The 55882-nt window shown below is 33.6% G+C and overlaps 3 protein-coding genes and 1 long non-coding RNA gene across 11 annotated transcripts; 1 reads left to right on the top strand and 3 right to left on the bottom strand.

Annotated features, from left to right (window-relative positions):
- Positions 1–12410: 12410 nt before the first annotated feature.
- On the bottom strand, positions 12411–22809 carry LOC137820571 (plant intracellular Ras-group-related LRR protein 7). The gene is made up of 9 exons (XM_068624716.1): positions 22561–22809; positions 21835–21902; positions 21627–21675; positions 20593–20701; positions 20399–20484; positions 19747–19837; positions 18997–19082; positions 12892–12978; positions 12411–12790 (listed from the first exon to the last, which is right to left on the bottom strand). Exons 1-9 carry the CDS (start codon positions 22657–22659, stop codon positions 12680–12682), a joined length of 786 nt encoding a protein of 261 aa, XP_068480817.1. The 5' UTR covers positions 22660–22809; the 3' UTR covers positions 12411–12679.
- Positions 22810–23720: 911 nt separating this feature from the next.
- On the top strand, positions 23721–46166 carry LOC137820267 (pre-mRNA-splicing factor ATP-dependent RNA helicase DEAH1-like). 8 transcript variants are annotated; one of them, XR_011082595.1, is made up of 30 exons: positions 23721–23806; positions 23896–24050; positions 24691–24795; positions 24907–25034; positions 25158–25361; positions 25477–25551; positions 26016–26102; positions 27179–27212; positions 28964–29018; positions 30548–30607; positions 30763–30834; positions 31628–31691; positions 32016–32095; positions 32252–32319; positions 32412–32466; positions 32812–32869; positions 32945–33013; positions 34717–34785; positions 34950–35039; positions 35451–35537; positions 35742–35857; positions 35939–36005; positions 36978–38018; positions 40843–40892; positions 41067–41129; positions 41813–41936; positions 42016–42116; positions 44735–44797; positions 44885–44957; positions 45698–46166. XR_011082595.1 is itself a non-coding variant. In XM_068624244.1 (29 exons), the coding sequence occupies exons 3-29, from the start codon at positions 24696–24698 to the stop codon at positions 45748–45750; spliced, it is 3156 nt and encodes a 1051-aa protein (XP_068480345.1). In that variant the 5' UTR covers positions 23721–23806; positions 23896–24050; positions 24691–24695; the 3' UTR covers positions 45751–46166. The 8 variants fall into 8 exon arrangements, 6 of the variants coding, with proteins under 6 accessions (XP_068480345.1, XP_068480347.1, XP_068480350.1 ...); XM_068624244.1 differs by lacking the exon at positions 40843–40892; XR_011082596.1 differs by lacking the exon at positions 23721–23806 and having other exon boundaries at positions 23927–24050; positions 25158–25410.
- Positions 38300–38953, bottom strand: LOC137820268 (uncharacterized). The gene is made up of 2 exons (XR_011082597.1): positions 38837–38953; positions 38300–38450 (listed from the first exon to the last, which is right to left on the bottom strand). It is a non-coding gene; the product is annotated as an uncharacterized lncRNA (long non-coding RNA).
- A 1334-nt stretch (positions 46167–47500) lies between the features above and the next one.
- LOC137820397 (protein Asterix) lies at positions 47501–50799 on the bottom strand. Its single transcript, XM_068624469.1, has 3 exons — positions 50585–50799; positions 50385–50485; positions 47501–47768 (listed from the first exon to the last, which is right to left on the bottom strand). Exons 1-3 carry the CDS (start codon positions 50786–50788, stop codon positions 47705–47707), a joined length of 369 nt encoding a protein of 122 aa, XP_068480570.1. The 5' UTR covers positions 50789–50799; the 3' UTR covers positions 47501–47704.
- Positions 50800–55882: the final 5083 nt, after the last annotated feature.

Genomic DNA, 55882 nt, shown 5'->3' with positions numbered 1-55882 from the left:
GACTACCGTTTGGGGAAGGTGCCTCAATTAACAGATCACCCTTGTTTTGGGGTTTGAATTACCAGTTTTGGAAAGTTAGAATGAAAATATTTATGGAATCTCTTGACAAAGGAATTTGGGATGCAATTGAAAATAGTCCTTTTATCCCAAAGTTTGAAAAAGATGGTTCTGTCATTGAGAAGCCATGGTCTCAATGGACTGATGCAGAAAGCAAAAAGGCCAAATGAGATTGCATTGCAAAAAATATTATAACCTCTGCTTTAAATTCTGATGAGTTTTTCAGGGTCTCATAATGCAAATCATCAAAAGAAATGTGGGACACTTTGGAAGTCACTCATGAATGAACAAATGAGGTGAAAAGAGCTAGAAAGCATGCTCTCATCCAAGAGTATGAGATGTTTAGAATGTTTAAAGGAGAAACAATAGCTGAGGTGCAGAAAAGGTTTACACACATCATCAATCACCTTATGAGCCTAGACAAGACCTTTGACAAAGAAGAGGTGAACATCAAGATCTTGCAATGTCTTGATAGAGCATGGCAACCAAAGGTAACTACTATTTCTGAATCTAAAGATCTAACATCATTAAGTGTTGCCTCTTTGTTTGGAAAGCTTAGGGAACATGAGCTAGAGATGATTAGACTCAATGTTCAAGAAAGTGAAGATAAGCACACAAGGAGCAAAGGCTTGAAAGCATCCAAGCATAAGGGAAAGCAAGATTCAAGTGATGATAGTGATGAGGAAAATCTTAGTTTGCTGTCAAGAAAGTTCAGCAAATTCCTAAAGAGAAACTGCAACAAAGACAACAACAAGGATAGGTATGGAAACAAGAAACCCAATGAATTTAATTCAAATAACTATACTTGTTTTGGTTGTGGTGAGCAAGGTCACATAAAGGCAGATTGTCCTAACAAGAGCAAAGAGAAAAAGACAAGCTACAAGGAGAAGAAAGGCAAGACAAAAAGAGCCTACATAGCTTGGGATGAAAATGAGGTGTCATCATCAAGTTCTTCATGAAGTGAAGATGAAAAAGCAAACATATGTTTGGTAGCTGAAAATGATGATGATTCTTGCAGTTCAAGTGAGGAAAAATAAAGAGAAAAAGAAGAACTGAGCCATTTGATCAAGCTGTTGAAGAAAAAGGCAGTCATTGAAGCTGAATCAATGCTATCCAAAAGATCAAAAACAGTGAAAAGGAGTTTTCTTGATCAACAAGCAATTGGCTCATTGAAGAATCAACATAAGGATAAGACTTTCCTTTATTTGTTCTCAATCTCTGTTTCAAAGTTCTTTCTTGTGATTAATTTTCTTTTAATCAATGTCATATGATTTAAACTGCTTCTGCTCATGGTTAAAATTTCAAAAATCAAGTTTTTAACTGTTGCAGAAAAACAACCGATTGTTTATTCGAAACAACCGATTGTTTTGAGTCTGACAACACTATGAAGAAATTGATTTAATTGCTTTTTTGAATTTCTATCCGTTGCAGATCAATTTAAAAGAGAGAATCTTGGTCAAAAGATCTGTATTGAAAGCTGATCATGTTCAGAAAGAAGTTACAACAGTCATAAAGAAATATATTCCAAAATCTTGGAAATTCAAGAGCCTTAATGACTAGTCAAAGATCACTTGTGAAGACCATGTGATTTTCAGCTTTTTCTGACATTTTCTGTGCAAAACAGAGTCAAGTCCTCTCTCTCTGAAAATCAGGTACCCTTTAATGGAATTAAATTCAAATTGATTCTCTTACTGCTATAAAATCCAGTGCAGATTTCTTCCACAAGAACAACCAATTGCAACATCTCTTGCAATATCTCTTGCACCATCTTTGTGAAGTGTTCTCTCCTCTGTTTTCGTCTCTGCTGTCATGGAATCAGCCCCTCCCACCTCCAAGAGAGTCAAAACCAGGGCAGTAAGGTCTGGAGGAAGGCTAGAAGGCTGGTTTTCTGGAGACAATGATTTCATTGAGAAGTATAGATATGAGACAAGTATCAAGAAGATAAACAACCCCAAGGTTGTATGCTTTGATTGGCTGAAAAGTCAAAAGCTTGATAATGTGAGAAGACTGCTCAAGGATCAATCTCTCAGAAAGTTCCTAGAGATGAAGGGAAACATTTATCCAGATTTGGTGAGGGTATTCTACACAAACTTGAAGTTTGAGGGAAACAATCTAGTTTCTCATGTGAAAGGTGTGGAAATGGAGATAACTCATGAAGTTTGGGCTGCTGTTGCTGGACTTAAGTTTTCTGGTCTGAGAATCAACAAGGGAAATCTTGGTGTGGTGGAGGATTTTAATAAAATCCAGTTCTACAAAAGTTGCTTGAAAAATTAATATGTTCAAGTTAGTACATGCTCGGTTGGAGGTTTGAAGCTTGATGAGAGGTTGTTTGCTCTCATTGTAACTTGGATTCTAACTCCAAGGGGGAGTAATCACTCTGTGCTAACTGAAGAAGATCTAATTTATATCTTCTGAATCACCAAGAAAGTCAAGATCAATTGGATTCATATAATCAAAGAACACATGCAAAAAGCCATGAGGTTAGGTGATTATCCCCTATGCTGTTTTAATATCTAAGTTTCTACTCTATTTTGAAGTTAATCTTGAAGATGAAACTTCTGAGCTGATCAAGTCAACTCAAGAGTTGAACAATGGATCACTCAACAAGATGGGCTTTACAAAAGTAGGTGGAATATGGATAAGTAAGGATGGTGATCATGGTGCCTCATCTAGTGGTGCTGCTAATCTTGAACAAGATGAACCTGCTGATATGGATGTTCAACATGAAGATCCAACTGAAGATTTTCAAGATGCAGGACCTAGTGCTGTTGATGGACATCAAGGAGAAAGAATGCCAACCATGTCGTCTTTTGAAAGACTCATGATGAATAGGCTTGATAGCTTTGCTTAAAATCAATGGAGCCTCCATGATCTCTGTGTTAGTAATTTCCAAAGAATTGACACCAGGTTTGACAACATGGATGCAAGGTTTATGACTTTGGATGAAAAAATTGAAGCTGTCCAGAATCAAATCTTTGATCTTCAGTTTGCTGATGAAGAAGAATGAAGGAAAAACAACCGATTGGTCATCGAAACAATCGATTGTTTTTTGTTGTTCTTTTCTGGTTTTAAAATTTCTTTCCTTTTGCTGTTGCTGTTTTATTATGATGTAATCAAAACAATATCTTGTTTTATCTCTTATCTTTATCTATTTGTGAAGACAAATAGGGGGAGATATATGTTGTGTTTCGAGTTTGTTTTAAGTTTCTGTTTTAAAGTTGATAAAACTGTTTGGAATATGTAATATGTTTCTGATATTAGATATGTTTTAAGCTTTAAACTGTTTATCTGTATACTAACAGAATATCAGAAGTTCAATGTATTGCTCAAAGTTCTATTGCAGGAACTGCTTCAGATTTAATAAAGTACAACACAAGCATCAAGGATTTGTCTTCATCAAATAGGGGGAGATTGTTGAACCTTGTGATGTTCAATGTTTTGAAGAATCCAAATTCTTTCAAGGATGTTGAAGCCTTTGCTTTGCTTGATGTTGCTGTGCTGGTTTAAGCTTTGTTCTGGGGTAGTTTATATGTTGTAATCCACCCTTTGATTAAATCTCAAGTAATTAGCATCTCAATCTTTATGAAAGTAAAATGTTTTTCAAACTAAGTTGAAACAACCGATTGTTTTGTCGAAACAACCGATTGTTTATACTTAGGTGTTTTGAGAAAGATTGAAAACTGTTTTTGAATGGTTGAAACTATTAAGTACCAAAACAACCGATTGATTCGAGGAAACAATCGATTGTTTGTTTTGGGACCATAACAGAAAAACTGTTTTCTGTTTGACTGAGCTTTAAATGCTTTAACTGTATACGCTCCAGTCATTAAATGTTTTGACCAATCTTTTAATGCAATTTAAGAGTTTGTTAAGATTTGATAACAAACTATATCTTTGTATAAATTCAGAAAAACAGATTTGAGTATTAAGAGAAATCTTTTTGACAAAGTTTTTCTAAGAGTTTTTCAAAGAGCTGATATTGCTTAAGAGTTTTGTGATTGATCAAGGTGCTGGAATAGGATTCTACTTGTATTGATTTCAGATATTCATCTGTAACAAGTGTAATCTTTGTAATCTGTTGAACAATTCGTTTATGTGTTTGCTGAGATTGGTTGTGTGTTCTTGAGGTGTTCAAGATCAGCAATCTTAGTGTTGGCCAAGGAGAGTGTGTTTCTTGAGGTGTTCAAGGTCATTCTCTTGGTTGTTGTGTAAGTGATCAAGGTGTGGTTGCTTAGTGGATATCCTCAGGGTTTCTGAGAAGTCTGGATGTAGCTCTAGTTTGGAGTGAACCAGTATAAACAACTGTGTACAATCTCTCTATCTCTAACTCTTTAAATTCAGTTTGTTTGTTGTTTGCTGATATAAACAACCGATTGTTTCTACGAAACAACCAATTGTTTTTCTGGTACTACAACTTTTGCTTGCTGTTTTGGCTAACTGAATTGCTGAATCAATTGGTTTCTGAAATAAATTCATTCTAGTTTTGAAAAGTTTGCGAAAACCCTTTTAAACAATTCACCCCCCTCTAGTTTAAAGCTATCTTTTCTAACAATTAGATCTTTTACAAGCTGATTTCTCTAACCCTCACCTCTCTTTTACACACAATGGTTCACCCATTACCCTACATGGCACCACTCACCTTCTCTGTAATCAACCTCTTTTACCCATCTTTGCCACCTTCTACAAACTGATGTCATTGCTTCACTGCACCTTGTCACTGTTCAACCACTTTCATCACCCTCACTTCAACAAATTCCTCTAACCCTCCTGGTATTTCTATGTTATTAAAAACATACAATTCCGTCCCTTCCCCATGGATTATCCCCCATAGACCTCAACCATCATATTCCCCTCCTTCCCTAATCTTCCTCAGTTAACACTAAATCTTACCAATACCCACATGCTTATAAACACACCATGACTTTCCTCATTCAAGAAATGCTACAAGAAGGCATTATTCGTCCTAGCACTAGCCCCTTTTTCCTCTTTAGTTATCCTAATAAAAAAATATGGGACTTGGTGTTTTGTGTAGATTATCGAGGCCTAAATACTATTACAGTCAAAAATCGATTTCCTATTCCTACGATTAATGAATTATTGGAAGAACTCACTACAACCAAGATTTTCACCAAGCTAGAATTACACTCTGGCTACCATCAGATAAGGGTTCACCCTTCAGACTGTCACAAAACAACATTTAGAACGTACTATGGCCACTACAAATTTCTCGTTATGCCATTTTGTCTTGTTAATGCTCCTTCTACCTTTCAAGCAACCATGAATGAATTACTCAGGCCACACCTACGACATTTTGTCCTTGTTTTTTTTATGACATTCTCATTTACAACAACTCTATGTCAGAACATATTCAACACCTCACATAAAATCTTATGCCTATTACAAACTCACAATTTCTTTATCAAGGAATCTAAATGTGTTTGCAACCACCAAGGTCTCATACTTAGGCCATCTCTTTCAAGATGACATTGTTTCCCCAGACCCAGATAAAATTCAAGTTATTCTACTCTAGCACAACCCTACATCCCTTACCACCCTACATGCGTTTTTGGGTATCATGGGATTCTATCGAAAGTTCATTCGCGATTATCCCACTCTTGTATCTCCACTCACAGATTTACTAAAATCATCAAAGTTGACATGGAATACATATGAACAAAAGGCTTTCATTCGAATGAAAATGTCCTAACTACCACTCCGATGTTGAGTCTCCCAAATTTTTCCACTCCTTTCATTGTTGAAACTAATGCTTCCAACATAGCCATTAGTGTCATGCCATCCCAAGACGGACATCCCATCACGTTCTTCGACAAAAAAGCTTTGTCCCAAAATGCAAGCTAGTTCAATCTATGTCAGAGAAATGCTAGCTATAATAGAAGCAATGAAAAAATGACGTCATTACCTCATTGGTACTCACTTCAAAATTAGAATAGATCAACAAAGTCTCAAAAGGCCACTTACCAATGCATGTCACACGCCAGAACAATAAAAATGGGCCACCAAACTGCTAGGGTACAACTTTGACATCATCTACCGCCTAGGCCGCCACAATCAAGCTGTTTTTCTTATCACAGCCTCCACAATCCCATCTTCTAGCCATATCCTCCCCAGTCCCAGACATTGTCAAAGAATTACAGAAGTATTATAAGACAATCCAAGGAGAAAAATAAGTGCACAAATTAATTTCTTTACCTAAAACGTCTTACAACTTCCATTGAAAACTCTTGTACCATGGTCAAAGTCTATATGTTCCCTCCATTGACAGGTTGCGCTCTACCATAATCCATAAGTTACACGCCTCACCCACAACAGCCCACTCCGGTATTAAAGCCACCATGGCTCGACTTGCTGCCTCGTTCTTCTGACAAGGCATGTACCATGACACCAAAGCATACATCAAACAATGTCTTCCCTGCCAACACAACAAGCCCATAAATAAAAAACCTTTGGGATTACTCTAACCCATACCCCTTGATGAGCATATATTTATTCACACACAATAGCCTTAATCATAGATTATTGGACTATAATAATAAATAAATCCATTGTTTTAATTAATATTCTTATAATTGGGTTTATTTGGGCCTTAACTATTATTATTGTTAATTTTGTGTTTTTAGAGTAAATTATCTGGAAGAAGCATCTACCTTTGTGAATGGGCCAAATATGCAAAAGTCCAAGTTGCTTCTTGAACCAAAACAGAAAAAAATATTCTGAGGAGAAGAAAGAGAAAATAAAAGCTACAAGATTTCAGAAACAGAATTGGAAGCAAATCTTCTGCAAAATAAAAAGAATTATGGAAAGTGGAAACTGTTTACAAAATCTAAACTGCAATATTTTTCCAAGATCCTTGGAGCAGAAAAGCCTATAAAATGACACAAGCATGAAGGAGAAAAGAAAGAGCTTCATAGGGTTTTCTTAGTTTATTTTCTTCTTAGTAATTCTTTTGTTTTGCTTCCGCATGGAAGGCTAAACCTTTTTGGTTGATTCTTTTGTAATTCCCCATTGAGTTCTGAGGTTTTGTTCAATAAAAGTTTCGATTTTTAATTCTCTATAGCAGTTGTTTTTATTGTCTAATCTTCTGGAAAATTGGTTTTTGTGAGAGGTTGTACTTGAACGCATGATTGAGAGTCTTCCTTATCTTAAACTTTGGTTTCTTAGTTAGTTCGCATTGTTCTAATTAATTTATTGGGCGCATGATTCAAGGGAGAGGAGGTAAGCATTCCCATGGAGTATACGCATGGAACAAAGTGGGTATTGATTAAACTAGTAGACGCATGATTTACTGGTGAGTTTCAGTTGAATCAGATCGGCGCATGTTCAATCTGGTTTAGCTCTGTTGGAGGATTGAGAAAAGATTAATCTTTAGAGAACCTGTGAAGAATTCAATGGTGGAAGAACTAGGGATCAACCGCTTTTTATTTTCTATTTTAATCTCTTTTATATTTTCTGCACAACTATCTCAAACCCCCTTTTTATCTTTATTGTTATTGCTAACTTTTATTGCTTGCAGATAGATTTTAAACCCTGATCAACTGATCTTACTATTGGATTCGTTGGGAGACGACTTGGGGTCATCTGATCACAACTATATTATCATCTCTCTAGTGTTAGACAAGTTTACGCTAGAATCATATTAATTTGACAGCAAAACGACAGCTATCAAATTTGGCGCCGTTGCCGGGGAATCCAATTTGATTTTGGTTATCAGGTTTTTCTTTCTTATCTGCATAATTTTTTTTTCCAGCATATTTAACCTTTGTTTTCTTCCTTTTAGTTTTTATTTATTTATTATAGCAATAAAAAAAACGAAAAATAAAATAAAATAAAAATCTAATATTTAGGATATCTCTTACCTTTATTTTATTTTGATTTGTTTTTATTTTCTTTCTATATATCTTTTATCTTTTTTTTTTTGATTTGTTTTATTTTCTTTCTTTATATCTTTTATCTTTATTTTTTGTTTTGATTTGTTTTGATTTTATTCCTTTATATCTTTTATCTTTATCTTATTTTGCCTTTATTTTATATCTTTTATGTTTTTAGTTATTTCTTTTATTTTGTTTTGTCATCTTTATTTATTTCTATTTTTGTTTTTGTTTACTGCTTTTATTTTCTATATTTTATTTATTTCTTTATTTATTTTAACATAATTTTTTTTTCTCTAACTTTTTTTTTAGCATTAAGTGTAGCATTTGCATTAGTTTTTTTTTTTATAGGATCTTGCATTTAGGATAGACACTTCAGTTGCTACTCTTTGATTTTTTAATATTGAAAGCAATTCAGGGAAGACTCTGGCTAGGAAAGACTTGGTTTCTAAGTTTGTCCACTTGTAACTCACCTCTCTTTCCTGGAAGTTTACTTGGTTTGCTTTTCAATTTAAACAAAAAAAAAGAGTTTGCTCTAAGGCGTCTAATAGGTGTTGGTGTCCATAATATACATCCCCTGTTTTCAATTCTAAAATGGAACGGAAATTAGCTGAAGAAATTTACAATTATGATATTTATTACGAGCCATATTTGCAGCGACGTTCACAGTTTTATGAGCAGCCTCAACAACAATGTGAACCATATTTTCAACAACCTCAACATTTTAATCCATATTGTCAGCCGTGATATGAGCTACCTCAACAACAATCATATTATCAGCAATACTATTTTGATGAAAGTGAAACACCTTTTCAACCATTTTTTCAAACTGATAATATTACTCATAATCTTGATGAGCCATCTTTAGAGGAGCTGGTGAGACAATTAATGGTAAATACAATCAAATCTCAGCAAAGCATAGATGCTACTCTATCAAAATTAAAAGAGAAAGTTGGTCAATTGACTAAACCATTTGAAGATATTTCTAAGCAAAGTTTGAATTCACATCATGATCCTAATTTAGATATAGAAAATCTTTCCAACTTTGATACATGCTATACTTGTGATCCTGATATATATATGTGTTGAGATTAATTCTGCCATGGCTCGACTTGCTGCCTCGTTCTTCTGACAAGGCATGTACCATGACACCAAAGCATACATCAAACAATGTCTTCCCTGCCAACACAACAAGCCCATAAATAAAAAACATTTGGGATTACTCTAACCCATACCCCTACCAAATAAACTGACTCACTTACTTTCATCTTATGAACACACAATCATCTGGGTAGTCTGCGATAGGCTATCCATATCAGCCCACTTCATTGTTTTTCCTATGTCCTTCAACGCCACCCAACTAGTTAACTGTTTTTCTGTTGAGATTTGCAGGTTATATGGAGTTCCCAAGTCTATCATTTCTGGTCGTGATCTTGTTTTTTAAAGCCGTTTCTGGAAGAAGTGGATTTGCAGGTTACAAAGTTGAAGTTCAGTACCGCGTATCATCCTCAGACAGATGGACAAACAGAAGTTGTCAATTGAACTTTAGAACTTTACCTCAGATGTTTCACCAGTGAGAATCCACGAACGTAGTACCGATACTTGCATCTCATTGAGTTTTGGTACACTTCTTCATACATTTTGCCATTAAGACATCTTTGTTTTAAGCCTTATACGGACAACCACCACCCACAATACTAGACTACTTCCCAGGAACCACCACAAAACCAAATATGGACATGACACTACACACAAATGGTTCACCAGTTGAAAGCTATATTGACACGAACCTAAAAAAGAATGGCACGAATAACCAACCACTCACGACACCATCACACTTTCGAAGTAAATGTTTGGGTTCTTCTCCGTCGTCAAGCTTACCGCCAAGTTTCACTCACTTTCAAAACTCACCACAATCTCTCATGAAGCTTTTTCGACCCATACCCATTAAGCACTATATCGGCGAAGTGGCTATGAACTCCTCTTGTCATCATCCTCACGCATTTACCCAATTTTTCATATATCACTACTTAAACCCTATCACGACCCAACTCTAACCTGATTCTTCCACTACCAGCAAGAGTAAAAAATCCCACCCTCACCAACACCTGATCTCCCCACTTTCTTTCCAGATCAAGAAGTAAGCTCACCCCAACTACATCACACATCTCCTTAACTACAAACTCACTCAGCCCTGCAATTTTAGCATCTAAAGACACACGTCTTTCACCATAGCTCCAATTCCCACCTCCATTGGCACCAATGACAATTGACCTACGTGTTTCTACAAACTTAATTAAACATACCACTGTATACCACTTCGACCCACATGCTTTTACAAACTTAATTAATCATCAAACTATATCCCATTGCCCAAATGCTTTTCTCGTTCAGAAGTTTCTAAACCCAAATGCCAAGTTTCCCATCCACACAAATAGTGCACTTTTGCCCAATATGACTATACACAACACCCAATCCCTTGTCTTCAATCCAACTAACCATTGGACCCACCAAAATCCACACACGAAGCCCATTTAAGCACAATATTAAATTTCCACATCAGCCACTTACTTTGCCCTCTATCCAACCAATCAGTGAGCCCAACGACACACACCAAAGACCATAACTCAATGTCCAACCACACAAACTACAAACGACGCAATTTTCATTCATACCCAATCATCTATAACGAGATTAAGTTTCCCTTCCACAATCATAACAATACCAGCCTTCCCTATAAGCCCATCCACCAACCTTGAAGACAAGGTTCTTTCACAGGAAGAAGCAATTTATAGGCCCAAAGCATCAAAACCCATTCAAAATAAATAAAAAAAGCCTATAAAGTTCAAAGATTTCATCTAGAAAGGAATGAGTTGTCACAATTCTGTTATGTTTTCTGTTAGAAGTTACAACTGTTTCATAGTTATTAGTTGGCAAGGATATTATAAAATGTATCTGTTATTCAAAGGAGGCAAAGAATTAAAATTTTCATATCTTTAGTTAGCTCTTTTTTCCCGGTGGTTTTCCTTACCTGCATCTTTTACTATCCCCAATAACAACACGCAACATGGTTAAGAACCTAATAATTGAAGAATAAAAGAATTGAGAAGTTATTAGTGAAAAGAGGATTGATAAGAGGAATTAGAGAGAATTTGAGAATCAGAGGGAAAAAGAATTTATCAGAGGAAAGTTAGGTAATTTTTCATGCTGAATTCAGCTAATAATCTTTCCATTTATAGTTGTACTTCGTTTTCCGAGTGTTGCACCTAACCTCCACCATTTCACTTAAGCAAAAATTGAGTCTACATATCTAATTTTACATTGGAAATTGCTTCCTGCATCCCTCAATTTGAATCTAAATCTCCATAATTTTCAAAATGACTATTCTACCTTTCTTCAAAGTAACTTCAGGATTATCTTTTTGGAAACTTTTTGAAATACATTTTATGTATTTTGAAATTCATGAAATACATTTTAAAACACATTTTTCCATTACAAGATAAGATTTTCAAAACAAGATTTTAAGGACAAAATTTTAGAACGCATGAAATACATTTTGAAATAAACAAACCTTCTAAAAGGTATATATTACCTTCCACAATGAGTTTTCCAAAACAAACTTTATGAAACACATAAAATGTATTATGAAAAAAACTTCTAGAATAAGTTTTTTTCTTCTTCTTCTAACTACAGCAGTGTTGATGGAGGAGCGACGACAACGGTGATGGCAGCAGTGGGTGAAGTGCAACGAGGGACAAGAGGACAGGGCAATTTAGTTATTTCATCCAATTGTAGGACTGTAGGTTCAAAACTGGGGGTGCAGGAAGTAAAAGCTAAGCCTTTCTTCGTATCTTTATTTAGACAGCAGATGAATACAAAGGAAGAAGATTAAAAATACGACTTTCAGCTTTTTCTCTACTTTATTTCGCTTAAAAAAACGAAGGAAGCAAATTTTTGTGCATGTAACTTTTTGTTCCCTTTCACTTTTATCCAAGCAAACGAGAAAAAAAAAATCGTTTATTTGTCCCTTACGTAATGCAAAATTACAATATTTTTCCCAACAAAATTTGTTCAATGCCTATGTAGAAGAATCTTAAGATTCATACCCGGTCACCAAGGCATCGAAGCAACATCAGTAACATATTTTCCAAAGGCTCACTTGCAATTATTTTTCGTAGATCATTAACAGTAAGCCTTAGTAATTCAGAGGCATTATTAGATATAACAATTTTAATTCTTGACAAAACAAACACCATCTAAGCTTAATGATGTAGTCAATATCTCCAACACTATATCTCCAATTTTCGAAGTAATGCCATTACTTTTGTTCTTGAACCCATCATCTTTACAGGCAAACAAGGAACTAGAGTAGGATAACCACACAAAGCAATAAAATGGATTCTTCCCATTTTATGTAACATTTTCAACTGCACAATTATGCCTTCTTTAAAGGTCTGAACTTATAGCTGCAGAGAAACATATTTTATTATCGACAAAATGACTTCAAATCCCCGTATATGTAAACTTTCAATCCAGTGTTGGATAAGCCTGCATCTATAAGGCAACACTTTGTAGGCAAATTTGGATGGGGCAAAAAAATAATCATATATAATGACAGGAATCTCCACCCACTTGTTTCATATGTGAAAGAAAATCGATGAATTAAAAACCATGTATTCCACGCCACATCCAAAAAAAGTTCCCCATTGTAAATGGTCTCAACAAGCCTGACCACATCATAAATCAACACCCTCATCAAGACCTTTGGAACCGATCATCACATTTGAATCAATTTGTTTGTCAAACTTCTTTTTCCTCCTTGCTTCAAACTCTTGAAACCCTTCCATCTAGATCATTCATCAATCGTTCAATTGTATTGAATTGAAAATTGAACCTATAATTCTATCATTCAAATAGGAGAGGTAAAAAATACGTAACAAGATCATACCTGTTGCAATTGATCCATTGATATAGGATTACCATGCAGTGATATGTTCTGAAGAGCTTTGCAGTCTTTCAATAAATTCAGAGGTGTCTGTCCGAAATGAAACCAAAGTGTCATCAAGACATTTGAAATCTAAGGAAACTGGCTAAAATATAAATTTGTTAGGGTTGGAATTTCTAGAGCCAAACAAAAAATATTCAAATGCGACGGATTTATAAAGAAAAAAAGTGGAAAAGGTATCATTGTGTAAAAATAGTTTATTACCTACAAGATGGACAACTATGATGCCATAGTCCAAACCCATCAACGTGAATTCTAGTTAGTATGGAATATGTAATTCAAAGTCAAAACTACAAGTTAGCAGCTATCGCTAAAAATTATCTCTAGAACTTAACATGTACTGTTAAAAAAAAGCTACATTTCCAAATATCAATTTGGCAATTGTCCCTTGATCGCCTCTTACTAGTGCTCGTAATAATGAATAACTTCTCATGCATATTCGTGGGAATGAAACTGGATATTCCTGATATTCAAGCAACATAAGTTTTCACCCTTAATGCAAACTAATGCAAAAAGAAACAGGAACAAGCCTACCTCTCATCGATTTTACACATCCTTTCAACTACGTAAAATTATTATAGTACAACATATATATATATATATGTATGTATGTATATTAGTGGAGAAGTTAACATGGTGAATAAAAATAACTCCATGAAAAAGGTAAACCACTCATTCAGGTCACTTTTAAGTGTATGCTCTGAATGAAAATCTTGGACTCTTCAGAAGCAAAAATAATAACCAAACAATTCGCAACCAATCATTCAAGTCTGTAAAGTTTATAAAATGCTAAACACTTGACAAGACAACCTCCCACATAATAGTAATCATCTTCAACAGATGATCACTAAGCTCTTGATACCATGTTAGAGTTAAGGGGGAGAGAGAGAGAGAAAAGAGAAACAGAAAAGGATTCTGTATTGATGATTTCTGTTTAATGAAAAGCAAGGGTTCTCGTTTGTATAGACAAAGGAAAGAAACAAAGCTCTTAAAAAACAGCTGATAAAACACCTATAACAAAAACTATATCAAACTTAATACAACACTAACTGACACATACTTCAGAAGCAAAAATAATAACCAAACAATTTTCAATCAATCATTCAAGTCTGTAGAGTTTATAAAAGCTAAACACTTGACAAGACAACCTCCCACATAATAGTACCGATCATCTTCAACAGATGAAAGAAATGTTAATGTCAAGTATATGTTATTATTATTCATCAGTGTTGTAATACTCCTGTGAAAACACTCAGATACTCTCGACAAATCTCTGAATAGAAGAGCATACACTTGATGCGGTATAAAAAAAATTGACGTATCAAGTACGTTTTAAATATTACATGAGTTCTAAAGTTTAAGGAATCCTCTCAAAATCATGTCAAATCTACAACAAGAAGCAAATAAGATTAGGATGTTCAAATTTCATGTATTTTGATAGGCCAAGTTCAAAATCCGGCGATTATAATTCATGTTAGGCAAAGTTTAGGTAGTTCTTTTTGTGCTAATTTTAGATTACATAATTATAATTATAAATAGATTGTGTAAAACATTTGTAAAAGGAAAATAATGTGTTAAATTGTTATTTGAGGAGTTTTGAAGGAAGAACTCCATAGTAGGGAGAAATCTTACGTTTATTTGGGAACCCAATTTTGTTACTGATTGTACTCAAATTTGGCCTAAGCACTACATTATTCTATAATGTAGTCATAATTGAGTGTATATGATGTCAAATATATTAGCAACACAAATGCAGTTCCTAAATAAGCAGTGCATGAATAAAGATAAAAGAAAATAAAAAAAGAAGAGCAAGAACACAGTATTCCAAAAAAGATAACTTCGAGCATGACAAGAGAAGGTGCTCTTACTCAAAAACTGTAGGATATGTCCTTTATTTTTCTTTGTAAAAATAGGAACACATAGTAATTTTAGCATTAGTTGTATTTGGACCTATCAAGCTCAAAAGGAGCTAGGAGGTGCAGCCAAGGTAGTGCAAGGAAGCAAGGAGCAGAAGACAACCATTCAAGCCCAACCAAGGCCCATGCAAAGTTCGACCAAAGCACATAGGAGACAAGGCAAAGAAAGTGTGACCATGGCATGGTTTGCACCTTCCTTAATTCATGCCTAAAATCAAGGGATTAGAATTTATAAAATTTAAATTTCCCTCCTCTTTTATCATTGTATACTTCAGCGAAAACTAGCAAGGTTAGGATTACATTTATTTCATTGTAATTAGCATATGAATTTGAGGATGGTTTGTCTTATAAATAACCATGCCTAGCCTTTGTAAAGCAACTTTTGAGATATATGAAATACAGAGAATTTCAGTACCTTGAGTGTCTAAAAAGCATTCTTAGAGTCTTATTTTGATTCATACAAGTTAAGTGGTGATTCAATACTTGGATCTTGGAGAAGCATGGAATCTTCTTCTACAAGTGGTGCACCATTCTTCTTCCACTCCCAAGTCCTCTCATCCTTTTCTTATTTTCTTTCATTCAATTTGTTCCATTTTGCTAGTTCTTCTTATTCTTGCTTAGGTTTCCATCTGCTATTATTGTTCTTACTCTATATTCAACTTGTAATTTGAATTTAATCGTGAAACTATTTCAGGATAGCAACACAGGAGGATATTCAACTTTTGTTTCTATTATATGTTCATATATATATATATATATATATGTCTATATGCTTCCTAGTATATGAACACAAACACACAAAAATTAGGCTATTATACCCGAGTGATTCAATAATAGCAACAATGGACTAAGGATCTGATCTACTTAATAGAGACCCCAAGGACATCATAATCCTTGGGTAGACCATCGAGGATAAAATCATGGTGTTTTTTTTTTCACCTAGAGGTCCAATACGAATAGAAAGCAAGGAATCAATTATGGCTTTAATATGCCAATTTTGCTGCTTAAAAGTGACAAATTTTAATGCATACAATAATGGACGAAATTATGAATTTCATCCCACAACTGTGAAAAGAATGAATGCATCCAACTAAACAAGGAAGAAGAGATTATAACAACAATGAAAGGAACCATAGAAACATCAAATGATCCAACAACTGCTAGTGTATATAACCTTCTTAGGAGAGATGACAATTTGAAATATATAGATTGAAAATATAGCAAAAGATTTGAAGTCCTTAAATCACTACTTTGACCTGTTGCACTTGCTTCCATAACATGAAGTTAATCTCATCCATTTTTTCAGAAACGTAATGTGAGAAATTTTATGGAGTGCTCCCTCGAGATAAAGATATGTACCAATTGGTCAAATTCTGGTAAGAATTTGCATGCAAAGCCTTTGCTCAGACAGCAATCTCATGATACCAAGAAGAAACTCATGATACCTCTAACAGCGGATCCCGTCAGCTAATAATAGCAGAGATGTAGTTGACTTGGGATGGCATCATCAACTGATACGTTATGTGTCAGAGGCACTTGCAGAGAAAAAGGATGTAATAGAAGCTATAGAAGAAAGAAAAGCTACTAAGAGCCAAGCTCCCCAAGTGAGAGAAATTCTCTTCACTCTCAAAGACCCCAATGATGATCCCTCCTCCATCCAAAAAGAATACCTTACAATAGAAAACACATGCATTTCTAACAACTTCAGAAATTGGCTCACTAGCCCTCCAAAACAAAAAATATTAACAAAAACTATTAGTGCCTAATTGTTTTTGGCCTACATTGATAAACCTTTAAAGGCTTATTTCCAATAAGGTCCTGTTTCCTAACAATTCCACATCCTAACAGATTAGCTTTGTCCTCGTTTCTAACAGTAGGAAATTTGGCATACATTGACAAAGTCAATTCCCAAGTAGCCTCATCTACTGGCTACAATTTTCATAAAACCAACCATTCCTCAACTTCCCCAACATTTTTGCCCTCACGCGTGCTAGCATTGCTTCGGGGTTGGCCATGGTCAAACTGGGAGGCAATGAAGCAACACTGAACCTGCTGCGTAAGGGGGCACAACTTCAAATGTTAGTGCCCAACCATGTTTATCTGTTGCCTTCTTCATGGATTGTGGGCCATATGAAGATGGAATTTCAATTGGCGAATTGCCTCATCGCTATCAACAAAAACCAAAGCTACAAAATCCACTTGGGTCTCCCCAAGTAGAAAGAAAGCACATCACAAACGGATTTGTTCGACCATAAACCACCTCAAAAGAAACCCTTCTTAGTTAAAGTTGTCAGGGGCTATGCCATTTTGCCATAATCTCAAATGAATCTCCTATAATATCCCGTGAGGCCCAAGAACCCACAAATATTCTTGGTGGAAGTTGGATTCGGCCACTCTAAACTACTTGTATCTTGGAAGGATGCATATGCACACCCTTTTCAAATATGACATGGTCAAGGTAGTCAATTAAAGTGAGGCCAAAGGACCACTTCTTGCAATTTGTCTCAAAGGATTGTTGAGCTAAAATAGCTAGGACTTTGCTCAAATGAAACAAATGGGTAAGCAAATCAAGACTAAAAAACTATGTCATAGAAGAAGACAAGTACAAAATAGTAGATGGGAAAATGTTTTTGAATAGTTGAAAACATGGGGAAAATGTTTTTGAATAGTTGAAAACATGGGGAAAATGTTTTATTGTTATGATAATCGATTATGTTTTTAAGTAATCGATTAAACTGTTATTGAGAGGTTTTAGAACATGATAATTGATCATCAGTCTATTTAACCGATTAAAACAGAGCATAATTATGTGTTTTCAGTGTTCTCAGCAATTAACTGATTAAAATCTTGTATAACCAATTAACTTCATTCTCTAAATTAAATACAAAGATGAAATAATTGATTAACAGATGTCATAATCGATTAAAACAGAAAGTGTTGTAACTATTTTTCAAATTTCAGTAAGAATAATTGATTACCAACTTGAAGAAATCAATTAAATACGTCTAAATTAGTTTTCAATCAGCATTTTTTAAACTCTGTAATTAGAACCTTGGTCTCACGCTTTTATACAACGAATACTACTTTGAAAAGCAAATTCTTTGAGATCTTTCATAGCTACTTTCATTTGCAAAAGAGTGCTTACAAGTTTTTAAAAATTCAAAAGGTTGTGTTGTACTGAAATTGCTTGTGAATTGCTTCTGCTGTGATAAATCCCTTGTACTTTCTTTCCTTTCCTGAGTAGCTAGAATGTTCCAGTGTATATCCTCTTGTGTGATCAAGAGTTGATTAGGTTTGAATCGCCTTGAGTGTATGTATTCAAGAGTTGATCTTATGGTTGTTTTGTTGTCTTGTGTTTGCTTGCCTATTGTAAGTGTTTGTACAAACATTTAAAGATAGTGGATTCCAGTTATTCAAAGATTAAATAACTGAGTCTAAATCTAGAATCCTTTGTGATCTGAACCAGTATAAATTTCTTGTACAATCTTTCTATTTCTCTATCTTCTTCAAATTGTTATTGACCAATCTTTTATCAATCTTGATTTCCAAATTAATTACAGCTAGCTATATATATGTATTCTTACTATAATATTTTTGTTAAAAAAGCTTATACATATCTTGGTCCTAATTATTTTAAAATTTATGGATATGATGCCTAATTGTATAAAGTTACCCATAAATTTTATATTCCCTCGTCAGTTTTTTAATTAGTCTCTTTGGATATGTTTATTAAAAACATTTTGTTAATATAAAGATAGATGTGTTACAAGTTTCATCAGATGAATTTAGGTAGTTGAACTCAATAGTTAATATAATTTGGCTAAGTCTTTGTCATTGTTTTATTAAAGCTTCAAAAATACATTTAAGGACTAAAGTACTTGCTTTAAATTACAATAGATAGCAACAAAATTCTAGAGAAGGAACAAAGAAGAAATCAATATTCAACCAATTTTTGCTTTTACAATATAGATGGATTGTCCTTAAAAGATGTCCATCCAATTTTAGAACAAAGAAAAATTCAATTCACACTCACAAAATAAATAAATTATTATAAGAAATGGAGAAACGGTAACATGCTTTTAATCAAGTCTAGAACTTCATAATCTAGACTTCAAAATCACATAAATACTACCTGCTTCACATTATTGTTATCCAAGCAAAGTGACTTCAAGTGAGAGAGATTGCACACTGAAGATGGAAGATCTTCAATAAGATTATCTGAAATGTTAACAAAAAGGTTGAATTAGCCTCAATCAAACACAACATAAAGGCAAATATACATAAAGATGATGTAAATTGTTCTAAAGATCCAAATAATATTATCAGAGAATCGGTCAATCACATGATATATAACCAGTCATCCTTCATCATTAAATATTAGCATAGCATGCCTTGAAAGAATAACCACATATAACCCTATAACTACTTCTAATTAAATTAAACTACACATGTTTGGATTAACTTATTTTGGAGTCATGGGGTGGGGGTTGACCGATTCCTAAGAAATATTTTTAAAAAGTAATCATTCTTGAAAATAACTAAAACAAACATGAACAAACTACAACGCACAAGGCACTCCAAACACTTAAACTTCAAGATAAGATGTCAAATAAGGAAAATAATCTCAAATACCAAGAATACATGCAAAGCAATCTAGTTCAGAAAACCCTAAAACAAAAGCTTCCATTGAAGAGAAATAAAGATCATGAAGGCAGATCCTCCTCTTCAGGTTAACAAAAAAATCTAGCTGAGTAAACACACAACACACATGAATATGAATAAGGAAGCAAGGAAAACACACACACATGCAAATATGCAAACATAAGCATTTCCATGCTCATGAAATACATACATGAATAATTTGTTTCTACATAAAACATACCATTAGCTTGTAACTCTTCCAAAGAGGAGCAACTACCAACAGATTCTGGAAGAGACTGTAACTTGTTATTTGAGACATTCAAAAGCACCAACTACATTATCAAACAATGTATTAGTCTCTAATGTCAAAATAAGGCCAGCATTTCATATTAAAGTTTGCCAAACTATATTTAACTTCAATTTTTTGAGTGCATGGTTATACCAAGCTCTGTGCAAATCATAATCACAAGTCTATTTAGCATAAATTCTGCATTGAATAAGACAACAATATGTGTGTCTGGATCAGAGTTCTTGAATTCTAGAAGTCCTAATTAAAGATTATTCAAGGTTTAGAAGTTCAGCCAATTTAAAGAGTAAAACTTATATTCATTCTCTTGAAGCATTAAGAATTAGAAAATAACATACTACATTGGATGGCACAATAAAATTTGAAGTTTTTTTTCATTATGACGAGAAACATCGTTGCTTACACTAACACATGCATGGCAAGGAGACAACAACCTTTTTGAAATGTCTACACTTAGGATAATTGCAACTTTTCAAAATTGCACAGTCATGAAGCAAATAATCATATCTAGATACAAGTGCACTAAGCATATGGATAAGAAGATAATATAAAAGTTGAATGATATTTAGGTTAAGAGATGTATTACATTTCTCAAACTTCCAATAGTTACTGGCAAGGATGCTAATAAATTCCTTGAGACAGATAAGCGTTCAAGCCTTACTAACTGATCCACTAGAGAAAAAATACATTCAGTTAATACAGAGAAACAAAGAAAAGTTCCACTAAACAAATGCCAAGAAAATAAATAATATTTATTTTAAATAGTTACTTATAGATTACATTCATCAGGTAAGGAAGTAATTCGATTTCCGTCCAGGTTCATCAGTTTCAAAGATTGGAGTTTGCCTAAACTCACTGGTAGTCTCTCGATGAAGTTCTCCGCTAATATCTGTGATGTCAATGCAATTTCAATTAAAAATAGTATTTGTAATCAATCTTTACTATTGTATAATTCTACCTAGTTTTAAAACATTAAAGTGACTACCCAAGTACTACTATGGGTAAAAAAATGAAAGATAGCAGTCCTACCTAACACAGTCAAAAAACATCATGAGTTTCAAAGTAGAGGAAAAAAATCAAAAATTTAACAATCAAATAGTAACCAAACTTGTAAAGGGAAAATAAAAAAACGATAAGATTTGATGGGGAGTTGCGGAAATGAAGCTAAACTTCAGTCTGGCTTGGTCTTAATAACTTCTATTTGTCCCTTTAGTTTATAAGTCCAATGAGTGGTGTAAAAGAAGCACATATGGCAACTTGGATAAGGTTGTACCAATTACAGAGTAAGGAGACAATTATAGTGTTTAGTTTCTTGTATGTTTTGCTAATTAAGAAATGATAATAAATTGTATATATACTTGAGGAAAATACAAAAGAATAGAGAATGAATTTCCATCTCTTTGGACCTCACGATTAAAATAACTTCGGAGATTCTAAATACAATGTATGAGAGGGAAGAAGAGAATAGGAAAGGACATGTCTAGGAATTTGGTACAACACAAAGCACACAACAACTTTTCATTAAATCCTATTAAAGACAACTTACTCAAACCTAGAATAGTTATTTTAAAAATTGTAAGTTAACATACTCAAGTCAACAATAATTGGTAATACCAGTATAAGTATTGAGAAAAGAGGGCCAAAAATATATTGTCATATTCTCTAACAACCTATTTAATTTACTGACCCTCATAATTAAAAAACAACAAATAAAAACCATAAAGAATATCTTAGTTCAAAAAAGTTTATAGGAAATGCTCAAAGAAGCTACCATCTCAAAGGCATAGCTGGATAAAGTAATAATTGGTCCTTACCAAGCGTTGTACATTAATTAACTTGTTGATTTCCACTGGAATGTCAACTGCAGTCAAGAAAATGAATTGTTAATAACAAAGTACTAATCCTTTTAGAGAGAAAACACAATTTTGTTACATGTCAAAATTACCATATCCTCTTTGGATCAATGACATCTTAACCAAAATGTAAGCTAAAAATAAGAAAAGAATGAAAAACCACTTATCTATTCGATTATGCGTCAAGTCAAGAGTGCGAACAGAAGTGTCTAACGTAATAATTTCATCTGGAAATGTCTGTTTGAAAAGGCTGCATGGTAAGTAAGTGTGTTTTAAAAAAATACAAACAAGCAAGCACACAAATACAAATACACAAAGAAATGAAGGAAATTGCCCACACGTATAACAACATAAAATTTCAAATTTTCAAGAAAAGCCACAGACCTCATCAAATGTTTTAACAAGAGTCTGGCATGTATCACATAACAGTATAACATCACTTTTCCAAGAATCAATTCAGACAAAAAAAACACCTCAAATAGTTTCACATTGTAAATAACACAATTCAAACAACAACGAAACAGATGACATAATCAAAGCTTCCAATCTAACACTACCAAACCAGTATACACAAAAGCACATAAAAATTAAATATTCATTAAGGTTTCAAATTCCAATGTTATAAACATATATACCAAGCTTAAACAAGAAGTAAAAAGAAAAAAATATCTTAAGCAATGACTTAAGTGTCATTAACTTTAGACTACAACAGTTGAGGCTTCTGTTTTTTGCCAACAGCATAACATTAACACGAATTCAAGGTTTAAAACGTGACACGGTTAAAACCCCACATGCATCGATCATCTCAACCAACGAAGAAATACAAAATAAACAAGAAAAAAACTACAATCGTGCAAAATCGAATAAGACACGATAAAGAGAGAGAACCGATTACCTTTAATTTGGAATCGCGCAAAGCAACAATTCCAGTGGCTCGCCAACGTGCGATCCTGCTGGCTTTGGTATCAGCGTTTTTGCTCATGAAACAACCCATTTTTTAGGTTAGCAATGAAGAATGACTTGTTGTTTGAGTTTGTGAAATTGATGAAGGGTTTTGCGAGAGAGTGAGACAGTAGCGGAACAATTCTTCGCGATTTCTTGTCCCACCGACCTGGGTGTAGTGTTGTACCCGGGTGGTGTTCGATTGGGCGGTTTTATTTCCCTGTTCGCTCACACAAATGAGCTGACTTTTTTTCTTATACTATTTTCTTTTTCCTTTTTTTTCTTTTTCTTTTTCTTTTTTCTTTCTTTTACATGACTTTTTTTGTGTAACTACTTCCTGCACCCCTCAATTTGAACCAGCACCCCACAATTTTTCAAACAAAATATTTTATTCTTTTTTTTAAAGTGATTTTAGGATTACTTGTTTTGAAAATTTCATGAGCATTAAGAATGGGGAAGTGATTGATCTTTCTTGTCTCTAGGAATAAGATTTTTGATAATCTAATTTAGGTTAGAAAGGTTGATTCTTCCTACACTATATCAATTCACACCTATATTTGTTTTTAATAATTTTAAATTTTTGCTTTTTAGATATTCATATCCGTAAGTTAAATCCCAAAATTATGAATACATAGATTCAAAACTAATATGTTACTTCTGGATTTCATCACCCTGAGAAGCTTACTTGGACAACATAAATAACCTTATGGAGCAAACATAAATGAGTTTTGGATCTCAATTCTCAACACCATTTATAACACATCATTCTGGATATGAAAACTGAAACTCATAACTCACTTCCGGATATGATCATCCAGAAACTTAAATAAAATAATCTTCCAAATTTCAAAATCCAGAATGTATAAAAATCATTTCTGGATTTGTACATCTGTAAGCAAAAATGAAATCAAGGATAATGTTAGGTTTTAAATTTTGAGTTGGGTGCATGTGATAAATGATATGATGGAGGGAGAAATTGCCTTTATTTCTGTTTTTTTTTTCTTTCTTCTACGTGACTTTTTTGTGCAACTGCTTCCTGCACCCCTCAATTTAAACCTGCACCCCACAATTTTTCAAAAAATATATTTTATTCTTCTTTTTAAAAGTGATTTCAGGATTACTTGTTTGAAAATTCACGAGCATTAAGAACGGGGAAGTGATTAATCTTTGTTGTCTCTGTGTATAAGATTTTTGACAATGTAATTTAGGTTACAAATCAAATTTATATTATCTCATCCAATTATCTCTGAGTTATTGCTTTATTTACAGTTTTATTTATTAATTTTAGGTTTTTAGAGAAACCATTTTACTGCAATTCCATAAGAAGAGTGATGTAATCAATTTCAATTCTACAAATTCACACCTTCGGAGTAGACTAGGACCTTGGTCAGGAAAATCGATTCCTTCCTAGTGTGAGGAGGCACTGCAGGAGAATCATTGTTGGTAATTAGTTCTTTTCACGTTTTGATTTCTTGATTTTGTTCTCTCGCGGTGGTTCTCGCGGCGGCGCCTCTCGCGGACTAGCGCATCGGCGTTCCTCACAGCGGCTGTTCTCGCACGCTTTCACGAAAGTAGTCTGTGAAGCGACGCTTTTGACTGTGTTGCGGAGGCGCAGCGGTGCGGCAGCACGGTGGCGCCGTAGCTCATCACGGTCCCGCTCTTCTCTCACTCTCACATGCCCAATTGTAGGGTTTCTGTGGGCTGCTGGGATGGAGGCAGCGCATGGCGCAATTAGAACATACAGCAAAAACATTTTCTGAGTCACATTTTCTTTCTTGACATTGTTTCCCTCTAAACGTAGCAGAAACATACAGCAAAAAGTTTTTAATAGACTTAGTTTGTTTGCGGATTACTTTGTATCAAAAAAAATTCAGAAGTATTCTATCTTGCATGATGTTTTTAACATTAGCACTTGTTGCAAATATTGCATATATGTTTCGTTCTTTATTGTGTCTATAACTATTGATCAAGTTCTGTTTGGGCTGATGGGAGTCTTAACATCATTGTCAGAGAGACTCTTTTCATTTTCTCTAACTATGTACTCCAAAACTAGACTAATGTATTGTTTTTTATGTTCCTGCAGTGACAATGGGGGGTGATGATAGTCTAAAGACATGGGTATCAGAAAAATTAATGTCCCTACTGGGATATTCTCAGCCCACAGTCGTACAGTACATGATTGGACTATGTAATTCATCTAATATCATTGCACCTTGAAAATTCTTCTATAGTCAGTTTGGAAATCATATGTCAGGGATTCATGTGCCATGTTTTGGCAATCACTTTTTTGGTGTTGCAGCCAAACAAGCTACTTCACCAGCTGATTTGGTGGGCAAGCTAGTGGAGTTCGGGATCTCGTCTACGGATACTCATGCATTTGCGGAAGAAATTTACTCCAGAGTTCCTCGCAAATCATCTGGTTTAAATGTGAGTTTTTCTTTTTTATCTAAGGTGCAGTGAAATATACTGCGATAGTGTTCATGTAGCAAATCCTTTTCTATGGAAATCTCTAGTATCTGCTGTCTATTGATACTCTGCATTCTGTATCAGCAATATCAAAAACAAGAGAGAGAAGCTGTAATGTTGGCCAGGAAGCAGAAGACTTACACAATTTTGAAGGCTGATGACGATAGTGATGATGAATCTGTGGATAAATCTTCATTAACTACTTCTTCTTCATCTAGAAGGCCTGAAGATCATAAAAAAAAGCGTTTCAGGAAGAAAACTGAAGTTGAAGATGATCAAGACGACGAGGCAAAGTGCTCATAACCTATTAGATTCATTTTCATATTTCTTGCTCATGGTAAGCTGCTAATCGATGGTTCTTCTAACAGCATGTGAATTGTTTTGACCAAATGCAATCCTGCAGGGGATTTTGAGAAAGGAAAGTGAGAGACAAGTGAAGAGAAGAACTTCCCCTGATGGTGATGATGATGATTCGGAGGTACTTTTTCATTACTCCCCTCCTAAATGTCTAAATTTGCCTGTGCATGACTAAATTCGTTACTGATAATGAAGTTTCTGTCATATCCACTTGTTTGATTAATGTTATGGCTGACTGTAAGCCATATTTTATTTTTCCCAAGCTGCATATCCAACTCTCTTCATCAGTGGTTTCTGGTCCTGTTTTGGGTAATTAGGTTCCTTACCGAGTGATGTTTAGATCCATATGACCTTGATGATACAAAGCTATTATTGCCTATCTTCCATATGATTTGTGTTTTCAAAAGAAAACTAGATTTTCTGAAGTCTATTGTTGATAATGTCAATGGGTTTTTTTGTTTAAAAAACTTTCCTTTGTGTATACACATTGTTTCATTACATTTTTTAAAAAACATTGTTTATTGTTATTATTATTATTATTGTCCATCTCTTGTTTTGATGTAATTTCTTGTCATTTGCATACAGTCTGAAGAAGAAATGTTGAAAGATCAAAGAGAGAAGGAGGAATTAGAGCAGCATATGAGAGAACGAGATGCAGCAGGGACACGGAAGGTACTCGTCAATGTTTGATTGATTTGGTTACATGTACTTGTTCATTATTCTTTTAATGATTATTATTAATAATTAATTATTATCAGTATCATCATGGTTTAATACTACTATTACTAACTCAGGATGTTAAATAGTAGCTGCATGAATGCTTTGTTTATGGATAAAAGAAGAAAATTTGTTGAAAGGAATGAGGAAAATTGTGAGGGTAGATGGTTAACAATATGCATTATTTTATATAAAAATTAATGTTTTATACTATTATTAACTTCTGATTTGTAGTTTTTCATTATAATATTATCTATTTTTTTATGAATGAAGAAGTTTTATCAACAAGGAAAATGCAATTAAGGATTCCTCAATGACCAAAGGGCCACCAAGAAGCAAGGATATTCATACTTTCTGTTTTATACTGGCAACAAATTGTCCATCTATCCACATATAAGATTGTCCTGTTCTCCCCTTAACAGGCCATGCTTATCACCAAAGAAAGTGCACACAGTAGACATGTGCATAGCATATCTAAAGGCATAGAAGCACCCTTGAAGATGTCTACATTCTACTCCAACCATATGCATGATTAGAACAGAAGTTCCACTCTGCCATCAAGTTTCTTCTCAAGGCTAGAAGCATATAGAAACACCTAGTATTCATCAAAAACTCCAAATGGTTTTTTCTGTAAAAAGAAGTGAATATATGTTCTATAATGCAAAATAAATAGACACCTAGTGGCTAGATAGGGTAAATCAAACCACTAATCTGGCTTGTCTAGGTCTCATCTAAAATGTTTGGTTGTATAGTTGTAATTAGTGTTATGTTACCCAACCCCTATTAAAAATTGTTAGTGGTATATATGCTATTATCAGCCTTTAATGCAATTCGGATAATACTTATAACTTTGTTGTTATTTTAATCTTGTTAGATTCTTTAATATTACTGGAGAATATTATGATGCTTTTATTAGAAGCACATTTACGTTTACCTAGTTCATGCATACATATGTAATGTACTATTTTTTGTTTTGTTTTGCCTTATCTATTGCTTTCTTCTAATTCTTTGAATTGTTTCTTGATTGTCAGCTGACTGAACATAAATTATCACGAAAGGAGGAAGGTATGTTTGTGGTTTCATGCATGTTTATATGCATTATGTTTGTTATAATTACAAAGGTAAGGATCATATATTTATAACTACAAATATTTGGATCATATCTTAATAATAAGAAAATTATCAAGATTATATTTGTTTTATTTTAGGATCAAATCTTTATTATTAGAGGATATCTAACCTCCTCTATTTATTGTATTGATTTCTTTTTTCTGAATATAAAAAACTATCCATGCAATCATAGAAACATGGTTTCAGCTCAATGCTTCTTTTTATCTTTATAGTTTAACATGAAATCTAGAGCCTTTTTGAAAATCGTGTTTGCCTGGTGGACCCGCTGGCCCTAACCTCCTCTTCGATGACTATAGGGTTGGAATAGCATCATCACAATCTACCCAATCATACAAAGCACGACCCAAATACCCATCCACACTTCTGCATGCATCATAACTCTCCACACTAGTCCATCAACCTCCTGAGGGCTGTCCACCTCTTGCCTAAGTCCTCCTCCATGTGGCATATCCATTGGAGTTGGTTTGGTGGTTCTTCCTTATTTTCTCTCTCCTACAATTATTTTAGTATTTTCCAATTTGAAGGAAAAAATACAGCTCTGGAAAAGTGTCTTCCAACACTAACCCTGATTCTAAACAAATGCTCCCATCTTTTCTAATCATATTTTTAATATTGAGAAGATGAATGGGTCTACACTTGGGCTTCTGAAATTGGGATATGATTCCGTGGGTTGGGCCACAAATCTTATCTCACTACCACTACTAAATTTGTATTGATAGCTGATCACAAACAATGGATAAAGTTTGATGTTCAAATGTGCAGTGTTCTCAAGTCCACTATCCACACCTCACCCACACCTATTTTATGTCATCATGAGATGTGTCCATCAATTTGGAGTGATGCCCATGCCCTCAATGACAGCTAGTGTCTGTACAATGTTTTCCAAGATCTTCTGACACTACTTGTTCAATGACGGTACCGTGCTTATGATCCCATGTTTCTATTGGGGCAATTTAATAGCTTGGATATGTAAGAAGCAAAATGCTTGTGGCAAGATCAAGTGTAGAGGCAAAATACAGGGTAATGACTTGAGTCACCTGTGAGCTCATATGGCTAAAGCAACTTCTGAATGAGCTTAAATTTGAATAACATTCTTAAATCCATCTTATAACAACCGGGAAGCACTACACGATGTCTTTAATCCTGCCTTTCATGAAAGAAACAAATATATTGAGATAGATTGTCATTTCATAGGAGAAAACTGGAGTTTGAAGATATCACTTTGAGATTTGTCAATTCATGTGAATTGTTGACAAACATATTTACCAAGTCTCTAAGAGGACCAAGGATCAATCACATTTGCAACAAGTTGAGCACATATAACTTATATGCTCTAGCTCAAGAGGAAGTGATATAATTACAAAACTAATAACCATATCTTTATAATTACTAAAATAAGGATTATATCTTTATAATGAACAATATCAAGATCATATTTGTATTCTTTTAGGATTCATCTCTTTCTTATTAGAGATATCAAATGTCCTCTATTTATTGTATTGATTTATTTAGGGTTTAGGGTTTATCAACAATATCAAGTATTGATTTCTTTTTCTGAATATAAATAAACCACTTGTGTTGCTACAGAAACACGCGGTTTCAACTCAATGCTTCTCTTTATCTCTATAGTGCAACAATATCTATATACTGGTTTTGTAATATTGGTTCAATCTGTCTTCCAACAGAAGAGGCAATTCGAAGATCTACTGCTGCTGAGCGGGATGATATTCAAGCTTTGAGGTTTGTTATTACATTTTTGTGTGTGGTTAAGATAAGATAATATTAAAAAAGAAATTGTTTTTTTTTTTTGGGAAGCGATTGACACTTAAGCAGGTAGTTTGATGTTTAAGAACCTTGTTAGTCTTTGAGGAAGAAAAGGTGGGAAAACTGAAAATCCAGCAAAAATTCTTTTGATAAATAAATAATGTTATGAAATGTATAAACAGCTTAACACTTAAGTGCTAAAGTTTAGATTATATATGATATATCTAGCAAATTTAAATTATTGTAATTTTTTATCTGTATATTCAGATGATATCTGTTATCTTTTATTACTGTAAAGTTTAAAAACTATTGCACAAATTAGTTATATTTTTTATTTTATTTTCATTACTATCTATTCATGCATATTGTTTTTCGTACATAATTAAATACTAACTTAAGTTATATCTATGAAGAAAATGATTTATTATTTTTCTGGGTTTTAGCCTTCAAATCACCATGAAAGAGATGTATTTTTCGATTTTTTTTTAAATTCTTTAATACCTTCCGAGTCTTGCATTTTTTTGCTTCAAAATCTGTTTGATTTATTTTAAACATGAAGTTTGTAAATTGTTATGTTTATAATTATTATTTTATCATGAATATTTTATAACTGTGTAAATGGTTTTATGGACGTAGTTACAAGATTCTTTTGGAAAAAAGAAAGTTGTTAAAGATACACTAATGGATAGCTGGGCAGTGCTAGTTATTGTAAACTAGCATACTGAGTTTTATTTTTTTGCTTTTCTTTTATGGTGGCCTCATGAGCAGGCTTCCATTTTGAAATTTGACTGCTTTATGTCAACCTAAGAAGCCTCAAAACATAGTGCAATACCAGTTCGGTATGATATGAACAGGGAGATAAGGAGAATTTTAAAATATTAAGATAAGGCACAACCAAAATACGTTAACAAAAGAGACATTAATATAACTAATTGCCCATTAATACATGTCAATAGTCAATTGATGATCACAATAAGTTTGTAAACCTAGTTCATTGAATGTTTAGGATTTGGAAATGGTTTGCATGAAAACATCTGAGAAAATCAAGAGACCAAATGTTGATTTAAATGGTTTGTTGACTGGAGGAAATAAAGTGCTATATCAAGTTGCTCTGTATGAAATTTCTTGCTGTTTCAAAAGGAATACATTTCTAAAGGAAAACCTTTGAAACTAAACTTTCTTGGGATTGATTTGATTTCTTGGTTGCTTTTTTGTGCTCAACTTCTGGTTTCCTTAAGGGAACATTGTGTGCTAAATTTGCACAAGGGATTGGAGAGGGGAAAACTGAATTAAATTTTCGGAGAAACAATTGGAAAGATTTAATGAAATATTGAAATTTTTATTTATGTTGCCAATGGTATTGTTTGCCAAGTATCCGATCACATTGTTGCTTTTGTCTTTCCTCTTGTCTTGTTTGAGGATAATTTGCTATCGATTGCTTCGAAAGCACTTAAAATTTACCACAGCATGTCATCTCACTTACAGTTCCACCAATGTCATTGCAGAAAGGTTTCACGGCAAGAATACTTGAAGAAAAGGGAGGAAAAGAAATTAGAAGAACTGAGGTATGATGCAACTTCAGTATATTTTGTTTTCTTAAGGTTTTTGGTTAGATCACATTTTCGTTCAATGAATGGATTATAGTTTGATTGTATTATGCTATTATCATCTAGTACTTTATTCTATTGTTGAATTTATTAGTTTTTCTTGTTTACTGCAGAGATGACATAGAAGATGAGCAATATCTGTTTGAAGGTGTGAAGCTTTCAGAAGCAGAATATCGTGAACTGAGGTAATCTATCTGTTTAGTGCTTTATTGAGTTCCACTTCAATTTGTCTTTTGTTACCATGAATTATGTGAAGCAAATGCCAGGCCGAGCTTTGGTCTGCAGGGGATGTTTGATAGAAATCTTTTTGTACTTGAGAATTACAAATCTTGGGAATTATGAATCCTCGGAATGACCAAATTCTGGTTGGTTAGTAAAAAATATTGCTTGGAATATTTTTATAAGTTCTCATTATGTGTTATTTTTATTTAAATCTTTAATTTATTATCATGTTAAATGATTTAATAAGTGTAACATGGTATTTTTTCATTAAATTTTTTATTTAAACTTGAGAAAGTTAGATTCTATTGAAGATCCAACATCGACTAGAGATATGGTCAAATATAAGTGGATGTAAATTTCACTTTATAAGTAACTTTTATGAGGTTGTGTTAAATTTAAAGTTCCTTTTCTACGAAATTCTCACTTCTCTATGGAAATGTCTTTGCAGAAACTAGACTAAATTCTATTCTTGGGAACATGGTTTACTGGGAATGTTATTTATTTAACTGTAAACCAAACGTGTAACATAGTGTCCCAATTTCAAAATTCTAGAAAACTAAAAATTGTTAGTAATCTTTGAAATTTAATCAAACTGTTGATTTAGATTTTTGTTATTTTTTCATGTTCAATCTGTATGTTCTGGAAGTATATAATCAATTTGTATTCCATGAGTATGTAGAACCCAACCATGAATATCAAAGATATAGCTTTTGTATACCAAGGAAAAATTTTATGTGCTTCGTTTATTGCCCCTAGGTACAAGAAAGAGATATATGAACTTGTGAAGAAGCGCACAGAGGAGGCTGACAATGTGAATGAGGTATATAATCACTTAGTTTGTATTTCATGAGTATGACATCCTGGTTAGTTTATTTATTAACTGTTGATTATTGTTGAAATAAGGTTTTTAAGTTGCTTGCCAGTTCTTTCTGCTTAAACTTTCTATTGAGTGTTACTAAGTTATTGCCAAGATTAAGCTGTATAGTTCTATAATAAAATGGAAGTTGGTTTGGAGATCTTTTAGCTGACAGACAGTGTTTAATGCTTTTGGGATCTGGGAACTCCCAAAGGGATCTAGACGCTCATTAAATTGAACCATCTATATGTTTCTTTGTCCAATTCTCATATTCTACTGAAATTGCAGTATAGAATACCAGAAGCTTATGATGAGGAAGGTGGTGTTAACCAGGAGAAGAGATTTTCTGTGGCTATGCAGCGTTACAGGTATTTCACTTACCAAATGATCTCCACTCCAGTTGGAATCACATATACACTATATACCAGTTATCACTTGTTTCCTCTAACTTCCATCTTGTGGTTGTGCATTCAGAAGCATTTTTTACCTGCTTGATCAATCATTATGTCTGTTTTATTTTATAGGGATCCAAATGCTGAGGATAAAATGAATCCATTTGCTGAACAGGAGGCTTGGGAGGAACATCAAATTGGTAGAGATTTCTGTATTATTATACTCATAAAATCTCTACTCTTAAGAAGTCCTTATACTTTATCTATGTAAGTTCTGAATAACATCTTTCAGGAAAGGCAACGCTGAAGTTTGGTTCAAAAAATAAAAAAGTCTCTGATGATTATCAGTAAGTTTCTTCATCTAGAAACAAGTCTCCAGATTCAGACTAATGACCAATCAATCATTAAGGTGCAACTTTATTGTTGCACCAGGGAACTCCTTCAATTAGCTCCCTTAACATTATTTAAATAGGGTTCCTGTGGTTAATTATCCATCAACAAAACAAAATATATGATCAAGGACCCAATTGAAAAAAAAATTACGGACTTAATTAAAAATTCTTAAATAGTTCAGGGACCTTCTGAGTGATTTAACCTTTTTAATTATTTAGATTTATGTAGGGTGTTATTCATCACCTCTATTTCTTTGTGTATAGAAATAATTGATTTAAACTGGCTCATAAATTGTTTAGGTATGTGTTTGAGGACCAGATTGATTTTATCAAGGCATCAGTAATGGATGGAGATAAGGTGTGTAGATTTCGCAGCTTGACTCATGGGATTCAATGGTGATATTCTTTTGTTTGAATCAGTCTCTTTTTGCAGTTTGATTATGAAGAGATGGAAGATTCTCTTGAAAAGTCCAGAGCAAAGTCAGCTTTGGAGGCACTTCAGGTAGCGTTTTGAAATTTATTCACGACATTATTAGCTGCTTGCAGATTGACCGGCACTAACTTACCAATCATTTTTCATGTTTAAATATTTAATATGAAGTTAAAATAAATGAAAATAAAATATTTAAAATAGTTGATTAATTTTGAGAGGAATTCTGATATTTAAATGTCTAACATACTCTTTTACGTAACACTATTATAGGGGGAAATTCTTTGTGTGATCCGCTAATGATGTGGATCCTATTCCCTGTTTAATGATTTCCTTTTGACGTACAAATTTAATCAAGAAGTGGTGTTGTTCATTTTGCTCATCAAAAGGACAACAAAGAGGGAGAAAAAACCAGTTCAGTAGTGTGTTTTTTTTTCAATCAGATCTAGAGCAATTTTTAGTTACTCAAGTGGGAGAGGGAAACCATCTATAACTAAGATGTATATTTGAAGTAATATGGGGGATTTTATCTCATAAGATGGGAATGGTTAATATGACATGTTGCAAGAGATGCAAAGAAGGGGTATTGGGAAGTCAAGGAAGTAGTTAATTTAATAGATTGGGTGTGGGATGATCAAAGACATTTGGGAGGTAAATTGTGATATGTGTTGGAGATTCCATATTGACTAGAGATATGACCGACATATAGTATATGAGTTGATGCAAATCTCACCTTACAAGGTGATTTTGTGAGGTGTAATTAGGCTTAAAGTCTACTTTCATAAAATTGTATAAGAGCTGATGGTTCGTCTTGGTGACTAGCTAGCGAGTATGATATAAAGTAGAAGAAGAATTCTATGTTTGTGGATTCCTTGTATTGAAAGTTTTCTTGACAAAACTTTCAAAAAGCATCTCGTTGTGGTGAATGATGATACAAGGAAGGGTAACAACTAAAGGAGTCATAGTTAAGAAATGCTTCCGCTCGAGAGGGAAGATGTATATTGTGGAAGAGACTCTCACTTGAGGAGAGATTGTTAAGAAATCTAGGTGAGTTAGAAGGAAACCTCACCTTATGTGAGGTTTAGATGTATGATCAAATTATAATATATAAGTGGGTGCAAACCTCACATTCCAAGCTAGTTTTGTGAGGTTAAGTATCCTATTTTCATAAGAACATGTATATAGATATAAAAAGAAAAAGCGGAGAAAAAGGGGGATAAGGAAAATATGAAAAATAGTGAGGGAGGGTCCACCTTGTTTTATGTAATTTCTGTTTCAATTCACTGTAATCTATTCTTCCAGTGTAAAATCCCACTAGACAGGTATCGATATCTCTCTAACGAGTACATCTTGCTATAGGCACATTGCACTGTGCTTTGATCCAATTTCTATCATATCATTATTTTATTAATAAATAAACAAATCATAATGACAAAATGGATAAATAAATTGTGTCAAAAACAGTTAAATGGGCTGTCCCCTCTATTAAATATTGTAGATGAATTATAGATGAAAACGATAATTTGGCCAATTTTTAATTTAGTGCCACTCCACCATATTTGTGTAGTCTTCAATAATGATTGATTTAGGCAAGAAGGACAACTGTAAGATGGCAACTGGAAAGAGAACTTGAGGCTACTATTATATTGGTTTGTGCAATAATACAACAATTATACTATTGATATTTTAATTCTTTGTGAAAGAAATTAGGCTACGAGGATGGATTAATTTATGAAATGAGACTATATTATTCACCATTTTGTGTTTTTTTATAGGAGGAGAGGAAAAAGTTACCCATGTACCGCTATCGGGATGAATTGCTCCAAGCTATTAATGATCACCAGGTATTGTCCCCTTCTATTCCTTCTTTGGTGCTGAATATGAGTGAATTTCATCTCTGTTGTTAGTGAACTGTTCTGTATTGGTATCCAATGCCTTTGTATACATATTTTCTTGTATACACTTGTATGTTTAAGCAAATTAAACCTTGAATATTCTCTTTATATAGGTACTTGTAATTGTTGGAGAAACTGGTTCCGGAAAGACAACACAGATCCCCCAATATCTTCATGACGTTGGCTACACGAAGCGTGGAATGGTGGGATTTAATTGCTTTTTATGTGCTTACAATAGGTTCATTTCATCTGAAAACCTTATTTTATGCTCCTGTTATATTGACTTTTAATATACAATGTGCAAGTACTGACGAGGCAGTGCAACTTTGCTGATGTTTCATTTTTCTCCATTATTGTTCGTTGGGCCTTGTCAACTATTGTTTATAAATTGTGGAACAAGTAGTTACCTGTTTTATTTTTCCACGCATGCTACTTTAGCTCCTAAAAAACAATTCAAGAACAATGGCCATGGTTAAGAATTTAATTTTGATTGTGCCATTCAACTATGAATACCCTAAACCCTAAATTGTAACTTTTCATGTCTTGTATCATATCTTTCGAATTGTAGGCATTGGAAACAAGCAAACCTAAGGTGGTTATATTTTTCTTTGCAGATTGCATGTACTCAGCCACGGCGTGTAGCAGCTATGAGTGTTGCTGCTCGAGTTTCTCAAGAAATGGGTGTTAAATTAGGACATGAGGTAGGCCACCCTAAGTATTGAATATTTTAACATTGATTTATGTTAGTTATTATTATTCTAAAGTTTATTTGCTGTGAAGATTTCCCATTTCTTAGAAACCGGATATGCGCATGCTATGTTGAGTTCTTTTTAGTATGTAATTTGATTATGTGCATCTCTCTTTCACGTGTCTTAGTTTTTTAATTGGAACTTTTCAATTTTTAGGTTGGTTACTCCATCCGTTTTGAAGATTGTACATCAGAGAAAACCATTCTGAAATATATGACTGATGGAATGTTACTGAGGGAATTTCTTGGTGAGCCTGATCTAGCAAGTTATAGGTGAGCTTATATTAGATTCATACTTGGGGTTTAGTTAAACGCATTATAATTGTTTACTTATTATGTTTGCAAATGTTGCAGTGTTGTAATGGTGGATGAGGCTCACGAAAGAACACTCTCAACTGATATTTTGTTTGGATTAGTAAAGGTGAGCAGAACATTCTGTGATGAACTAAATTTGTATGCCTTATTAATAATTCGAACAGGTCCAGAGTTGATATGTTTTGAAGCCTATTCCTTGAAAAATAAGCATTTTTAATGATATTCAAGACACTTTACGCATATATTTGGTTGAGTTTGGTGCAAGTGTTTTTTTTTTTACATGTAAGAAATCTGATATGGTGGTTTTGATTGCATGAATTGTTTTGTTCTATGTCGTTGTACAAGATTTGCTTATGGGTCAAACTGTAACTGTAACTCATTAATGCATGGTCTTTGCTCATACTTGGATGTATTTGAGGAGCATATCCAGGTAAAAGAATGAATAATCATATTTCTAGTTAATTACAAGATCCTCCTGTGTACTTGCGTACTGTTTTTGGGCTAAATCATCATTTTGGTCCCTGTAATTGTATAATGTTGTCATATTAGTTTTTGAAACTAAGAAATTTTTAAATGAGTCCTTGAAATTTCTAATGGTTTCATTTAAGTCTTATTTGGTCCCTAAACATGTTAATATTGTAACTTAAGTAACGTTTTTGAATTTTTGACTCACGCCATTGACTGATTGCACTTTCAGAGACTTATTTGGAATTTCTTAGTTAAAAATATTAGTGTGACAGTGTTTTTTATGGGATTAGGAGCAGATAGGACAGTTATTGGCAGAAAATAGGAGCAGTTACGTGTGTATTGTTTAATTAGGTTCAGTTATGTATTTTAGGAATAGTATTTTGTATAAAGTTTCATGGTTGACAATTATTATATTTTTAGGAGCAGCAATTATATAAAAGTTATATAGAAAATGCCCTGTTGGAAAAAAAGTGAGCAGAGTACTTGACAATTCTTTGGGCAGCTTCTGGTTAAATTTTCTCTTTAATTAGTAAATACCAAATTTTAGTGTTCAATCAGCTATACACTTTCAAGGACTAAGGTGTTTGTCTCTATTCTGTTTTCATGACAGGATATTGCTCGTTTCCGGCCTGATCTCAAGTTGCTGATATCAAGTGCTACACTTGATGCAGAGAAATTCAGTGATTACTTTGATTCTGCGCCAATATTCAGAATTCCAGGGAGAAGATATCCTGTTGAAATAAACTACACCAAAGCACCTGAGGCTGATTACTTGGATGCCGCTATTGTCACCTCACTTCAAATCCATGTCACTCAACCTCCTGGAGATATATTGGTATTCTTCACTGGTCAAGAAGAAATTGAAACGGCAGAAGAAATCTTGAAGCATAGAACTAGAGGCTTGGGAACTAAAATTGCTGAGTTAATAATATGCCCTATATATGCCAATCTTCCAACTGAATTACAGGCTAAAATATTTGAACCCACTCCTGAAGGAGCTCGAAAGGTGGTCCTTGCTACTAATATTGCAGAAACGTCATTGACAATTGATGGGATCAAGTATGTCATTGATCCAGGATTCTGTAAGATGAAAAGTTATAATCCAAGAACAGGAATGGAGTCTTTGCTAGTAACTCCCATCTCAAAAGCTTCAGCAAATCAAAGAGCTGGTCGTTCTGGTAGAACAGGTCCTGGAAAGTGCTTCCGACTGTACACTGCATACAATTTTCACAATGATTTGGAGGAAAATACTGTTCCTGAAATACAGAGGACGAACCTTGCAAATGTAGTTTTGACTTTAAAAAGTCTTGGTATTCATGACTTGTTGAACTTTGATTTTATGGATCCTCCCCCTGCCGAGGCCTTATTAAAAGCTCTGGAGCTTTTGTTTGCATTAAGTGCATTGAATAAGCTAGGCGAGTTAACCAAGGTGGGTAGACGGATGGCAGAGTTCCCACTTGATCCTATGTTATCAAAAATGATAGTCGCCTCAGAAAATTTCAAGTGTTCAGATGATATCATTTCAATTGCTGCTATGCTTTCTGTTGGAAACTCAATATTTTACCGTCCAAAGGATAAACAAGTTCATGCAGACAATGCAAGGATGAATTTTCACACTGGAAATGTTGGAGATCATATTGCATTGCTAAAGGTTTTGTTGCTACTGACTTTTTCTGTATTGTTGATTATCAACTTTATCTATATGCATTTTTTCCTTTCTGTGAAATGTTAGACACTGTTATTGATCTAGTTATTGATTAGATATTTTTCTTTTGCCATCCACTGTGATGGTGGGTTGTGTCACATCGCACATGGAGGTTGTGGTGGCCACACTGCTCTTTGTGGGTCATGTGCAGTGTGTCACTGTTTCCATCTAACATAAGGGGCTGAGAGAGAAGCTCAAATATGAAACAGGGTTTTTGTCAGAAAAAACTGTTTCTGATATTATTCAAAGAGGAGTATTTGCTCTTAAATAAAATACAAAGACTTAATAATTGGAAACCTTAATTTATGATTAATATAGTCTATCCCTATAATTTAGGATCAATGATCCTGTACAATAAATATAAAATATACTGTCAACCTATTTTTTTTTATCAGCAATGAATTAATAGAATTTAAAAGAAACACTTTAGGGGTGTTCCAACCCTTATACATAAGAACTCCTAATTAAGCATTCAACAATTAGATCAAAGTTAAGCGGCACACCACTTAACTCAAAAACTTAAAACTAGTTAAATATACTCAGTCCCAAAACCTGAATCTGCATAACACCAGCACAAAACAAAACAGAAGCCTGGTGATGAGGGAAAACTGCTAGGGAAAACATGCTAACAGCTAGGTGTGACCAGCACAACATAACCAAGTAGAGCAAAGACTAAAGGATCTCCGGACCTTGCTGCATTTGCTTCCTGAACCACTACATACCACCATGCATCTACCAAGCATATCAGTAGCTTGACCATCAACCTATTAATCCTCCTAATTATGGAATGTAATTAAATCTCCTAATCATGTAATTAAAAGTTGTCCACATGTGGCCTAAACCCTATGTGATATAAATAATAAAAGGGCCGTAAGTTGAAAATTTAGTTTGAAAAGAGTTATGAGATGGGAGTGAAGCGAGACCATAAGAGTTGCACATTGAATCCTCTTGATGTGATAAGGAAGCATGTTCAAGAAAAAAAGATGAGAAGGATGCATCTGTGGTTTTTCGTAAGTTGTTGCAAGCAAAGAGACCACACTTCTCTTGGACCCCATTTCTGCCCATTGTCTTGACTTAATGTTAGAAGACATGTGGAAAATACCAAGAGAGGAAGACTATACAGAGGGGGATTAGTGGGCAACATTTTCCATTAAATATTGTAGGAGATCTCATATCGATTAGAGATTCTTACTAAGTGAGTTTATGCCTATCTCAACCTCACAACACCGGGTTGTAAGGTGAGCATTGCACCCCACTTGTATATTATACTTTGACCTTATTCTTAGTTGATGTCGGATTTCCAACATATCCCCTTACATTAAGGAATGAACATCTTGAGCGTGCGATTAGATATTCATGGGTGGTCTAACAGGAGCCCAATAACTGTGGCATAGTAGCCCCAAAGAACTTGACTAGGATAGACTCTGAAAGACTTTGATACCATCTTAGTAAATGAGTTTATGCCAAATTATAGTATATAAAATGGGTGCAAAGCTAATCTTATAAGTTGATTTTGTAGAATTGAGTTAAATGTGAACTCATTTTCTAGTATGCTATTAGAACCGAACATAGTGAGGATTGTTGGATCTATCATGCTACCCACTATCGAGCTGCTATTGAATCCCTCATACATATTTGGTACCATGCTTTAGATGTCTAGTTCTAGGCATGAGGAAGTGTGTTAAAGATCACACACCAACAAAAGATATGACTAAATTATAATATATAAATGAGTATAATCTCACCTTACACGCCAATTTTATAAGGTTGAGTTACGTATAAACTCGCTTTCTAATAAATACCATGAGGTTCACCAACAAAACAAAAGTGATTAGGTATGGAGTCTCTAGGTTTGGCACAACCTTCCTCACATTACAATGGTTGCATAATAAAAAATAACCTTAGAAACTTGTTCACTTGTTCTGATGATTGGTTGAAGTCAAAGGAAGCCAAGGAAACTAAAGGGAAAAGAGAAACTGACACAGTGCTCATGCCAACTTTTTGGGCTGATGCGATTTACACCCTAAATGATACGGGACCAAGTTTACAAGTTCCTAGGTTAGCAGATGATGGAAAAACCTGCAATGGGCTATACATATGAGGCTATGGATAGGGAGAAAGAAGCTACTTAAAATGGATTCAACAAGAAATAAAAGTACAAGGAGCTGTTTGATATAATTGACCAAAGATGAGTGTCAACTCCATCATCCATTGTATGCCGCAGGTCCTTGTCTCAATCCCCAATAATTTTAAGGAATCAATGATCAGGAAGGGATGGGGGGGATGGTGTAAGTGTATTCAAAGGCAATCTCCAAATCAAGAGGATGGAGATAAGACAAATAGTGAGCTTGAATGAGGATGATGACAGTAATGAGTGGTTGTTAGGAGAAATGGCCAATGAAGATGAAGATGCTGTCCGAGAAGAAGAATTGGTCTTTTGACGATTTAAGTTGGGGAACTGTGAGAGCTGCAACTCGGTCTGGGGAGCCTATTACATATACTAGGCAACATAAAAGAGCAACAACCACTAGTGCAACAAGAACATGAATAGGATGATAAAACTGGAAGTGAGGAGGAACAAATCTACAATGGTGAAAGTGATGCAGATGAGTATGAAATTTTGACATGGCAACTGAAGATGATGTTTAGATGTTTTTAAATTTAGATTGGTTGTTTTGTTTGATGTTATATGCACAGTAGTTATTTTTTTTGAACATGGTGATTGGCTAGTTTGCTGTTTTGGGATTGATTATTGGTTATATTTTTGTAGCTTTTGCTGTTGAGTTTTGGACCTTTTGCTGTTGTAAGTGGTTTTGGGAGGTAGTCACTATGCTGTCCACTCTTAACTACTATGCTAGTGTCTATGTGTATTTATCTTTTCATCAAGCTGGGACATGACCAGATAATCATGGGTTCATATTTGTCAAATAGTGATCTAATATTAACGTTTTTAATTCTAAATTTTTACTATATTACTTTTTATTTTTCATTCAGGTCTACAATTCGTGGAAGGAGACCAATTATTCAACGCAATGGTGTTATGAAAACTATATACAGGTACAAACCATTATTTGGCGTGTCCATATTTAGTGAAAGTGCTAGAAGAAAGTAGTATACACATCCATAGATTGTTAAGTACAATAAGTAATGATAACGGGAGTTGAGAAAATTAAGGGAAGGGAGGAGTGAAAGTGATGGGAAGAAATGTTACTTTAGTTAACTCAAACTAAACTGAATTTTGGTTAATTTTTTTAGTTCATTTAACAAGCATTTGAAATTCGTTATAATAATCTTGGAAAATTTACGACAAACTGAAGTCTGTTAAAGAAGTTTGGCGAAAATACTACCTCAATGTTCTCATTGTTGACAGTGGAGATGTGCAGTGTTAATAGCAACTTTAGATGGTTTTTTTTTGCAGATAGATCCGATATAGCTTTCAAAAGATGTAATTACTACTTATTATTTTCTTTTTATTGATTGACTTTTTCTTATGCTTTTTATTATTACCTATTTTTTTCTTCTGATATGATAGTATTATTTTTATAAAAGGAAATTTTAGATCTTGTATTGTATGTAGGCTTGTGACAATGATGTTCGTATTTAGTTCCCCTGCCATTATGACTTACAAATGGACTATTTCTACAATGATCCTCACTTAGAATGCTTCCATTCGAATTTATTCATCCTTGCATTGATTTTGGTTTATTATTCTATTTCTGTGTTTGTTATTTTGATTCCAGGTAAGGAGTATGAAACGGGCTAGGGATGTCCGTGATCAACTGGCAGGTCTTTTAGAGAGGGTTGAGATTGAACTAACATCAAATGAAAGTGATTTAGATGCCATCAAGAAATCTATCACTTCTGGTAAACTTATAAAAACTAATGTTTTCTTGCATTGCAGATCCTCTTTTAGTTTACTGAATCTAATTTTTAACTGCTGCAGGATTTTTCCCACACTCTGCTCGACTGCAAAAGAATGGATCTTATCGAACTGTTAAACATTCACAGACTGTTCACATACATCCTAGTGCGGGGCTGGCACAGGTACTTTTGTGTTGTATGTTGCTGATAAGTCATAATGTATGTTGATTTCATTGACTGCTTTCTACCCCATTTCTAGATAATCAAAAGAGTTGTGTTGTATTATTGAAATAACAAATTTGAACAAATTGAACCAAAAAGTTTTGTAAATAGTTAAACACTGAAACCAACCTACAGATAATACATAATTTCAACTGGAATATTTCATTCATTACATATTCTGACTTCCATACAAAGATAGCTATTTAAATGCTGTCTCAGTAAAGACGTGTACTATTACATTAGAGTACAAAGGGAATCAATCATAAATAAAAATCAAATCCTTAGTTACAGTAGTGGGTATGTGCCTATTATGATATATTATGGTTACAGCAATAAGAATCTTATCTTTCTAATTACAGATATCAAGATCATATCTTTATAACCAGAAATATCAAGATCATATTTGTATTGTTCTACTCTGTTATTAGAGGATATCAAATCTCCTCTATTTATTGTATTGATATTTTTCTAAATATGAATAAATTACCCATGTCACAAAGAAACACAGTGTCAGCTAGTTGATTACTGGAGGTGCGAAAGTGATGATTTATTTGGAAAGCTCAGTGAAAATCAATCTACTGTGTTTGACCTTTCATGTAATAGCTGGTTTGTTGCAACATGGAGTGTTGCATGCAGTGGGATGATATGAATTTTGATGAGCTGGAGGAGGTCTTGTGCTGATTAGAATTGAGTCCAAGTATTTGCAGGGAAAAAATTATTATTTTGAGCATAACCAGTAGTGAAAAAAGTCTTGCACATCTCTTTCTTCATCAATATGGCTTCACTCGTCTCTTTCTTCATCAATTCTCTTGTGATTTTTTCCCATATTGAATTAGGAAAAGTATGAGGAGCGGAGGCAGTGGGAAACAAATTGGTTGTAGCCATTGTTGAATCTTATTGAGCTTTGGATGCCATGATAGAAAAGTCAAGATTAAGAGAAAATGCACAAAAGAGGGAAAGGGAAAACTTAATTCTTATTATTCTATTGATCAAGAGGTTGCTAACTGGAATTTATAGTAGTTATGAATGGTTACTGACAGCTGGCATCAGTAACTTCAACAAGTAACCAACATCTAACTAAATACCAACAGATGCAGTTGAGAATTTCCATCTATTTGATACTAATCTAATAGAGTCCTCAGTGGTAGTGAAGCTAGGAGGTTGGTCCCATAAATACCTCTTCTTTCAATTCACCATTCAAGAAAGCATTTTAATGGCCAATAGGAGAGGCCAATGATGAATGGTGGTCATGGCAAGAAAAAGTGAACTGAAGTTATTTTAGCCATAGGGGAACAAGTCTCCCCCTAATTAGACCAAAGATTTGTGTATTTCTTTTAGCTATGAGGTGAGCTTTTCAATGACCAATATTTTCTATTTGACCATATCTTAACTAATATGCTTGGATGGTTGATTGGGGCAAGAGATGAATCCAAAGGACTAGATCAAGGAGGAGACATAGACTGGGGTCAAGATTCGTTCTGGTATGTGGTCAAAGGAGGTAAAATGTGATAATGATTGAGAACAAAGGGGACAAAGGAGACATTCAAGGGTGTGAGTTCTGTAGATCCATAATCAAATTGAAGTCTATACAAAGCTTTCCATTTTCACGAACATTTTCCTACATAATTATAATATTAAGGCCCTTTCCAAGCATAATCATTCTAGAACTGTTGTCAATTTGAAGAGATATAATTAAAATCATTTAAAGGCTAAAAAAACTGTTGGAGATCCCATGTCGATAAGGAATAAAGTCAAATTGTAATATATGAGTAGGGAGCAATTCTCGCCTTAAAAGCCGGTTTTGTGAGGTTGAATTAGGAATAAACCCACTTCCTTATATGATATCAAAGCCTGTCCTATTCAAGTTCATTGGGTCTATTGTGCCACCATTATTGGGCTCCTTTTAGGCCACCCACAAATATTTAATCCTACACTCAAGATATTCTTTCCTTTGTATGCGAAAGTGTGTTAGAGATTTCATATCGACTAGAAATAAAACTGATTTATAATATTAGTGGGGTGTAAACCTCATTTTACAAGTCGGTTTTATGAGATTGAGTTAGGCATAAATTCACTCACTAAGATAAACCATAGGGCACAATATATTTATGGATAGAAAGGAAATAGAAATTAAATTTGAATGAAAATTCTAACCTCTGGTTTGAATCATCCAATTGTAAGAATTTGCAAATGTGGGTGCTCTATGTAGTCTTCAGCATCATCTAGATGAACAACTTGATTAGCATGATATTTAAGTCTTTGGAGTTGAATATCTTCATCACTGCCTGTAATATTGATGTAATACTAATCGGCTGCTGAACTATAACCGTTATGATCATATAGGAACTATTACTAGTGGTTGGTATGGTCTGTGGCTGAGCTTGAGCCTTAAATTTTTAGAGAAATCCTGACAACACAATCTGGTTTGTGTATTTATTTAAATTTGAGGCAATTTGAAAAGAATGGATCAACTGTATGTTGCATTAATGTGTATTAATGCATGTGAAGTTGCGATCACTATGGTTTAAAAAATCTAATTATTTCTTTCATCATTTGGTTTCTCCTTGTACCTTTTATAGGTTCTTCCTAGATGGGTTATATACCATGAACTAGTACTCACAACCAAGGAATATATGAGACAGGTATTGCCAACTGTTAACTAATTCAAATGTTTCATGACTTCTTTCAATGGATATAAGTCAATAGCTGAAACTGCATACTCATCGCAGGTGACAGAGTTAAAGCCAGATTGGTTGGTGGAGATAGCGCCCCACTATTACCAGCTTAAGGACGTTGAAGACTGTATGCTCCCTCTCTCTTTCTCATATTGCTATTATATTTTTGCAAGCAGTTGACGACATTTCCCTGTTAATAAAGTTTTGTTTATAAATATCATAAAGAGTCATGCTGTAGATTAGATGCGAGCTAGGTTCCTGCCATTAGTTTGTAGATGTTATCCCACATTTTTTAGTAATGCTGATTCTAATTTATAGGTTGTCATACTGTTAATTTATCTTTAGCTGTTTAGTATAACTATAGTATAGTAGTCAATCGTGGGGGTGAAGCGGGCAGAGTTGCTCCCAGTATTCCTTAGGCACTCATTAGCGCGCCTACCTATCATGGCCGTTCCACTGCCATTTGTACTGCAAATCATGGCGTTTTGCAGGCTTCACAGTCTCTTCTGTATTTGCGTTGTCTCTGTTGAGTTCGTAATACCTTTCCGTTTGTGTTCTCTGCCACAAGGAACAAAGGTTTCACTTTCACAAAGATATACAGACTGTTGGTGAGAATTATTGTTTTATCATGGATTCTTGGGTGAATTCGTTGAACATTTAAGTCAGTAAATTCAAATTTAATCCAACAGGTGAAAAAAAGGGTAATTGTAATGAACGTGCAAATTGTGACCTTTGAAAAATATTTTTCTCAATTAGCATAGAGCATATTATTAATCAACTTTGAATTTGTTGATTGTTATAACAAGAATATGTTGTTGATTTATGCCATATATAGCTTTTGAGTTGTTGAATCAAATTTTATGGCAGCGTCTTCGAAGAAAATGCCTCGTGGAGCAGGCCGTGCACAAGAGGAAAAGTAACTGACACCTTTGCATATGCTTTGAGAGGAGGAGGTACTTTATGAAGTAGTTTTGAGGAAAAAAATGTCTCTCAAAACATGGGATATGTAATGTAAATATTTTCACTGTACATTTAGATTATAACATTGTATTATTTTACCTGTCCTGTCAAAATTAGCCTTCACTGTGTTTACCCTTACATGCTTATATTAACCTCCATTGGGGACAGTGCTGACTTCATTACCAATTGCCAACAAATTCTACCATGTAGGTTTCATTTTCATTTTTTTTTTGTAATTCAATTTTGTTATTGCTATTTGATATTTTATAATTTTCTTAGGGGTGATATTCTTTAACACAATATTTTCGAAGCAGCAGGCACAAATTCATTTGATCCAGCAAATGCTGTTCATGTATTCCTATCATTTTTTTTATAACGGGTGGCTTTATATTGGCTAATTTTATAGTTGAGATGTTTTGTCCCCAGTTATTGCTCGAGTGTGTAATTTAGTTTTCATCTGACAAAAAGGAGTATGTTTTATAGCTTTAGAGATTCTTCCTTGACTATCAACTACTGACACAGATTTTAAACCTGAATTCTTGCCTGGGAGTAATGGAAGAATGAAATGATCTTAATAATAGAAGCAAATTGTTCTCCTAATTCCTTTCTTTAACTGAGGTTAAGTTAATTCCTAAATTAATTTTTGCAATTCTTTTCATATTTTGTTTTGCTATTTGCAAGCACTGCGTGATTGACTACATTGAAATATATTGATTTTCTAAATATTTTTTACAGTTATTTTAAACTAACGTATAATTGAAAATTGTTGACCTAATATTTATAGATTATAATTAGAGACGGCAAATAAACCTGTCTTCTGATTTTGACTATATTTTTTTATTGATTCAGTATTAATATGAGCATGAGTAATACGTTATTTTTTAAAATAGGTATGGAGACTGAAATAAGTTGTAGATATCTACATATTTATCTCACTTTCTAATACGTGTCCCCTTTCTCTTACTAGTTCTCATTTAAAAATACTTAAACATTCATGTCTTATGGCATGATCTTAAGTTCTTGTATTTTGAGTTTTTATTTTCCTTATATAATTCATTTTTTTTTTACTATACAAATCTTTTTCTTCTTTTACTGTTTAACTTGTTTAAAATTCTCAAAGTTCATTCAAATTATCAAGGTACTTTCTGTTTTATAACAAGCTAAATTACACATTTTTAAGGTGATGGAGATTTCTATAAAAAAAGGTTGCCAAGGATTTTCCAAAAACAGGCTAATTAAGCTTTAGGGTTTATATTAAAGGAGGATATTATTATAATTGACATCAATTATTTCATAACAAAGACCAAGTCACGATCAAATTGATCAAATTGTGACACTTCTTAAGTTGTACTGAGATTATCAGCTATAGCTATAGTTTTTGATTCGGTTGTAAACGCATATATCTAACAAAAACAATTAAAGAATTTACTAAAATTATTAGTTAAGCTATTTAACACAAATGTCAAAAATAATGAAAGAAAATAGAGTGTATATATATATTTAGAGAGGTATGGACTTTTTCTTTTGGTCGTGAAAAGAGGTATGAACTTAAACCATCTTATTAATAACAAATTTAAAAGTTACTATAATCATATCCATCCAAACATTAAACAAAAGTAATTTTCTGACGAATGTACTTCAAATGTAAATCACTTCATTTTGAACTAAATTTTAAAACCAAGTTTACGTAAATAAATGTGCAAAATGGTGTAGCTCTCGGATTACAGAGTAATCCATATTTAATATGTAATGATAAAAGCATTAAATTATCCAAAAAAAAACTCGGGTATCCTGACTTCGCAAGCATCTTTAATACAGACGAGTAAATGCAACATAATGAAAAGGGAAGCATTGAATGACTTAGACTTCCCTCACTTAAAAAATGGTCTATTTCTACCTCAATATCTTGAGATTTCAGCTTTGTTTGCCGGGTCTGGGAGGTCCAAAGTAGTTTGTTATCAATCCCATTAAAGAAAACCTGGGGTTCAGATTAACATCAAGTCAATAATTTAAAACTGAAGAAAACCGGACGAAATTTATATTGCAAGGAAATTGACAAACTACTTTATGATCAGAAGAATGAATAAAAATAAAATGCTGCAAATCACCATGTGTGTGTTTGTATGTGTGCATGTAACTGTTAATATACTCTCACTTCCTTTCTAAAAATACTAGCAAGTTAAACCTTTGGAGTATTTCAACATACCCAAATCGTATACTTCTAAAAAAGCGCAAGTAACCGAACTGTATATGTTTAGTATATTATGGTAGTATTGAAGATTAGTTATAGCATTCTTACAGGCAAAATTCTCATCATAAAATATATCCAAACCTTTGCCTCTAATGTAAGTGTGCAGTGAAAAATTAAAACAGAACAAAAATGTTTATTTTGCATAAGGGGAGAAGTTAGCAAACTTCAGCAGTTTTCTTGTCAACGTAATATAACTCGGTAAACAACAATTTAGCACTTTTCAATAACATATTAGAGATTATTTTCCTAGATGACCTGTCCTGAACAGGATATCTTGTCCTTCGAGTTTTAAGGAGACATGAACCTATAAGCCTGATTGATGAACCACAATTATGATGACACTTCCATCTAATGCTAGCTCTAAAGAAAGACATTATTATCCTACCAGCTTCCTAAGTTTTATGATTGCATTTATTCCAAAGAATGTTAAACTATTCTCCAAGAAAGCAAACAACACAATATTCTCAACATTTTGAACAAGTTTTCACAGCATATTCAGGGCATTTCTTCTTTCTCGAAAAGTACCATTCCCATGTTTTCATTGACTTTTAACCCTGTAATAATGGATGGATATGCAGTTTTACCATGACATGGGAATGCAAGTCATTTTCTGCCTGACTATTGGCTTTCACTACCCATTTCTTTCTACCAGACATTCTTTCTCCCATTATTTGAATTATGAAAAACATTTCTGAAAATATTAAACGCTATCCATATATACTCATTTATCCAGATGTAACATTACCTGTCCTATACCTTGACATTTCCCTCCAAAACCACTATGTACTTCACATACCCCCTTAAACATGTGTTCTCCATCTCTAACTATTGTTCTGTGTTGCTTGGAATTTAGCAATGTCATGTGAGATGTATCAAACTTAGGAAACAAATTCCAGGGCCCCAGACATTTTGTAAGTCAATTTTTTGCTGTATATGCCTTAAATGTTACGTAATAAGACAAGTGCAGAAAGATATTGAGACCAAATTTTCCATCATCAGGGTTACTAGTAAAAAACGAGAAGAACTTGCCCGCAATACAACATATAGAAGCAGAATAAAAGAGAGAGAAAACCTTGAAGAGTTGAAACATGCTTCAGAAGTTGCAGGGTCGTTAGAAAGGAAAAGAAATTTGCACCACATATAATCTTGGTTACTTTTTAACAGTCCACACATAAGAATATTGTTATTTGATAGGAATACCAATATTTGTAAGGAGTTAAAAATAATGACTACGACTGCGATGCACTTAAATGATTATGACCAGCAATCATATAACTATTTTAGGCAAAGGAAACACATGTGACAAGTAGCTGTCCTATCTACTCGACAGAACAAGATTCAACATTTACTTAATTTTTGCATTGGGCAAAGCATATACTCCACTAAAGTAAAAAACTCTGCAATAAAATGAATCTATCCAGAGTATTGATTGGAATGAAAAGGTTGGAAGTGCCCAGAAGAATTGAAAGCAAAAAATCAGAAGCTAATTTTCTCCATGTAGCGGGTAGAGGGAAACAAAAATGACACTGAAGGAAGTTATGAAATAGGATTTCATGGTGGACAAAATTCATGAGAATTTGATTTTTGATAGAGCCCATTTGATTTTTGATAGAGCCCAATAGTTTGTTATTCATATAACCTATCCAGTGAGATAAGATTGTCATTGTTATTGTTGTTGTTTGTTGAGGATTATGTTTGGAAGCTGGAAATAGGATGAGTAATAGAGAATGAAAGGGGAAAACATACTAAAACACAGTTCCGGAGTTGAGTCAGAAGGGAGCAGAATGGAAAGGGAGAAAATCCTTTGACAAAAAAATAGACAACCAAACAATAGATCAACATGCTCTATTCCATTGCATTCCATTATGAGCCATTCTTCTCCTTCTCTATTAACTCCCAAACATTTTAGTAACAGATGGATCGGATACATTTTGAATTGAATTGTAGTGGCTTAGTAAAACATACACCATTAAACCATCTATAATTTATAATCATAAAATAAGAAAAAAAATTCAATTCATCATCCATGACTCATTTGATAAAAAACATCCGCAATCAATCCATTTAAATTATATTGTATTTTGTTTCAAAATATTTTTAGAAAATAATGTCCAATATTTCCTACACATTCTTACTCCCAAACAGCCTAGAGTCTCACACTCATTCTCTCTAAGTTCAACCAATGAATTTTGGAATACACTACCTCCCAAACCTATGAACATTTATGCAACCTTTTTCTAAGCTTCTATTTTGAAACAACGGCTCACACAATCAGATCCACAAACAAATCTCATATAGAAAAAGCAAACAGCAATTCGAACAGAGAAAAGCCAAGAAACTCACATCATAGCCATCATAACTTGTTTGAGATCGTTTTCGACATTCCGCATGTTCGCTACGGATTGCGCGCAGAATATGAGCGCCAGCCAAGAGCTCAGTTTGTACTGATTTCACAAATAACAGAATAAGAAAAAAGTGTTAACGCATTGAAAAAAAATATTGTGCAGTGAGATCGATGGCGAAGACATGCCGCAAATACAAACCCTAAACATGACGCCGGCGACACCAAATATGACAGCGATGAAGCCGGCGTAATCGATCGGCAGGTCCTGCGGCGCAATCTGCGGCGCCACGTAGGGTCTCGCCGACGATGGCTGACGGGGATCGTTAGTATGCGATGACATCTCCGATTTCTCTCGCCAGAGACAGGTGTTGACGAGTTTCTCAGTATATTTTCTTTTACTCATTGTTTAATATTTATAGTGTAAAGTCTGCAAAATATAAAAGATTAGATTAGAAACGGTTTTGATTAATCTCTATTCTTTTCTCTTATCTTAAATATTTTTTAAAAAAAATTAGAAGCACATAATTTTTATTTAATTTTGCCAATATTAACTCTTTATTCTACAATTTTATTATTTTTATGAGTAGTTAATTAAAAATGTGAAAAGAATATAATTAAAAAATATAGAATTTTGTAAAAATAGTATTGATAAAAATTATACGATGATTATTTTAAAAAAGTTATTTAAAATGTAGTCTGTTTAGTGTAATAGATATTGTGAATTGCATATTAACGTTAATTATTTAATAAATACATGTGATAATTATTAAAAAAATTAAACATGTATTTAATTAACTTAATAATTAATAAAATTTAAATAAACTAACTAAATTAAAGTTTTGTATTAATATTGTTTTTTTTATTATACTAAAAATAAAATAATACTTATTGTACACTATTGCCCTTTTAAAATACAGAGAAGTTATTCAAATATTTATTTTATTAAATAAATAAATTACATTATAAGAAAGATGTCAATTATGTACTTTGTACTATCGAAATCCATAGATAATACACAAAATTTAAATAGATTGAAATTACTTACCAATTATATAAGAAAACAAATATGTAAGTGAATCCCTTATATTAAAAATCTAATATAGGAAATTAGTCATTTTATTAAGAACCTAATATATAGAAGAAAAAAAAAATCATATTATGTTCCTAAGTATATTATCTCACTAAATGTATTCTTAAGCCTATTTATAATCTAGACTACACCAGTAAGACCAGATACCTTAAGCATTTACACTATAAACTCAAATATCACATCTAATTATCTATTGTATTTATTCTTAACCGTGTGCATGAAGCTTTAGCTGACTCTAGATGGAAGGATGCCATGAATGAGTAGGTAAGATCCTTGCATAAGAATGAAACATGAGAATTGTAGGTTGTCAGAAGAGACTGGAATGATGTCAATTGATGTATGATGTGAGATTTAATGCAAATGGTACATTTAAGAGATTTAAAGCTAGATTAGTGGTAAAGAGATATACACAAGCATATGTAATATATTATATGAAACATGTGTTATTGTAGTCAAAATTAGCATAGTTCGAGTATTATTATCTTAATTGTAAACCTTGATTGGTCCTTACAACAATTTGACATGAAAAATGTCTTCTTACACATGAAATTGTTTTAAGAAGTTTATATAGAGTTACCAAAAGGAAGTGGGATCTCGAATACACATAGCAAGAAGGTATGCAAGTTGAAGAAGTCATTATACGGACTAAAGCAATTGTCACGAGCATAGTTTGGTAGATTCACCAAGTCAATGCTTGCTTTCAGATATAACAGAGCAACCAAGATCATACCTTGTTTATAAACAAAAAAAAAAAAAAAAAAATACTACAATTCTTATTATGTTGATGACATGATAGTTATGGGGGAAATTTAGATCAACACAAGATTGACGTAGTACTTGACAAATGAATTTGAGATGAAGACATTTGATTGGTTAAATCATAGTTTGTACAAAATATTGTATAATCATATATTTTTTTAATTTATTCTTGATTTATAGACTTCCTTATTTAGCTCCTGATTTGTAGGACTAAAATACTACAAGAATAGTGTATAGGTATACAAATGACTTTTAGCGGCATTTGTAGGTAACATACATATGTAATTACATACGAACAAGTATATAGGTAAGTAAGTACATATTATGTACGAATTATATCCATAGTTAATTGCATACAAACTTTGTCCATAATTAATTACATACGGATCAGAATTGTAGGTAATGACGTATTTACCAGATTCATAGGTAATTATATATGGATCATAAATGTGGGTAATTATTACGTACAAACCAGATTCATAGATAAATATGTAAAGACTAGATTTGTAGGTAATTACGTACAAACCATATTCATATGTAACTATAATGCATTTGTACAGATCTTATTTGTAAGTAATTACATACGGACTAGATCCGTAGATAATTTACATATGAACCAGATCCATAAGTAATTATGTATGAACCAGATCTATAGGTAATTTACATACGAATTATGGACTAGATTCGTGGGCAATTATGTACTAACCATATTCGTAGGTAATTACATTGTATTCATTCATCATTCAATGTGTTTCTTAAGGTTTAATGTGCTTGTAAATTTCTTATAAAACATTATATGAAGTACTAATGAAATACATTTGTACTAAGTTATTACAAATGAAAGTAGAAACATAATTTGAATAATTATATATTATGTAAACATAATAAAAGAAATTCGAACATTTTAAAAAATATCCAAACATATGTGTTATTCAAATATTTAAGTACTATATACAAATTTCTAATAATTGGTGTAATCATGAGGCCATGAAGCAGATTATGTTGTTAATTATCCTAGTATTAATTTTGTTAGTCACCATCTGATTACTAAAAATATATTGTGCAACTATTGTTGTTGGAGGTACACCAACAAGTGCCTGGATGGAATGGAACAAGGAGCTTATATGAGAAATCTGCTCCTCACTAGTGGACAACCATTCCTCACTAGTTGCAAATCGTTGTAATCTTTTTGTGAATAAACTTGCTAACTAGAACATGTTTGTATTTATTGCATGTAATTTTCAACACAGTCATTGTAAGAATCGACATGTCTAACTCCATACACTTGTTCTTTAGATCTTCCACGTGCAGCCTCTAATCAACACTGGTTCCTTAGTCTCATCCTCAACAGGGTCTCGGGGGAGTGTATTGTGAGACACCCATAGTAGAAATAGACTCAGACAAGCCTCGAGAATATATACTCTTAAAATCTTACTGTTAAAATAAGATATTTTGTTATAAAAATAGAAAAAATTTAGTAGGATTTAATGAAAGAAATTCACATGTGTCTACTAATAGTAGTCGTTTTGCAGTCACATTAAAATGACTTCAGTGTCGACCGTCTAATGAAGTCCTAGACTATCTAACACAAAAGAGATGATAATATAGTTATGATCAAATAACCCCAAGTTTCTACCAACAAATGAGAAGTAAATTTAATCAAACAGTGGACTATATGCAAATAGTAAGATTAACAATTGTAGGGATATCGTGTGCGGAAGCGTGATAATTTCAACCAAAGATTATGAGAAATTAAAGTAACAAGTAAAGTGAGAATGATACCAGAATTTTTAGGTGGAAAACCCTTTAAATAGAGGTAAAAAACCACCGGCGAGAGAGCCAAAACTTCCACTATAATAGTACTGGGAGTACAATAAATTCCTCTCAGGCTAATAGATAAATAGCCCCAAAACAAATTCTCTCTATATGGGTTAAACACTTACACCCAAAAGCAGAAATAAATAGTATAGGAAAAGAGAGAGGAAGCAAGTGTGTGTTGTTGTTTGTTGTGTGTTACATTGCTTGAAGGAAGTCACTATATATAGTGGTTCTAGGAGACAACAATAATAAATACAATTAATGGTAATTAACCTCCCATTGATGACAATTGATTGTGGCAATTAACCTCCCATTGATTGCAATTGATTGTGGCAATTAACCTCCCATTGATTGCAATTGATTGTGCTAAGTAACCTCCCAATTATGACAAGAAAACGGAAAGGGGAGTCATAAACCCACAAATCTCCACCTTGACTTGCCTTTGACTGGAACACTCTCTCGCCATGAAGCCTTGATTAAGTATGGATAATACCAGCTAAGTTCAAGCAATGATCGAACTTAGCCGATGGAAGTGGCTTGGTCATCATGTCTGCAGGATTTTCGGCCGTATGAATTTTTTCAACAATTATATCTCCTGTATCAACAATGTCTCGGATAAAATGGTGTTTAATTTCAATGTGCTTGGTCCTTGAGTGATACTTACTGTTCCTGGTTAAGTGAACAACACTCTCTGACTATCACAAAATATAACAAGAACATCTTGTTGAAGACCAAGTTCACTTACCAAGCCTCGAAGCCATATAGCCTCTTTCATACCTTCTGTAGCAGCAATATATTCTGCTTCAGTGGTGGACAAAACCGCAATGACTTGAAGTGAAGAATACCAGCAGACCCACATAGGGTAAAGATGTAACCTGAAAGTGACCTTCTCCGATCTCAATCACCACCATAGTCAGCATCAACATAGCCAACTGCTCCTCCGGGATCGACTCTATGTTGATCAAATACCAAACCAAGATCTGGAGAACCTTTCAGATAACGAAGTATCCATTTAACGGCTTCCCAGTGTGCCTTGCCTAGATTATGCATGAACCTGCTAACAATGCTAACAGCATAAGCTAAATCAGGTCTAGTACATACCATTGCATACATGAGACTTCCAATTGCATTTGAATACGGGACATGTGACATGCGTCTTTTGTCCTCGTCTGATTTTGGACACTGATCTGATGACAACTTGAAGTGGGCGGAAATTGGAGTATTAAAAGCTTTGCAATCTCGCATTCCAAATTTGTCAAGCATCTTAAGAACATACTTCTTTTGTGATAGAAAAAGTTTTCCAGCTTGACGATCTCTGTTTATCTCCATTCCCAAAATTTTCTTGGCAGGACCTAAGTCCTTCATATCAAATTCACTGCTAAGTTGGGCCTTTAACTTGTTAACTAAAGATTTATCTCTTGCGGCAATCAACATGTCATCAACATATAACAACAAGTATATAAATGACCCATCAGATGTCTTTTGAAAATAAACACAGTTATCATAGCTACTTCTGGAGTATCCATGTCCAATCATAAAAGAATCAAACCTCTTATACCATTGTCTTGGTGATTGCTTCAAGCCGTAGAGAGATCTCTTCAAACGACATACATGGTCCTCCTTTCCAGGAACAACGAAGCCCTCAGGCTGCTGGATGTAAATCTCTTCCTCAAGATTACCATGAAGAAAAGCAGTTTTCACATCTAACTGTTCCAGCTCCAAATCATACAAGGCAACTAAAGCAAGTAATATACGTATTGAAGTATGACGAACAACAGGAGAAAATACTTCATTAAAGTCAATACCTTTCTCTTGATCAAAACCTCTTAC

Source organism: Phaseolus vulgaris, chromosome 9 (assembly GCF_000499845.2).
Source record: "Phaseolus vulgaris cultivar G19833 chromosome 9, P. vulgaris v2.0, whole genome shotgun sequence".
Classification (NCBI taxonomy): Eukaryota; Viridiplantae; Streptophyta; class Magnoliopsida; order Fabales; family Fabaceae; genus Phaseolus; species Phaseolus vulgaris.
Note: the sequence above shows the minus strand (reverse complement) of the source record. Positions and strands in the feature narration are given on the sequence as shown.

What these genes read in the sequence shown, in the direction of transcription:
- LOC137820397 (XM_068624469.1), bottom strand. Translation starts at nt 50,788, where the DNA reads ATGAGTAAAAGAAAATATACTGAGAAACTCGTCAACACCTGTCTCTGG. An exon ending in TCGCCGGCGTCATGTTTAGG is followed by an intron (nt 50,486 to 50,584) that starts GTTTGTATTTGC and finishes TTGTGAAATCAG; the next exon opens with TACAAACTGAGCTCTTGGCT. An exon ending in CAAGTTATGATGGCTATGAT is followed by an intron (nt 47,769 to 50,384) that starts GTGAGTTTCTTG and finishes TCTGAACCCCAG; the next exon opens with GTTTTCTTTAATGGGATTGA.
- LOC137820571 (XM_068624716.1), bottom strand. Translation starts at nt 22,659, where the DNA reads ATGGGTTGTTTCATGAGCAAAAACGCTGATACCAAAGCCAGCAGGATC. An exon ending in CTATTGGAAGTTTGAGAAAT is followed by an intron (nt 19,838 to 20,398) that starts GTAATACATCTC and finishes TTGATAATGTAG; the next exon opens with TTGGTGCTTTTGAATGTCTC. An exon ending in CAATGGATCAATTGCAACAG is followed by an intron (nt 12,791 to 12,891) that starts GTATGATCTTGT and finishes TGAATGATCTAG; the next exon opens with ATGGAAGGGTTTCAAGAGTT.
- LOC137820267 (XM_068624244.1), top strand. Translation starts at nt 24,696, where the DNA reads ATGGGGGGTGATGATAGTCTAAAGACATGGGTATCAGAAAAATTAATG. An exon ending in AAGATGATCAAGACGACGAG is followed by an intron (nt 25,362 to 25,476) that starts GCAAAGTGCTCA and finishes GCAATCCTGCAG; the next exon opens with GGGATTTTGAGAAAGGAAAG. An exon ending in GCTACACGAAGCGTGGAATG is followed by an intron (nt 35,040 to 35,450) that starts GTGGGATTTAAT and finishes TTTTCTTTGCAG; the next exon opens with ATTGCATGTACTCAGCCACG.